The sequence below is a fragment of the Hyperoodon ampullatus genome (genome assembly GCF_949752795.1).
Source record: "Hyperoodon ampullatus genome assembly, chromosome: X".
Classification (NCBI taxonomy): Eukaryota; Metazoa; Chordata; class Mammalia; order Artiodactyla; family Ziphiidae; genus Hyperoodon; species Hyperoodon ampullatus.
In genome coordinates, this window is record NC_136913.1 from 131,608,064 (window position 1) to 131,676,249 (window position 68,186).

The 68,186-nt window shown below is 57.3% G+C and overlaps 4 protein-coding genes across 9 annotated transcripts in view; 3 read left to right on the top strand and 1 right to left on the bottom strand.

The window, feature by feature from the left end:
* SLC6A8 (solute carrier family 6 member 8) overlaps positions 1 to 2,792 on the top strand; it is a gene marked incomplete at its 5' end in the record, with an annotated part of 8,913 nt that extends 6,121 nt beyond the window's left edge. For 2 of the 4 annotated variants that reach the window (XM_079727060.1, XM_079727063.1), the window contains 5 exons: positions 88 to 225; positions 305 to 407; positions 498 to 598; positions 688 to 858; positions 1,264 to 2,792. In XM_079727060.1, coding sequence (XP_079583186.1) covers positions 88 to 225; positions 305 to 407; positions 498 to 598; positions 688 to 858; positions 1,264 to 1,404 — 654 coding nt within the window. In that variant the 3' untranslated portion in view covers positions 1,405 to 2,792. Of the gene's footprint in view, positions 1 to 87; positions 241 to 304; positions 408 to 497; positions 599 to 687; positions 859 to 1,263 lie in introns of all 4 variants that reach the window. The other 2 variants (XM_079727061.1, XM_079727062.1) reach the window with 2 other exon arrangements.
* A 4,080-nt stretch (positions 2,793 to 6,872) lies between these two features.
* BCAP31 (B cell receptor associated protein 31) lies at positions 6,873 to 32,299 on the bottom strand (the record flags this gene model as incomplete). Of its 3 annotated transcripts, none has more annotated exons than XM_079727731.1 (8): positions 32,283 to 32,299; positions 31,182 to 31,316; positions 29,624 to 29,724; positions 25,134 to 25,281; positions 10,351 to 10,486; positions 9,354 to 9,474; positions 8,463 to 8,563; positions 6,873 to 7,277 (listed from the first exon to the last, which is right to left on the bottom strand). In XM_079727731.1, exons 2-8 carry the CDS (start codon positions 31,271 to 31,273, stop codon positions 7,239 to 7,241), a joined length of 738 nt encoding a protein of 245 aa, XP_079583857.1. In that variant the 5' UTR covers positions 31,274 to 31,316; positions 32,283 to 32,299. The 3 variants fall into 3 exon arrangements, with proteins under 3 accessions (XP_079583857.1, XP_079583856.1, XP_079583858.1); XM_079727730.1 differs by lacking the exon at positions 32,283 to 32,299 and adding an exon at positions 31,827 to 31,996; XM_079727732.1 differs by lacking the exons at positions 6,873 to 7,277; positions 8,463 to 8,563; positions 9,354 to 9,474; positions 10,351 to 10,486; positions 32,283 to 32,299 and adding an exon at positions 31,827 to 32,017 and having other exon boundaries at positions 25,130 to 25,281.
* An 854-nt stretch (positions 32,300 to 33,153) lies between these two features.
* Positions 33,154 to 50,801, top strand: ABCD1 (ATP binding cassette subfamily D member 1; the record flags this gene model as incomplete). The annotated part of the gene is made up of 10 exons (XM_079727762.1): positions 33,154 to 34,062; positions 36,889 to 37,069; positions 41,985 to 42,127; positions 42,218 to 42,386; positions 42,958 to 43,052; positions 45,988 to 46,133; positions 46,575 to 46,720; positions 49,038 to 49,122; positions 49,440 to 49,565; positions 49,664 to 50,801. 10 exons carry the CDS (start codon positions 33,154 to 33,156, stop codon positions 49,869 to 49,871), a joined length of 2,208 nt encoding a protein of 735 aa, XP_079583888.1. The 3' UTR covers positions 49,872 to 50,801.
* A 13,501-nt stretch (positions 50,802 to 64,302) lies between these two features.
* Positions 64,303 to 68,186, top strand: part of PLXNB3 (plexin B3) — a gene marked incomplete at its 3' end in the record, with an annotated part of 12,845 nt that continues 8,961 nt past the window's right edge. Inside the window, exons 1-8 of the mRNA XM_079727761.1 lie at positions 64,303 to 65,340; positions 65,758 to 65,937; positions 66,552 to 66,680; positions 66,766 to 66,866; positions 67,395 to 67,524; positions 67,686 to 67,842; positions 67,931 to 68,039; positions 68,119 to 68,186. The exon at positions 68,119 to 68,186 is cut by the window's right edge and continues 47 nt beyond it. Of these exons, the coding sequence (XP_079583887.1) occupies positions 64,306 to 65,340; positions 65,758 to 65,937; positions 66,552 to 66,680; positions 66,766 to 66,866; positions 67,395 to 67,524; positions 67,686 to 67,842; positions 67,931 to 68,039; positions 68,119 to 68,186 (1,909 nt within the window). The 5' untranslated portion in view covers positions 64,303 to 64,305. The remainder of the gene's footprint in view (positions 65,341 to 65,757; positions 65,938 to 66,551; positions 66,681 to 66,765; positions 66,867 to 67,394; positions 67,525 to 67,685; positions 67,843 to 67,930; positions 68,040 to 68,118) is intronic.

The window sequence follows — 68,186 nt, forward strand, 5'->3', positions numbered from 1 at the left end:
AGGGGGGCTGGCGAGCAGAGGGCACACTGGGCGATGGGAGATGGCAGGTGGGTGGGGAGGGGCACGGCCTGAGTTGCCCGGCCACAGTTTGTAGGTGTGGAAGGCTTCATCACCGGCCTCCTGGACCTCCTCCCGGCCTCCTACTACTTCCGTTTCCAAAGAGAGATCTCCGTGGCCCTCTGCTGCGCCCTCTGCTTTGTCATTGATCTCTCCATGGTGACCGATGTGAGTGGGGGCAGGGTGAGGGATGCCCCTGGCCTCAGGCTGCCGGCAGCCACCTTCCCTGACCTGGCTCCATCCCCAGGGCGGGATGTATGTCTTCCAGCTGTTTGACTACTACTCAGCCAGCGGCACCACCCTGCTCTGGCAGGCCTTCTGGGAGTGCGTGGTGATTGCCTGGGTGTACGGTAGGTCTGGGCCGACAGCAAGCCGGGGGTGCAGCACGGTCAGGGGTGGTGCGTCTCTAGCTCTGGCCCTCCGGCCTCACGTTACCCCAGGAGCCGACCGCTTCATGGACGATGTGGCCTGCATGATCGGGTACCGACCTTGCCCCTGGATGAAATGGTGCTGGTCTTTCTTCACCCCGCTGGTGTGCATGGTAAGGGCCGGGAGAGGCTGGGCAGGGCGAGGGACACCAAGGGCCTGCAGCGGTGGCTGCTGGCTGAGCGCGAGGCTTCTCGCCCGCAGGGCATCTTCATCTTCAACACGGTGTACTACAAGCCGCTGGTCTACAACAACACCTATGTGTACCCGTGGTGGGGCGAGGCCATGGGCTGGGGCTTCGCGCTCTCCTCCATGCTGTGTGTGCCCCTCCACCTCCTGGGCTGCCTCCTCAGGGCCAAGGGGACCGTGGCTGAGGTCAGTTCCCCACGCCCCGTCTCCCGCACACCATCCCTCCCTCCCGTTGGGTCGAAACAGGACCTCCATGACCTCCAGAGCGCCCTGCTCCTCCTCCCACCTGCCGGGACAGACCTTTGTGCCAGAGCCTGTGGGCCAGCTCCGAGGGGGGTGTACGGGAGGAGAGTTGGCCCTCCAGGGCCTCGCTCAGGTGGTGGCGACAGAGGGGAGGCCTGTCCCTAGCCTCTGTTCTAGCAGCCATTCGGCCCTCCACTGAACCCTATTTCCCTAGCGTGGGAGTGGGGCCTGGTCAGGAGGGGCGCGGCCCTGGGCCCCAAGTTGGTGGCAGGTGGCGGGAAGCAGAGAGAGGCCAGGGGCAAGCAGGTGCCCCTCCCCAGGGACTCAACGTGTCCCCCTCTCCCGCAGCGCTGGCAGCACCTGACGCAGCCCGTCTGGGGCCTCCACCACTTGGAGTACAGAGCTCAGGACTCGGATGTCAGGGGCCTGACCACCCTGACCCCAGTGTCTGAGAGCAGCAAGGTGGTGGTGGTGGAGAGCGTCATGTGACAGGTGCCCCGGCTCACATCACCAGCTCACCCTCTCGTAGCCATAGCAGCCCCTGCTCTAGCCCCCCACCCCCCCAGGGGGCTTGCCTTTCCCTGACACCTACGGGGTCTGCCGGGGGGGGAGGGGAAGAAGCACCAGAGTGCTTATAACTAAAATAACGTTTTCCATTTTTAATAAAATGCCAAAAATATCACAACCCACCAAAAATAGATGCCTCCCCCACCCCCCTTAACCAAGCTGGTGCACACGCTGCTTCCCAAGCCCTGCTGCCCGCCCTCCAGTGCCCGCTACAGTCACGTCTCACCTGACCCCACCAGGCCCTGCCTGCCTCTCTCCAGGCTCTGCCCAGCACACCCTTGGGTAGCCCCTCACCCCAGGGGCAGCAGTGGCAGCTCGGGGAACAGGGGGACTGGAGAGCAGAGGGGGCAGGCGAGGGAGGGGCAGCGGAACCAAGGTGAATATTTCAGCTGGGCTAGACCCCTCTCCCCCTCCCTACTCTAGAAGCTTAGAGAGCCAGCCAGCAAGGGAACCTTCAGTTCCTGAGCCAATTGCCACCAATATCAGTTGTGTGAGCTTGAGTGCATGTGTGCGTGAGTACGTAGGGTATAGACGTAGATCTCTATTTCTTAGCCAAGGTGAATACCAGGTGTAAATTGTGCCTGTGGGCAAATGAGGCTTGTATTTTGCACATTTTATAAAAACTTGAGATTTCTGCTTGTATATTTCTAAGAGAAACACCCCAACGTCCCTCTCCTTGCCACGCCCCATCCCTTTCAGCCCCTCTTACACCTCTGCCCCAGCCAAGGAGTGTGAATTTATAGATCTCATTTTCATAGGCAAAACAGAAGCTTCAAGCTGTCGAGTGTGTGAGTCTGTCGTGTGGGTATGCACGTGTAGTCCCTGGCCCCAGACTGGGGTGGGAAAAGTGCATGGTGGGGACCTCGGTAGGTGTCCGCACACTCCCCACTCTGCCCACAGGTCGGCAGGCTGAGCCGACGCAGGGCTCTGTGGGGGGGTCCGGACCTGGGGCTGCTCACCCGGCATGCTCAGGCTGGCCCACACCCTGCACCCTGGGCCGGGCGCCCCTGCAGCAGGGATCTGACTGAGGTGGGCATCCGTCCCCCGCCCCAGGGATCCTGCGCGTGGCTCCCACCTGCGAGCTTAAGGCTGACGCACTTTCCACGTCTCAAGTCCTCCGCGTAGCAGCTTCACTTAAACCCACGTCTGTGTCACGTCCAATCCTGAGACAGCCGAGGGGGCCCTAGAAAGGCTTCCCTCACACCCTGATGTGGGCTGGAGGGGTGGGGGGCGGGTGAGGGCGGCGGTCCAGCGGGGACACCCTTACTGTGCTCAAAAGCCACTGCGAACATAGCAATAAAAACATGTCACTTTCCAAAAGCTGGCTCCTGCCCACCTCTGTTTGTCAGGTGCCGGGGCTGCGGGTGGAGGCCTCCCCACCTCGAGCAGCTTCCTTGGGCAAGTATTCGCCCTGAGGGTCTCTGCACCCGGCACTGTTCTGGGAACTTGGAACGGAACAGGGAAGGAAGCCGGCAGGAAGCCTTTTCCCCACGGAGCTGACATACTTGGGGAGCAAGGATAACGGTGTGCTAAAGAGGAGCACGCCGAGTGGGGAAGGTGAGTGTGAAGTCCGGGCGCTGAGGTTTGCGAAGGCTGCCCAAATGCTGCACTGAACAGGTGCTCTTCCGAGGGCAGGCGAGGTAGAAGGCTGGGGAGGAGGCTCCGGCAGAGCCCCCGGAAGGTGGAGATCACTGGGTGGGACCAGGGCACTAGCAGTGCAGATAAGAAGTCCCTGGGTTAGGGACCTGTTTGCAAGGCAGAGCCAACAGGCTTTTGGATGGCTGGGATGCAAGGGACGATGGCAGTTGCCAGGCCCTGCACCAGGGAGACAAGGAGGTTTGGAGGGTGTCAACTGAGTAGAAATGTCCAGTAGGCAGGTGGACAAGGAATTTGAAGTTCTGGAAAGAGTCTGGGCTGGAGACAGAATTTTGGAAGTTCTCATTACATAAAGATGGCCCCGAGAGCCCCGAGCCTGGATGAGCTCCCCAAGGGGGGGGGGCCACGGGCAGCTGGAGAGGGAGACGTGGCCCAAGCACTTGAGTGGCCCTGGGACACTCAAGAGGTGGCAGAGAAGAGGGGGGACCGGCTGCAGAGTCTGAGGAGGCTTGGGAGGGGCCCCCGAGTGCCAGACGGGTCCTGGAACACGTGTGAGGGCCCCCCCACCCCCGCCCTGGGCGTCAGGGAGGAAGGAGCGATGGGCTCTGTCGGGTGCTGCCCACGGTCACGGGAGGTGAGGCCCGAGATCGCGGAGACCTGGGTGAGAGAGGTCTGGAGTGGGAGGAAGGGCCAAAGCCTGATTGGAGTGGTATTAGGAAAGGAGTGGAAGCAACCCAAGTGTCCACCGACAGAGGAACAGATGAAAACAATGTGATCCATCCACACGATGGAACAATATTCAGCCTTAAAAAGGAAGGAAATTCTGACACCTGCTACAACACGGATGAACCTCAGACATTACGCTCAGTGGAAGGGAAGAAGCCAATCACAAAAAGACATAGTGTGTGACTCCACTTCTATGATGGCCCTAGAGGAGTCAAATTCAGAGACAGAAAGCAGAACGGTGGGTGCCAGCGGATGGGGGGAGAGGGAAGGGGAGTTAGTGTTTAATGGCGAGAGAGGCCACACACAGTGTAAGTGTACTTAATGTCACTCAACGGTAATCCTAAAAATGGTTAAAGCAGAAGTTTGAGATTACACACACTTTAGCCCAGTGTAAGAGAAGGGGTGGGGAAGACCTGGAGAAAGTGAACCCCTTCAGGTCCTTGGCTCCATCCCGAGTGATAGGAGGAGGGGCATGACGAGGCATGGACACGGGGTGGCCAGGACCAGCCCGGTCATCACCTGAGGCAGGCCTGGAGTGGGGGTCAAGGTTGGGAACCTGCTGCCCACTCTGAATGCCAGCCTGGGCAGAAGGGAGGGGGTGGCCCTTCAGAGAAAAGTGACAACTTGCTCCTCTTCAGTCCCTCCCAGGCCAGTCCCTCTCTTTAGCAAGGCACAGTCCCCTTAGAGAGGAAGGGGCTTTAGCCCTCAACCGTACAGCCAGAGATGGGCTCTGGCTTGTGACACGGCCATCAGCCCATGCTCTGACGATCACCAAGAAGAACCCGGACAGAGCGCAGGTCACCGCAGAGCTTGGGAAGGAACATCGGCCGAGCAGGTCCAACCCCAACTCGACCTGGGCCTTTAGAGCCTTTGCTGGCGCAGAGAGGCGCCTCGGTGGTGAGACGGCGGCCCAGGCCCTGCAGTGCCAACACCTGACGACCATTCTTCCGACCCAACCGCTGTCCCACCCTTCTCTTAAAAGACTTTTCACCCTACAAACCTCTGCTCTCACCACGCCCACAACTCCAAGAACCCCGTGTGCGGGCAGCTCCCCAAACCTGCAGCCTGGCTCTCCTGAGCAGGCCCCTCACACCGTGCCCAGTGCCCACCCTGCATCCGCTCCTCCATCAACAGTCCCTGCCTCCCCTGCGACTGGGCCTGCTGTCACCCCCAGGCCCTCGCCACTCCCCACCCTGACTCATACCAACTCCTTAACGTCTCTGTTCCCCCGACCACCGCCAAGCCCTGGCTCAGGTCCTCATCACCTCTTACCAAATGGCCTCCAAGCCACCTGCCACAGGCCAAGACAGACTCAGAAAACATCAACAGCACAAAGGGAACTTAGGGAATTCCCTGGCGGTCCAATGGTTGGGACTCTGTGCTCCACCACAGGGGGGCTGGGTTCAACCCCTGGTCGGGGAACTAGGATCCCATAAGCCATGCGGTACAGCCACATAAATTAATTCAAAAAAAATTTTAAAAAAACAAAAAAAGGAACTTGACAGAAGTCATGCTGCTTGGCCAGGGCCCTGAGAGCAGTGGGCTGGCCCCATTCACTTGGGAATCTGTCCGTCCAGTAAGGGCTGAGAACCCAGTGACCAGCAGCCTAGCGGGGGAGACCAGCAAGGAAATGGAACAGCCCAGACCCGTGGAGCCCACGGGGTTACCAGAGCTGGAGGCAAGACAGGGGATACTGTTGGGCACAGTCCCACTCGGAATGGAGGCTGCCGGAGGAAAACAGCCCTCAGGATGGGCCAGAGGGGGCCAGTTTCTGCAGGTGGCCCTCCAGTCTAGGCTGGGCGAGCACCTGGCTTTTCACCTGTAAGAGTCTGCTGCCCCTGCCACTGTCTCTTCCTGTCCTCAGCTAGATGGGGCGCTCCAAAAGTGGCCCTGTGCAGCTTTTTCCCCTCTGCCCAGCCCGGGGCCTGATGCCAAGGGGGTTCAGGGACCACCTGGGACTGAACAGGGAAGAACCTAAAGGCACACTGTTTGGACTTTGGCCTGTAGAAGTTCAGAGAAGAGCGAGCTCAGGGAGGCCGAGGTAGTCAGGGAACACTTCCTGGAAAAGTGGGACTGGCCCTCAGACTCGGCAGAGCAACCAGAGGGCGTCACCTGTGGGCTCCCGCCCCGGCAGACACCACCTAGAAGGCTGCCCAGAAAGGGGCAGCATTTCTCATGAGAACGTGGGGAAATGACAGCCCTGAAGGGAGCCACCAGCCTGAGCCTGGCAGGAGGAGCAGGTGCGCGAGGCTGGGTGTCAGCACCAACATCTTCAGGGGCCCCTTAATTCCAAGAGAAAACACCTCCGACCTTACCCCAATTCCCCTCGCCCAGCCCTCAGGGCCAGCGGAGGATGAGCACTAGGGCCTGCCCAATGGCGGCCACCTGCCAAAGCCAGCCCAGGGGGCCGCCAAGGGGAAGCCCGCTGCCAGAGCAGGCTGAGCAGGCTGTCCGATCAGGGCGGTGCACCAACATGTTCATGGGCCGCAGGTGTCAGAGGAGCACTTTACCCGCCCGGAGGCCCTCCCCACTGCCTTGCTCTGCCCTGGTCGCAGGTCACTGCCAAGGGCAAGTCTCCTCTCTCGCCAGCATTAGTCAGAGGTCATCCTGCAAACCTTTGGGAGGGGGTGGGGCAGGGAGTGACTGGTGGCACTCTGCCATGCTCTATCTGTCCTAAATGTGATGAACAGGACCCAGAGGAGGCAGGCGAGTCTGCCACCCGGAAGCCCCAGCGGTTTACCTTGCCTCCCAAGCTTCCCCGGGCCCAGCAGCCAACCCCCAGGAAGACCGACAGGACGGACACGCTCCACGTGGCCATAAAGCGGGGCCTGGCCTGGGGAGCAGGAGGCAGAGGGGCAGAGAGGGCAAGTGTGAGCCTGCGCCCAGCCTGGGATGAGGGAGCCTTTAGGGGTTTGAACAAATGGAGACAAAATGTCTGGAAGGCCTCCAGGGCAAAGACTGGAGCGGGGGTCTCTGTCCACACTGCCTGCCGCCACCTTCCCAGCCACTCCAGGGAGAGGGATCAGAAGCAGGTCTCCCTGCGGCCTCAGTTATACGCACGCACCACGGACACAACACAACAACGTTTATTTTGCCCCAAGAGAAACCCTAGTCTTCCTGCTCCACCTGCCCTCCTGCAGGACCAGAGAAAAGGGGCCTTGGAGCCCAGAGCATCAACACGCAACATGAAGGGGCTTAACCAGCGGGAAGCAAAACCTGCCACAGCCTTACTCATCCTGGGTGGGAACTGAGTCCCCTACAGAATGCTGGGAGAGTGTGGAACTGGGAGAGCATGGAACTGGGAGAGCGTGGAACTGGGAGAGCGTGGAACTGCAAGCGGCGTGAGGGAACGGAAGCGGAAGGGAGCGAGCCGAAGTACCGAGGGAGGCCGGGCTCTCAGGAAGCAGCCAGCCACGGGCGGGGAGCAGGGGCCCTCACTCCTCCTTCTTGTCCTTGGGGCCATCTACCTCCGCCTGCAAAGGGGACAGAAATTGCAAAGCAGTGGGTTGGCAGGCACACTCCTCCCCTTCGCCTTCCAGCCCCTCCACCCCAGAGGCCCGGTGGGGTGCCCCTTTCCCCAGATGCCAGGCGGTCAGATGAGCAAGGGACCCCCCCACCAGTAGCACCTCACAGTCTGCCAGGGTGGGAGTGGCCCCACTCCACGAGGGCTGTAACCCTAACTCCAGCCGGGCGGGGGCGTGGGGCGAGGGGGCGAGGGGAGACAAGCCTCTGCTGTCGCTCTTTCCTCAGAGCCCCAACCCCGCAGCACCACCTTCTCCGGGGCCTCACTCACACCCACCCTCGTGCCCACGGCAGCCTCCGAACTTGAGTCTCTTCCAAGTTCCAATTCAGGCTCTTCCCAACTCTGCACACCTTCCACCGGTCCTGCCAGTGAGCCCGCCCTGCACTGAAGCTGTTGGTCCCCCTTTTGGGGCTGGGCCCTCCTTCTCCACCTTCCACGGTGCCCAAACTCAGGCCGCCAAGCACTGAATCAAATCATCAGAACTTAGGGGTGTTTACCTAGCCCTCATGCCCAATTTCCAGGCCACCTGAGCTTCCAGACACAGGTAGCCTGGGGACTCAGACGAGGCCTGCGGGCAGAGGTGGTAGCAGTGACTCGGACCTACTGGGTGGGGGCTGGCTGTGATGTCTCCAGCTCTCGGCCTCACATCACCCCGCAGCCCCTACAGAAGGAAGGCCAGCAGCCAGCAGTGGAATTTCCCCTGCACATCTCTGGCTGGTACTTGATGGGGCCCTTCAGTAAACCTGGATGAGAGTCAGGGGCCCCACACCATGGACCAGGGGTACACGTAAGGGAAGGAGCTCTTCTCAAGGGCACCGATGCTGGGCACGAGGCTGGGCAGGCCCACAGTGCAGAGGGCTGACCTGACTGCCAAAGGCGACCTTAGTAAGTGGCTGCCATCTGCCAGGCCACACCCCTCCTGCTCCAGAAGGGGTTCCGGCTGTTGGGCCCACGCTGGCCCCAGACTCAGCAGCAACAAAGGAAAAAAGGGGGGCTGGAAGAGAAAGCAGCCAGCTTGCTGCCGAGGCCTCTCGAAGGGGACACGTTGGCCCTGAGGCTAAGAGTGGGAGGCCTGCTCTGCGCCTGCGCGGGGTGGGGGGGCTCGGTTCCAACAGAGCAAGCTGAGCATGCTGACCTGCAACTTCGCGTGCTCCTCCAACAGGCGGTCATACTCCTTGGTCAGGCCCTCAGACTGCTTCCGCATGGCCAGAGCCTCATTTTCAGCTTTTTCCAGTTCTGGGGATGATGCAAGTGGTGAAGGAAGGAAAATTAAAAGATGAGGATTAGGGAGAAAAACGCCATTTGCTGTAGACAGCAGATGCAGCTGCCCCAAATCTGTCCCCAGTGAGGATGTCTGGGAGACCACTCCTCTCAAAAAGCTCCTCTGCCAGCTGCCTCGAAAGCCTCCAAAAGTGGGGAAGGGCTGGCCAACAAAGTTGGGACAAGTAGGAGAACACCAAGGATCGCCCCCCAGCCCCTTTAATGGAGGGACCCTGCATGGCTCTCAGCAGGGGTGACCGCAGGGGGGCTGACAGCATGGGCCAAACATTTTGAAAAGGTTGGGGGTGAGAGCAGGAGGCAGGGAGCAGAACCCCAGCCTCAAAGCTGAGAATGAGAGGTGTGTCGAGAGAGGCCTTCAGGAAGGGAGCAGATGGGAACATCTCAAGCAGCTCTGATGCAGCCTTTCCTTCCCCACCCACCAGGCCGCTGGTGACAAGGCACAGAGCGCCACTCCCCATGCCTGGCACTGGATGAGATGCTCTGGAGTTAGCCCATGGACCTCTGGGGTTCCTGGGCCCTCCTTGGTGGGACCCTGAGTGCACTGCTAAACCACTAAGCCCCACTGGCTGGGGCCGAGCCCGGCTGTGTTTGGGCTGGACGAGCAGGGAGCCATTTGTTTGCTTTCACGCAGCTCCTGAGCCTGCGTGTGCGTTTGTTATTAATACTTTGGCAAGAGAGGTGTGGCAGCCACCAGCAGAGGCTCCCGAGTTCTGGGGGCCGCGGGCAACCCGACGACAGTGCTCACTTTGCTTGTTGACAGCCAGCTCGTCCTTCAGCCTCTGCAGATCAGCCTTCAGGCTCCTCTTCTCTTCCTCCACCTTCGCTTCAGCGTCCCCGCCATCCAACCTGACTCCACCGGCAGCTTCCTAGGAACAGTGCCAAGGGCCTGGGTTACTCAGGAGGGAGGAGGGAGGAGGGAGGGAGGGAAGGAGTCCAGCTCCGTCCTCCCCACTGAGCTGTGATTCCTCAAGCTGCCCTGGGCACTTGCCCCTTCAGAAATGTCAGCACAGAACTGGGCCACTGCTTGTTCCCAGCCACCAGGCAAAGCCCGGGCCAGCAGGGCCACCTGCTACAGCTCCCAGGCCACACGCCCTGCCTGCCCTGGCCCCCAGCCCTGCCTCCTTTCTCGGCAGCTCCTCCAAGTTGACCAGTCCATCCAACGACTCCATTTGCTGTCATCTGGGGATTGCTGCCAGTGACCCCTAACTGACCAATGCCATCGCTTCCTCTCTCCAAGCTCCACAGCTCACTCCAGCTGAGGAGCCCCCAGCTCACCCCTGCCCGTCCAACTCTATCCTGCCTATGAATCCAAGTCCATCCGTCTCCTTCCCAGCTTGGCTCACACCTCACCCCCTCTGACAAGCCTTCTAGGACTGCCCCGCCTCGTCCCCAGATGATAGCAATCCTCAGGGGACCAAGATTGGTCCTATCCTATCTTGTGTTCTTCTGTGCTAACTTGCCCAATGTTCACAGCACAGGGCTCGGCTCCTTAGGGAGTCAGTTTATCAGGGAAGAGTCTGACCTGGATGCACAGTAGGTAGAGGCAAGAGAGCAGCAAGGGCGCTCCCCTTCCCATCGCGTCCCCCAGACCCCTCCAGTACCCACCCCCTTCGTCCCTCCACCCAACTCCTCCGCTTTTCACACAACAGCAGTGTCGCACGTTTCCCAGCCTGATAGGCTAACGGCAGCTGCTGTGGCCCATAAAGAATGTCACATGGGGGGGTCGGGAAGGCCGAACTCACCTTCTTTAGCTGCTCATTCTCTTCCATGTACTTCTTGGCCGCTTCACTAGCGCTCTCTGCCTGCTTTTTAAAGGCTTCATTGGAGGCCAGCAGCGTGGCCTGCTGGGAGATAAGAGTCACCAGGCGTCTAAGCAGGCTGTAATTGTTTACAAAAAGAAGGGAGAAGTGAGCAAAAGAAGGAGGGAAAGATGGCTAGCATGAACTTCTTTTGTTTGCTCCCACCCCACACCTGCCTGCAGCCTAGACCTGTCCTTCTGGATTGCCAGGGAGGCAAAGCAAAACACACCGGCAACGTGAGGGGAAAGACGGAGGCAAGAGCTGTCCTCTGCCACCAGAATGATTACTAGTGCCCCCAAAAGGCTGCTCACAGCCCTGGGGCTCTCCTCCAGCCCAGAAGGCACAGGAAGCAGGAGCCTGACAGGACACAAGGGGCCACGCCTAGATACAGCCTAAAGGCCTAGAACCCGGCACTTTACAGGGCAGGGCCTAGATGTGCCAAAGCAGCCATGCTGCCACTTTCCTTGCTGCAAGGCTGGGCTCGCCTTGATAAACAAGAGCAGCCCAGGACTTCCCTGGTGGTCCAGTGGTTAAGACTCTGTGCTTCCAATGCAGGGGGCGTGGATTTGATCCCTGGTTGGGGAACTAAGATCCCACACGCCATGCAGCAAAACAAAACAAACAAACAAACAAACACACCACACAAGAGCAGCCAGTGCTGCGGGGGCTTCCAAAGGGCCGGCCGAATCCTCCAGCCCACCTTGTGAGACAGTTGCTACTACTGCCCGTTTCACAGAGGGGATATGGAGGCTCAGCATGCTGAAGCAGTTGGTCAAGAGCCAGAAATGAAATGTGGCTGGAATCCGCACTCCTGCCTGTCTGACCCCAAGGCCTGAGCTGCCAACCAGTACATGTTCTCGATTTCCAGGGAACCACTAGCCGGGCCAAATGAGAGAGACGGAAACAACTCTTCTCTCCTCACCCCCTTCCCAAATGCAGTCTACAGGCAGCTGCCAGACCACACCTGTTAGAAAACATCACCACCTTGAGGTTTCCCCGGGCGAGGGGGCACAGAAAATGAAAAATCAGGGCCCAGGCACACATCTCAGGTTCAGAGCAGCCACGAGAGGCAAGCACGTGGCAGCTGAGCACACGCTACTCTGTTTCCCGACAGCCACCCTGCCCTGAGATGTTAGCTGGCAGGAGAGAGGACGGGAAGACTCAGAGTCGGGGGCGGCGGGGGCACTTCCCACATGCCTGGGACGGGCGTGGCCAGCCACTGCCCCGAGGAGGGCGCAGAATGGGCAGGCCCCAGGGACAAGGGGAGGGGAGGACTTGGCATGTCCAGGCTGTTTCCACAACAAAGTGCTCGCTCAGAGCAGACAAAGCAGCCGAAGCCGCCTGCTCTGAGCCATCTTCTCTGGCCTTTGCAGGGCTCTTGTGGACACCTGCTGCTCATCAGGCCCCTTGTGGACACCTGCTGCTCATCAGGCCCAAGGGGACGAGGGGACTAGGGAGGGATGGGAGAGCAAACAAGGCGCCCAGCTCTCCCTGGCCAGGCCCTGGCAGAGCCCCTGCTGGGAATGAGCCCTGAGGGGGAGCGGCTCGCAGGGGCTGTGAGGCACCCATCACGCTTCCTGGTTTAGGGAGCGGCTCCAGGGGCCCCTGTCAGGACGGGGAGAGCCAGGCTACTGGTTCCTGGCAGGAAGGGAGAGTTTCCAGTGACATGTGCTCTCTAAAATTAGCGACCGAGACCTCGTGGCCCAGGGCTCAGGTTTCCCTGTCTCAGCCGCAACTGCCCACCATCCTGCCCCCCACCGGGCTGAAGCCATGGAGGTGGAGGGAGCTCCCGAGTGCCCCAGGAGCCAGAGAGAAGCAACATGCCTGAGTCACACAGGCAGAGTGGCAGTCACTGGGGGAGCCCAGAAAGAAAGGCAAGTCTGACTAAGCCCCAAGCTCGCAAGCACAGGGCACTCAGGCAGCTCTGAGCAGATCCTGGTGACGTGGAGGAGGCTGCTCCTCCCAGCCGGAGACTGGGTTGGGGGGGAGGGCACATGTGCCACCTGGCAGACCCAGCCAGCAAAGATGGATGGAGCAGGCAAGCCCAAAGGTGACGCTCCCCCTTTGCCTGCCCCCCCGATGAGGCTGGGCAGGCCGCTGACACGCGGCGGGACTCCAGCAGCACTGTGAGCGACCACAGCTGTCGCCCCAGTTACCCAGGGAAGCCAAGCCCAGGATAGTGGTGGCAGTGAAGACCACAGCAGTACAGCAGGGGCCAAGCTCTCCTCAGTGCCGTCCCAGCCCATCCCCACTTATGGAGAACCAGGGTTGCCAACAAGAGCCCGGGCAAACACGCGGTACCCAGCGCAAGAGCTGTCCAGGGGGCCTCCCGCCGCCTCAACCTGCTCAGCCCCCCACCCGCCCTCAGGGTCTCCCCCTCAGTGCAGGGCAAGAGCCTCCAGGGTAGATGCCCCTCCCCGACCACGTGTCTTTCACACCATCCATCCACGCTATTCACCCCCCACCCCGTCCTCTCCCTTCCTGTTAGACCTGTTCCTCCAACCCAGCCCCAGATGATTCTGGGTAATTCCTCCCTCCAGGAACCTCGCCCCTCAAGCCTCTGCCTCCCACCAGCCCAAGCCCCTCCCCTCTTTCTCCATTCCTCAACCGACACCAACCTATATCCTGCCCTGGCCACGCCACCAGCATGATCACCGGTGCCCTAACCACCCAATCCAAGGAGCACCATGGAGTCCTTGGGGCACCCGCTCTGTAGCACTTGGCACAGCTGACGGGTCACCCCCTTGGAACTCTCCCTTACCCTTGCCTCAAGCAACCCTCACCGCCCACCAATCCCACCCCCGGCAGGGATTTATCTCACCCACCAATCCCACCCCCGGCAGGGATTTATCTCAGCCAGATCCTGACACCCAGCTGCCTACTCACCGGTGGCTCCTGCGTGTCCCTGAGACATGCCCGACTCAGCCCATCCATGACAGACCAACTCTCCTGCACCGCGCTGTGGTGGACGCCGTCACTGAGCTACCCAAGCTCTTGGGCCTGCACGCCACCTTGGGCCCCAGTCATCCCTGTGGCCTCACTGCTTCTTTCCTGGGTGACTTTAATAGCTCCTAAGCGGCCTCCTCCCTACCCTCCACCATACAGCTTTGCAATCCATGCCCCCAAGGAAAGCCAGTGATCTTTCTCCAAGACAATCTGATCATGTCACTCTGCTTCCATCCCTCTGACGCCCGCCCACTGTTCTGGCTGGCACACAGCCCTCTGCGAGCTGGCTCTTGTCCCCTCACCACCCGCATGGCCCTCTGCTCTACTAACGCCAAACCACTGGCTGCTCTTGAACACGCCAGTCCTCACTTGCCTCGTCTCCTGTCACTGCACGTCAGCCCACCAGTCTGCAGGGGTGTCTCCCCTTCTCTTTGAGAACTCTCGCTGATGACTCAAGACCCAGCTCCAGGGGACTTACCTGGTGGCGCAATGGTTAAGGATCCACCTGCCAATGCAGGGGACACGGGTTCGAGCCCTGGTCCGGGAAGAGCCTGCATACCGTGGAGCAACTGAGCCTGTGCGCCACAACTACTGAGCCTGTGCTCTAGAGCCCATGAGCCACAACTACTGAGCCCACGTGCTACAACTACTGAAGCCCACGCGCCTAGAGCGTCTGCTCCACAACAAGAGAAGCCACCGCAATGAGAAGCCCGCGCACCATAACAAAGAGGAGTGCCCGCTCACCGCAACTAGAGAAAGCCCGCCTTCAACAATGAAGACCCAATGCAGCCAAAAATAAATTAAAAATAAATAAAATTTAAAAATAAAAAAGGGGACATTAAAAAAAAATCTGCCTGCCAGTGCAGGGGACGTGGGTTCGATCCCTGGTCCAGGAAGATCCCACGTGCCGTGGAGCAACTAAGCCCGTGCGCCACAACTACTGAAGCCCGCGAGCCACAACTACTGAAGCCCGCGAGCCACAACTACTGAAGCCCACGAGCCACAACTACTGAAGCCCGCGAGCCACAACTACTGAAGCCCGCGAGCCACAACTACTGAAGCCCGCGCGCCTAGGGCCCGTGCCCTGCAACAAGAGAAGCCACCGCAATAAGAAGCCTGCGCACTGCAACAAAGAGTAGCCCCCCGCTCGCTGCAACTAGAGAAAAGCCCACGTGCGGCAACAATAGACTCAATGCAGCCAAAATAAATAATTAAAAAAAAAAAAAAGACCTAGCTCCATTACCACTCTCCCCTCAAAGCCTCTCCTGAACCTCCCAGGTCCCCCTTCCACATGTTCCCGCAGCAGCCCCTGTGCCCCCTCATCTGGTTGCACAGTTCTTGCTCTCTTCTCCTCCCAATCATCTCCCCACATCACACTGTCACTTGCTCCTCAACTGGCTGCCCAGCCACAAACGCCTTCAGACCAGGGAATGCACCTTCAATCTCTAACCCCCCCAACCTGGTCCACTGGGAAGGGACCCTGCAGATGACTCCCCCCGTCCCCCATGTGTGTGGTGCCACACCTCAGGCCAGGACAGAATGTGAGTCTGGGGCCCTGGCTCTCCCCGAACTCAGCCTTCCCTAGGCCCAGCCACACAGAGGGGGACACAGGCAGACATGGGCAGGGCTTGCCAGTCAGTTGAGCAACAGGGTGACAAGAAACAGCAGCAGGAAGGCGCCATGTCAGACCCGTGTTGATGAGCCAGCCAGGCTTGTGACTGCAGCGGTAGCTGAATAGGCACTTGGGAAAACACTCATCACCAAAGCTGGGGGCAAAGCCCAGTGCCCCGGCCCAAGTCCAAAGGGCGCCCCTGCAGGGCCCCTGGCTAAGCCAAGAGCAGCATTCCCTAGCACGGCCGACAGGGCCTGCCCAGGAGCTGGCCTTCTAGAACTTCTTGGTGCCCCTCACACATTAGGCCCCATGCTCTTGTGCCTGCCCCCGATTCACCCAAGATCCAGCTCCAACGCTCCCCGAGAGCCTCCACCCTCTCCCAGGCACATCAATGTGCCCTTTTTGTGTCTGTCCCCTCAGTGTTCTGAGCCTCCACCAAGACCCAGGACAGAGCAGGGCAGACGGTGGAAGGTGCTGAGCTTCAGCATCTCCAAATCTCAACAGCCCAGAGACGTCAGCCTAGAGAGAAGGCTGACGGACTGCTGTCCCCACTCCTGCTGGCCATCCTCCACCAAGCTCGGCTTGACTGCCCAAGTACTGTTATGCAGGTAACTATTCCAAGCCATTTCTGGACAACAGGTGAGAAGCCACAAGCCGAAGGGATTTCCCAAAGGTTCAGGGCTGATAGAGGGTCCAGGGTCTAGGTTAAATGCACCCAGCGAATGAGAGAGAAGTCAGTGCACGAACCATAAGAGAATCCAGATGTGTCCTTGGCAGACAAATGTCATCCCCAAATACCTCAATTCAACTGGGTTTTCTCGGTAAGATGTTTCTGGACGCTGAGTAGGGCTTTCATGCTTTTATAAAAGGTTGAGTAAACAAGGATCGGCAGGAGAAACAGAGCCAACCATATCAAGCTATGGAGACGTGGTTTCACATGTTCTTTACACTGATCCTGTCTCCCTCCTGTGGGCGAACGGGGTGGGCAGACTTGGACTTAACAGGAAGTGGGACGAGAGCAAGGAGGAGGGTCCTCCCAAGTCCCAAAAGGAATATTCTATGCTTGTGGCCCCCCCTTGCCAATCCTGCCCACTAGCATTTACCAGGCATCTCCCAGGTGGCATGCCCTCGGGTCACTCAGCCCTCAGGGCCCCGGCGAGATAGGTGGACAGGCAACTCCCCTCACCCTGCTGCCCTGGGGAAGCGGGAAGCTGGTGTCACAGCGCCACCTGTTGACTCTCCAGGCCGACTACAGCTCTGCCTCTGGCGCCGCTCCACAGGGTGGCAGGTGGACTCCGGGTGAACTCGGCCCAGCTCGCCAGCAAAAAACACTGAGGAGGCGGCGGCGCGGCGGCGTGGGGAGGTGGCCACCGTGGCGAGGAGCCAAAAGCCAGGTGCTGCCCCAGCAAAAACGTCGGACAAAGCAGACTGGTAATAACAGGGTGGAAGCTGCCCCAGGAAACTCTCACCCTACAGAGTCTGGAGTCATGAAAATAAGGAGGCAGCAGAATGGGAAGAAGGAGAGTTTACTCAGAAAGGTCCAGGGAAAATCTTCCAAGGGCTGCCCCCGTCCATCTCAGGAGTACATCTCAGCACACGTGCTCCGCATTTCTCTTAACCCTTGAGGTCGGACAAAATGGGAGGGGGCCAGGGTCGAGGAAAGGCCAAGGCCCTGCAGCAACTCCAGCTTAAGCCCAGGTGGTGCCTGTCTACCCTGGGGACAGAAAGGTCAGCTAGAGGGAGCGGGGGCGGGGGGCCCTCTGGAGCTGAAGAGAACCAGCGAACAGGAGCGAGCCTGTCACGTTGCCTTCTTGAGACCAGGGAGCAGAGGGATTCTGTATAAACTGGGGGACAGAGAGCAACCAAAAGAGGCCAGACAACCTAGGCAGATGTTCCAGCGCTAAAATATGCTGGTGGCCCCCTGGCTACTTCGAGGGAATGGGAAGGAGGGAGCTGTCGACCCCCAGATGTGCCCCACGCGGTACTCCAGTCCAAAGGCAACAAGGCAGTGTCTCTAGCGGGCGATGGCGATGTGCTGTGGAAAAAGCCCAGGAAATAGGCCTGGCCCGGGCTGGGGAACCAACAAAGCAAAGAATGAGAGGTGGCATTGGCTATGCCGTCCAAATAACAGAGGCCACCAGAGGCCCTTTCAGTTCAAATAAATTAAAATTACGTTAAATGAAAAATCCAGCTCCTCAGTCACACCAGTCCCATTTGTTCACAGCGAGAGTGTCTCCAGCCTGCAGGCAATTGGTCACACGGCGCTGGGCTGGAGGAGCCAATCACCCTTCCCATCTCCAGCCCTGCTCTCCGCTTCCCCTACCCTCTGCCTTCAGAGGAAGGGGCCCTCCTGGAACATCAGGCTTCCGATGACCTTGGAATCAGGAAGACTGAACCCCTGTAGTTTGGCACCCTGCCCCCAAAGAGGTCATTCACCATTTGCCTTTAGAGCATGAAGAGAATTCTTAGGCCAAAATCCAGTAGCTGAGCAAACAATCCATACTTTAAAAGAAGCCGATGTGTGTCAGATGGTCTTCCGTGGCCTCTTCGTAGCAACTCCCCCCGCATTAACACGGTCCCCCCTTTATCAGAGCCCCCTCCTGGGCCCGGCATCCACAAGACACCAGCACACTAGTAGCTGGGGTGAGTTTGGCTGGGGGAGGGGGGGGACTAGAAATCAACGGACTTATCAAAAAGGCTCTTACCCAGTGCTGAGCTGTGAAGCACTACTGCATTTGTAGTCTTAGAAAATGATGGCAGGGCTTCCTTGGTGGCGCAGTGGTTAAGAATCCGCCTGCCAATGCAGGGGACACAGGTTCGAGCCCTGGTCCGGGAAGATCCCACAGGCCACGGAGCAACGAAACCCGTGCGCCACAACTACTGAGCCTGCGCTCTAGAGCCCGCGAGCCACAACTACTGAAGCCCGTGCGCCTAGAGCCCGTGCTCCGCAACAAGAGAAGCCGCCGCAATGCGAAGCCCACACACCGCAACGAAGAGTAGCCCCGGCTCGATGCAACTAGAGAAAGCCCACGTGCAGCAACGAAGACCCAACGCAGCCAAAAATTAATTAATTAATTAATTTTAGAAAAAAAGAAAAAGAAAATGATGGCAGCTGATGGATGGACCCTTGGATTAAGAGGAAATAAAGGTCAAAAATCCCTTTACCTGGCCTTCTAAGGTCAGTCCTCCACTTAAATCACTTTATCTTTGGGTAGGCCCCGAGCACCAGATTTTAAAAACCCCTTAGGTTCCCTTATCTAGACACGGATTTAAACAAACAGTAAAAAAGCATAAACAAAACCTGCAAAGTAATCTGGGAAACGTGAGCAATCACTACTGAGTTGGTTACTAGGGAGTTACTGTAAGGTTCTTGTAATGAGCAAGATGCTAGCGTGCTTATGATTTTTTAATAAAGTCCCTCTCTTTTCAAAGCGATAATCCAAAATATTATTTTGCCTGTAAACATAATATTTGGGATTGGTTTCAAAATAATCCAGAGAATAATGGGGAAGGGGGCAATCAAACGAGACTGGCCAGGGAGACACTCACTGTTGAAGCTGAGTGACACCACAGGGGGTTGGCTCTTCTATGCTGCCTCCAGTGCTGAGAACCGGATGCCCAGGGCCCTGAGGATTCCTCGGCTTGGCCACCTCCAACCCTTATTTGGCCTCTCCCTGGGGCAGCCCTCCCCACACCCTCTGCTCTGGGTGCAGTACCTGTTCTCTCTGTCCTTCTGTCCCACTCTGCTCTCCCGCCCCCACTCTCCCCACCCTGTGCCCAGCCTGGAATGTTAAGACCCCTGAAGGCCAACACCAGCTTTCTCTTCAACTCCCTACCTAGGCCCAGCACAGCCTACCACACGAGTGGGAAAAATCCCACAAAACTCTCTCACTACTTGGGGTGATACCGGTAACAACTACCGTTTATTAAGCACTCCCCACGTGCCAGGCATGATGCTGAGAACATAACCCAAGTCACCTCCACCCTCACACCAAGTGTTCGAAAGAGGCATCCTCAACCCCTGCGCAACAGGTAAGGAAAAAGGCTCCGGAGAGTGAAGTGACTTACCCGAGATCACACAGCTAGACAGTAACAGACCCAGAATCCAAACCCAGCCAATTCCAAAGTCCACTCTCACTACACCCATCTGTCTCTCAGGACCACCATGGGCTGTTATACTCCCTTGGCAAGGGAAGAAAGCGCCCCGTGGCCACTGCAGGCGGCAGAGCCCAGGCTGGACGTTCATCCCCGCCTGCTGGGCCCACGTGGCCTCCGTGGACACGGTGCCTCTGGCTTGTCTCGCCATCGACACAAGCCCCAGCAGCCGCCTGGGCACCAACTATCTGCAGAGCTGAACGCCGGCAGCAAGCAGGGCTGACCCAAAAGCAAAGAAAGCAGAGCAGAACGTCCCGCTCACCCCAGAGGGTCTGGATGGATTCCGCCCCACCAGCAGTTTAAAGGGCACGATCAGCTTCCAAGAGACAACCCAGCCCCCAAGTCACTGGCCGTTAAGCAGAGGAACTTTGTAGCAAAGCACGGGCAGCTCCATCTGGACTGACTGTAGTGACACAACCCAGCCCCAGAGAGGTAGGCAGAAAACAAGAGGTAACTGTGGACCAAGTTCAGGTCACTACAGATCGAGGGGCCTCACGCACAAGGGTGGACCTTCCTGGGTCTGGATGACGACCACTACTTGGGTCCTGACCAGTAACATTTTAGCAAAGGCGGAGAAAACAGAGCACTGCTCTCAGAACATGCAAAACTCAGCCCAGCAAGAGCTGCTGTGCAGCCACACCTGTAGCTCCAGAGGGATGCCGACCAGAGGTGGTCCCAGAGCAGGGAAGTAGGCACTAAGGCAACGGATGAGCAAGAGCATGCGAGACAGAGCCCGCGCTGCCCAGGTCCACACTAAATGGTGCCCTGCACCACACCCATCACAGACCAGAGGCCCGCTACACAGTGCTGGGACCAACGGCATCCACATCCACATCCTCGGGGCGCCCAGACATGTGTCTTCACGAGCACCACCCCCACCCCCCGGCATTCCTGCTGTCAGAGCTCAGGAGACCTGAAGAGCTGGGCATCCAACCTAAAACACTCGACACAGCAGTTCGATGAGTTCAACCTGGACATGGGCCTGAAGCTGTCCCTGTCTGCCCAGGACACTCCATTCAGTCCCTAAGGTGAAAGTGGCACAGAGCCAACCAGACTAAAGGAGGCAAGCCCAGGTCCCCATGCTGCCCCTCACACGCTGCTGGGGCCCTTGGAGGACAGCTCTGTAGGCCAGCCCACAGCACAGCACGGGCCTTGCACGGCAGAATCAGGAGGGAAGGCCCAAATAAGCATGAAGAGGAGGTCTTGGCTAGACCGGCAGGCAAGAGTTGGGGGGTTCCAGGCAGAGGCCACAGAAATACTCAGGGAAGGGGACCCACGAGGCTGGTTCACGACATGGGGAGGCCGAAGAAGAGACTACAGAGGGCTGCAGGATGTAGGTTTCAAGCCTTGATGCCAAAGGTGCTCTGAAGGCACTGGAAGCAGGGGGTGGTGGAGTCGGTTTCACATGCCAGAAAGGTCACTTGGCTGGGGCAGGGTGGACAGGCTGGGAGGCCAAAGCCAGCGGCAGGAAGCCTACTTGGGATGATGCAGCCCCACTGTGACAGCACTTCCCTGGGTAACGAGGAAGAGAGGCTCAGGAGGTGAGATCCCTGGCTGTGGAGTGGGGACAGAGTTTCAGTTTTGAAGATGAAGAGTTCTGGAGGCTGCCTGTACAACAGTGCACACGGGCCCGACACTACTGAGCCTTACACTTAAAAATGGTTCACATGGCCAGTTTGATGTTAATGCATTTTACCGCAATTAAAAAAAAAAACACAGGAGCAGGGGATCACATGGGACAAAACAAAAGAGGCACAGCACCCCCAGGCTTCTGAGTAGAGACAGCTGTTCTCAGACTTTGGGGCCCAGCCCACAGAGAAAGGAGCGTGAGGACCTGGGAAGGTAGCAAGCTGCCCCAAGTCAGAGCAACCACGAAGCAGATGCAAGACAAAAGCCCAGACCCTGCCCCCCTGCCCCCCGCCAGCAGACTGTTGCAGGGAAATGCAGACTTGTTTAAGGACGTGATGCGTCCTTTAAGCCTGGGGCCCCTGTTTTCAATTATGAGGGCTGCTCAAGGCTCCCCCCAGGTGTTTTTTTGGCCGCCCCACACAGCCTGTGGGATCTTAGTTCCCCAATCAGGGATTGAACCCGGGCCCTCAGCAGCGAAAGCGTAGAGTCCTAACCACTGGACAGCTAGGGAATTCTCCCCCAACGTGCTCTTGACCCCAGCCCCATGAGGAACCAGCGCCACCCCCAGCCTCTCTTCTGAGCATTGCTCTCTCTCTCTGTGGTCCCCTCACCCACTAACCTGCTGTCTCTTCCCCAGTCTTGCCTCTCCCTGCATCTGCTTTCATTCCCCTCCATCTCACTTCCAGGGAGTGGCCAGCACCTCCGAGTTGCCCATTCCTCGACCCCTCGGTGAAGTCATCCCCCTCCTCTCCCCCGGCTTCCTCGTTCCTTCCAGCAGGCCTCACCGGCTCCCTTCCTTCCACACGGGTGGGTGTGCAGCCTTCCTCTGGGTTCTGCCACAGCTGCCACTCTGTGGGCGCCCACAGGAGAACCACCACCACCTCAACCTCAGAGGCTTGGCATCCCCACTAGTTCCTCCCCTTTCTTCCACCAGCACCTCTGAAACCTGGTTCAGGCCACCAGCATCTCTCAGTTCAGCGACCTCTGACTTGGTCCCCCTGCTTGCAGGCTCTCCTGCTCTACTCCATCCCAGGCGCCAAGTATGAACACGTAACTCTGAGCATGGCGCAGCACCACTGGAAAAACTCAGTGCTCTACCACACAGAGGTCAGGTACAAACTCGGAAACTGGCATTCAAAACCCTCCACCCTGTCTCTGGCCACTCCTGACCCATCCACCCTGATCCACGTGCTCTTTCCCAAACAGCCTACGGGGGTTCAGGGACTGAGCCAGTACCTGCAAGTGAGACTTGCACAAATACGGATGAGAAAGAGACAGACAGTAAGGGGGCAGAGACACTTTGAAGAGTACCAGGCAGTCTAGCTGAGAGGCACACAAAGTGACAATTGAGAGGGGTTTTCTCTGTTTATGATATCAGAAAAATGGGGAGATCGGTCTGATGTTCACCAGTGGGGAATTGGTAGACACCTAAGAATGCTGGCAACAGATGGGTTGTCCTAGAACAATGTTAATGACAAACTCAGTGGAAGACCCATGTTCCCACGTGGTAGTTACAACCTGACCCTGTTTTGAAGAAGCATGTGGCTGCTGAGGTCCCATCACTTTAAGTCTGAATTCTCAGCTCTGCTGATGACTAGTTCTGGGAACTGGGGTCTCTGAACCTCAGTTGTTTCCTGGCAGAGCTACTATAAAAATTAATGTGTGCTTGGCACACTGAACGCTTAACAAGTGGTAGCTGCTATTAGGCATAGAAAAGCCTAGAAAAATATTTAACAAACGTTATGTGTCAACAGTGGTTATGATAGCATTTTAGAGGATGTATTTTCTTATTTGTTTATTCAAAGCCTCAACTTCCTCCAAAGGTTTTATACTAACAGACTACTTAATAATCTTCAGATGTACAAATGGAACTAAGAGATTAAAGTCGTTGGACTCCTAAAACTTAGACTAACAAGGCTGATGTACAGATCGTGTACTTGATCCAGGCACCTTCCTACCAAAATCCAGGGGAAAAAAGCAGCCCACTATCCAGTCTACGGTCAGAGGCAGGCTATACACCAACAATCTGGCACTAATTGCTCACTCTAATGCAAACTAGCTGGCATCTGAACAGAGGGTCGGAACTAGGCGTGAGCTCGGGCTGGCCACTTACAACCTGTGCAACTCAGGCTGCTCCATCTCTCTTGGGCTGCCCTTTTCCATTTATAAAGGCCCACTGAATTATGAAGGATTATTAAAGTCCTTACTGACTTCAAGCAGAACCAGAACCCAAACACCTCACACGCACACAGGCGAGGCCACCAGGCCATCCAGTCTTCAAGATAAGCTTTTGGTTTTTTTTTCTTTCTTTTTTTTTTTTTTTTTTTTGGCCATGCTGCGCAGCTTGTGGGAATCTTAGTTCCCTGACCAGGGATTGAACCCAGGCCCTCGGCAGTGAAAGCGCAGAGTCCTAACCACTGGACAGCCAGAGAATTCACAGGTAATCTTTTTTTCTTGGATGGTTAATGTAATGCAAATAGAGAAGTTCCTCAAGGGCCACAGCCACCATACAGGATCTGACCCCTAGACTAGGGAGGAGTATATCATCTCAGAAAATTCTAGAAACAATTAAACAGCTCATTTGTGGGCAACTGATGAATCCACACTGATCCTTGGGGTCACTGTTTCCTTTTCTAAGAAGTCACACAAGACCAACCTCACGTCCTTTTTTTGATCAGCTACCGGCCAGGGACATGGGAGGGTATGGCAGGCACAGCAAGCTAAGATGGACAGGCAACAGATGTATGGCTGCTGGAACAACGAGGCCCAAGAAGTTACTATGTCCGACATGTTTTAAAGGGAATTTGATGAAGCCTTCCTTACACGCCTGTCAAATGGAGAGGTCAGAGCGAAGTGAGGGAGGCAGCTGACACGACAGAGCACAGAGCGGGATTGCGAGGGAGCACGGGACCTATGGGCCCAAATCTCACTCTCCTCTCTCAGCCTCCACGCGTCCCCTCGGGAATAGCGGAGTTATGAGGACTGCTCTTCTTTGAATTCACCTGTTTGGGTTAGGAGACTGCCAACTGCTCTGTACCCTGACGGTGGTGGTGTTATTCTACTCTGCATTTGTCAAACACTCACAGAACCAGATGCCGATTTGTGCTATATGTCAATTTTTTAAAGTCAACTGCAGGAATTAAGCTGGAACACCTCGCTTCACAGTGTCGCAGAGAGGACAGAGCTGAGCACACACTCACTCGTCTGGTACACCTGGCTACCCACTGTCCCCTGGCCTGGTCAGATAATACCTGCCCTGGAAATCTCCTTCTGGAAGAGATCACAAAAGCAGAGCAGTCAGGAGAGTCTCAGTCCACAAGATCATACTTCTTTTTTGGAGTTTCCTGAAACCCTAAAACCCTAAGGTATGTGTCCCACTCCTCCCAGCCTTCTCAGTTCCTGACTCTCAGAAGTTGGAAGACAGCAGCCTTGCAGATCACTCCTGTGATCAAATGTATCCCCCTAAAAAGCCCTTTCCAGCTCCACCACCCGCCACTTTCCAAGTTTGACCCAGAGAGGCCAGGCTCAGCTAAGCAACTGACTTTTTTTTCTGAAAAACTGAAACCCAGACAGTCATTCCAATGCCCAAGAATCCATACACTCACCCTACTTCTCAGTAACCTCACTGTAGGCTCTTCCCAATAACTCCGGAAGCCCTTGGCCCCCAGGCTCCAATAGGTCTCAAGCTCCTGTGACAGACAGGTCTACATCTGGGAAGGCCCTAGGGACAGGGTCGGTCTCAGCCCCTTCGTGCCATTTCTGCCCACTCTTCTCAGGACAGGACCCCATACACAAAAAGCCCCTGTTCAACTGGTCCCTTTTTTTTTTTCTTTTTTTTTTTTGCGGTACACGGGCCTCTTACCATTGTGGCCTGTCCCGTAGCAGAGCACAGGCTCCGGACGCGCAGGCTCAGCGGCCATGGCTCACGGGCCCAGCCGCTCCGCGGCATGTGGGATCTTCCCAGACCGGGTCACGAACCCATGTCCCCTGCATCGGCAGGCGGACTCTCAACCACTGCGCCACCAGGGAAGCCCTCAACTGGTCCCTTTTAAGCTGGGCTCCAAAGAGCCTCCCCCAGAGGAGGGTAACGCCTGTCATTTACTTCACTGTGTACAGAAATCGACCTGGTGATAAGACATTTGTCCTAAAAGAACGTGTTGCAGGTTACGGCAGAGCCAGAACGTGGTCTTCTGACCTTCTAGTCAGCCCTCTCCCACCCTCCATGCTGCTTCCGGAGGTCAGGAGAAAAATCAGAGGCTTCTGGGGAAACTGTGTGGTTCCCCTAACACAGAAAGGGCCTCCAGTTCAAGGCCACAGACTGAGGAGGCAAAGTTATGGGCTAGCCCACAGGTCCCTTCACAGTCCCTCACCCCTCCCCACTCACAAGGACAGCAGCAAGGAAAAGCCAGCAATGTAGAGGTTCCTCTGGGCACGGAAAAGCTTCATGTGGAAGTGTTCCACAGCCCCGGGGTTGTTCTGGAGGTTCACCTTCTCCGTCACGTCATCATACTTTCGAATCTCGCGAACAGCATCTGTGGCGGAGCAGAGAAGAAATACGGGCATTTAGCTCCCGCTCAGACTAGGCTGGCCTGTCCAGGTAAGACAGGCGGCATGAGCTGGGGCAGCCTTGCTTCCCTCAAATCTGTCTCCCCTGCTATCCCCCTTCTATACACACCTTGGGAGATGCCTTGTCAGAAGTGCTGCCCTTGGACCTACTCTCTCCTCCAGCTTTTCTCACGTCACCCCCTGGACCCATTCTACCCAGGCCACGAGCTTGCTCTCCGTGTCAAGATGCTCACCGAATCTGAGACATCGCCAGCAACAGAGGCAGCTCCCCTTTCCCATGGTGCCCCCAATGTTTGGTTCTGTTTATCTCAAACTGGGCTGGCCATGGGCCATCCAACTGATAAGCCGGGGTACTCCTGTTTATGGAAATGCCCGCTAGGGAGGCATGAGCTGCCTAGGAGTCAAGACCTAAAGCATGCCTGCTAAAGATTCAAGGGTTTTCATTTTTAAGCTTTATAACCCATTTTATTATTTAAACTGTTTTATTCTGATTACAAAAGAAATTCACACTCATCAAAGGTTCAAACACAGCAGAAATGCAGAAGGAGTAAGAATCCCATAACATAATCACCTCCAGCAGGACCTGCTACATGTGGCCAGCTTAGCTAAAAAGCAGTCATTTTCAGTCCCATTACCTGATGTCATTCTCTTTGCAATACACACATCTGAAATTACCCCAATTACAGGTTTATTGTCCACCTCCCCCAAATTAGACTACAAAACGCCACGAGAGCAGAAATCTTTTCTATTACACCCCTAGGGCCTAGCATAGTGCTAGGCGCACAGGGGGCACACAAACACCTGCTGAATGGTGCAGCCTCTGCTCTGGAGAGCTGCTGCTGGCCACACAGCGCTCTGGTTCATCCGTATATTCATATCTATGCGTTTGTGGAATAGAAATGGAACCATCACACAGGGAGGGGGAAGGGTAAGCTGGGACGAAGTGAGAGAGTGGCATGGACATATACACACTACCCAAAGTAAAACAGACAGCTAGTGGGAAGCAGCGGCATAGCACAGGGAGACCAGCTCGGTGCTTTGTGACCACCTAGGGGGCGGGATAGCGGCGGGGGGTGATAGGGAGGGTGGGAGGGAGACGCAAGAGGGAGGGGATATGGGGATATGAGTACGTATAGCTGATTCACTTTGTTATACAGCAGAAACTAACATAACAATGTAAAGCAATTATACTCCAATAAAGATGTTAAAAAAAATAAGGAAAAAAAAAAAAAGAACTGGAACCATCCCATACCTACCACTTTTCTCCCTCAACCCTGAAATCTTTTTTGAGGTACACTGATTTGTAACATTATATAAGTTTCATGTGTACAACATTTTATTTGTACTTCTGTATACCCTACAATGTGCTAAAAAACATGGAATGCTTCATGAATCTGTGTGCCATCCTTGTGCAGGGGGCATGCTAATCACCTCTCTCTCTTTCCAATTTTAGGATATGTGCTGCCAAAGCGAACATGTGAGACATCTTTTTAAGTCAGTACGTAAAGACCTACCTAAAGAGGGCTCTTAATGGACCCCCATGGGAGAGGGTCAAAGTATCACTGTATGGCTATTGTCTGGTTCTTAATTTCTGGTCTGAGACTGCTTGTTTTTTAAGCTGATCTTACATTATAAAAATCTGTCTTCCTTTACTGGTGTTTTTGTGTTACATCTGTACCATGAAGCAAGCCCTCTTTCAACACTGTTAGCAGGGATATAAACCAGGACAACAATGTTTTTTATGGACTGCGTGTTCCTGGCCCCCAAAATTCCTAAGTTGGCATCCTAACCCCCAACCAGATGATATTAGGAAGACGGGCCCTTGGGAAGTGAGCGCGAGGCCCTCGTGAATGGGATTAGTGCCCTTATAAAATAGACCCCAGAGAGCTCCCTTGTCCCTTCTTCCATGTGAGGACATGGCAAGAAGACAGCCACCTATGAACCAGGAAGAGAGCCCTCACCAGACACTGAATCTGCCAGCACCTTAATCTTGGACTTGCTGCCTCCAGAACTTTGAGAAGTAAATGTCTTTTGTTTAAGCCACTTGGTCTATGGTCTATAGCAGCCCAAACTAAGACATAAAATTTTAAATGTTCATGCCCTTGGGTTTATCCATTCCACCTCTATGAATTTACCCTACAGAAAGATTTACATATAAGTGCAATGATATGAGGATGCCTATAAAGAAGGAATTACAGTATAACGATATGATAAAATACTACCCAATCTTTAAGAAGAATGAGACTGCTATAAGAAAAAAAGCCTAAGATACAGTAAGTGGAAAAAGCACAACCCAAAACAGTGTGTACTGTGATCTGAATCCAAGCCAAAACGGTATGTACTAGTTTAATAAAGACGGCAGCATAGAAAATGCCTGTGGAAGCATACCATAAACTTTTAACAATACTTACCTGTGAGACATGGGATTATGGGGGACTTTAACTTTCTAGGTTGAATTTGTGAATTTTTAAAGATGTGTTATTTTTGTGATTTAAACTAACAAAAACCATGTTTTCCTACACTGTGTTCTGCATCCAGAAACCCCAGCACCTCCACCACCTCTGGCTGATGGCAGAGAGCAGACCAGGGATGGGAGCGTTGGGCCAAACTAGCCCAAGTCACGCAGCAGAGTGCTGCCCTCTATCTCAGGTCTCCAGCCCAGGGCAGTTGACCCTGGACCCTCATTAAGCCCACTCTCCCAGTGAGAGGTGCCCTAGGCCCCTCCCAGTGATGGCTAGGGGCCAGCCAGGCCTGCAGCTTCTAGCTGGTTATGTTATGTCATCAGTATTTGCTACTAGCTAACAACTTATTTAGGTAGGCCTCTCTAGATGATGCTTCTTACCCTTAGGATAGAAAGCAGCCTATCATCATAACAGGATGTCTCTCTAGAACATCCAAGCAGTTCCCTGATGCCCAAAAAAGAAGAATGGCACCTTTGCCAACTACTGCCTTCTGCAAAGGGCCCCCCCCCGGCCCACTCTGCCATACTAGGAGAGTTCGTGGAGTCTGGTTTGCAGAGGGGCAAGGCCCCAAGTGAACACCCTCAGCACGGTCCCTCCCCACCCCAATTCTTGCCCCCAGCCCACACCCAAAAGCAAAAGCACACACACCCAATTCCAAAACCCTGCAGACTGGCTTCTCCTGCTCAGGGGAAGACACGCATAATCCCTACCTGTTCTGTACTCAGAGGCCGCTCAGGGAGAGAACCCTGATTGGAAAGAGCTGCCTCCCGGGGCTTTACCAAGTATTTCAAGAACAGTGAGGTCTGTGTGCAGCTGGCACCCACCCTCCACGGCTGGGAATGGATAGGCTGCACCTCACCTGTTCAGAGGCAGTCCTGCCTGAACCTATCCCATCAGGCCCCGAGACATCAGGAAGGAGACACGCCTAATGCTGCTGCTGGTGGGTGGAGCCCTGCACATTGCCCTGAACTATGGCCCCCTGGCCTCCCACCCCCTGCCACATTTCTGCTGGGGACTCAGGGAGACAGAAGTGCTCTGAGTCTAAGCAGGCATCGCACCTTGGAGACAGGACCACTGTCTACGGCAGAGGTGAGCCAATACTTTGGAGACCAAGCAGGGGGACGTATTGATCACTTACCGCAGCAAAAGGCACATTTAACAGACAGATGAGAGCAATACTGATTCCTCTGGTCTCCAAACAATCACGCCACCACCTGGCCTCAGGCCCCACCCCTGTTCATCTTTCAAGCCCCTGCTGGTGTGTACCTCAATGCAGGGTTTATAGAACTTCAGAACTGGAAGGACTTCGAGGAACCTGAAGTCTGACCCAGATCCAGAGAGGTCTGGGATTTGCCCCCTAGATATGCTATCAGACCTCTTGCCGCCCGTATACTTCAGGACATGGCAGCTTCTTTCCCAGCTTGGCTCCCTATCTACTTGGTAGCTCAGTCCCCTATTTGAGGCCTGTTTCAGGCACTGAGGGAGAGACTGACGCTGCTAAGTGCCCAAGGAGCAGCGCTACTTAGACCAAGGTCGGCATGAGCCAGTTAGCTTCTCTTGGTTTCAGCTCTGGAAGGACGTGAGGAGCTGCCTGAGACATGAGGTCGTCATCACCGGGTACACAGAGGCTGCTGGTCAAAGTGAGGGCCCTGCCAGCAGTCAGCATCACCGTCTTTGTGGATGAAAGGAGCCTCTTCCCCCAAGAGAAAGACAGGCACACTTCAGTGGTCTGTCTCTGAGAAGCCAAAGCTGTACACTGCTCATGGAACATGGCACAGGGCTTTGCAGCAGAGGGTACGTCAAAGGGTCTAGGTCAGGTAGCTGCCCTCAGCCTAAGCTCACTCACCAATGACCAGCAGCACAAGGATGACAATGAGAACCACAAAGAAGGTGTTGCCATAGCTCACGACCAACTCCACGAGGCGGGACTTGAAAATCTTCTGCCATCTGTGAAGAAAACAAAAAGGCTAAGGCCTGAAGAGAAAGAACGCACGCCTGGGATCCAGGGCCCTGAGAACAGAAATACAGTTTTGCACTCATCTCCAACGGCTGAATATCCCATACAGATTCAGCCTCAGCTGCTTGCAATTCTCCAATTTATGACATCCACTCAAGAGTGTTAAAAAGAAAAAAGAGATACATGTCCGTGTATAGAAATTTCTAGAAAACCAATCTTAAACACTGGTAGGCTCTGGGTAGGGAAATGGGAACCTTACTTTCCCCTCTGTAGAATCAAAATGCTTGCCACGTACACATTTCTTTAAACTGTTTTCCCCCGTGACCAATCGTGGTTCACCTAGACTCCCAGCACCCTACATTACCATGAAGCAGACCCCAGACCTCTCTTCGTTTCCCTCCATAAATACTTCAGAATACAGCTCTATCAGAGAAAAGCCTTCCAAAATACTAATCACGATGCCATCACCAGACCTCAAAAATATCAACAAGAATCTCTCATCATCAGAACTCCAGAGCCAGAACTCCAAAGTCCAACTGAGACAATTATTTTTAGTTGGTTCGTTTGAATCCTGACAAGATTCTGATTCTGCATTTAATTGATAAGTATCTTAAGTCTCTCTTATTCTATAAGCTCCCTCTTCCCTTGCCCTCTTTTCTTTCCCAGTTTACTGCTTGCAGAAACCAGGTTGTTTGTCCTACAAAGCTTCCCAGATTGCAGCTCCAAGGGGGCCTGTGTTCTGCATTTCCTGTGAACTGTACGAGGTGACTCAGATCTCGCTTTTGTCAAGAATATTCCTTAAGCAATGTTGTACACTTTCCATCACATCACAACAGGGCCTACACTTTTTCATTAAAAAAAGAGCTTTAAAAAAATATCCGTAAAAAGACAGCCTTATCTGTAATGTCCCAATTTAAGTGCAAACGTGCTCACATAATAAATGTAATTAAAATTTATTTCAAGTTAACTTTTTACAGGTCCTCTGTTCATTGAAAAGAAACATGGCTCCAGCCTTCATAGGCTGAGTAATGCTCATGAGGGCACTACGCAACGCCAGTGAGACTAGTTAAGAGGACAGAAGTCACCGAATCAACGGCAACGTGACCCTGTGATGCAAGTTTTGCAGATCCCACAACGCCATCCCCTGAACGGCAGGGCCCCCGGGGGGTGGCAGGAGGGCATCATTCCCAGAACCATAACTAGGTCTTCTCCCCTCTAGAACATTCTGAAGACCAGAAGACAGGGCGCACAGGAAAGGAACTCAGCAAGATGTGACAGAGCAGAACTGTGGGGAAGGTTGGCGATAATCAACACAACCCTTGCCACCCCTACCCCAGACAGGTTCTACCTGTTTCCATCTGGCCTCAATACCAGGGCCCACCAACTCTGCAGGCATAAGCTGCGGAGCAACTCTCCCTGGCTCGCCTGCCCGCTCCACGGACCATACCTTTTGGGAGAAATGAAGGGAATGCAGAGAAGCAGCACAACGAAGACCTCTGCGTAGAGGAAGGTGGCGACTGCAGTCCACTGCAGACTCATCGTGCTGCTAGCAGCTTGCCAACGGGGAGATGTGAGCCTGTTCCTGACGGAGCACAGAAAAAACAGGAGTCGTGACAGCTGGGCGGCCCCCGCATCCGACCTCAGAGCCTTCCAAGGCCCGGCTGACACGGGCTCGAGCCCCGGCAGTCTGGGCGCTAACACACCCAGAACCGCCCTTTCGGACAATTCCTTCCCGGTGGAGTCCGGGAGGCTCCTCACGCCTGCGGAACCGGGGCAGCGTCTGGAACCGGAAACTCGTGGAGCCCGGAGACCGTCCTCGCAGCCCCGCGGGCCCGGGCCCGCCACGCCGAGGGGCGCGTTGCGCCAGACGCTCCCGCCCCCCACACGCCAGCCCCCGTCTCCGTAACGCCCTCGCGCTCTCTCCCGAAGCTGCGGCGCCCCCGTCCCCCGGGGAAGCCAAGCGGCCCTGGCGCCCGCGGCCCTCCCATCGGGGCCCACAGAGAACCAGCGGCCCCTCCCGGGGTAGGAGCGGGGCTCCAAGGTCTCCCGACCACCGCGTCCGCCTCCGAAGGGGCGGAAGTGCTCGGGTTACCTCAGAAAGCCCCGGAGAGCGACTTCTAGAGAACGGGAGTTGGGGCCAAGGGCAAACGCGGGTCTCGACCCCGCACCTCACGGCCCCATCCAGAGAAACTTCTAGAAGACTGTCTCCTCATAAAGCCGGAGGAGCCCCTCCCGGCCGCCCGGGTCGGCCACGGCGTCCACCCCGCTCCAGAGGCACCCCGACGTGGCCCCGACCCGGCACGCCCTCCCAAGCCCCACCCCGGCGGCTCCTCCGGATGGACTTGGCCGTCGGCCCCCGCCCCCGCAGACGGCTCCACCCGCCGCCGCCCAGACTTCCCTCTACCCGGCCCTGCCCTCGCACTCCCGGCACGGCACTGGCCCCGCGCCCCGGGCCTCGCCGCGCTGCCCGCCGCTCCCCCCTCGTCGAGGAGCCGGAGCACCTCGGCGACCCCGGAGCCCGGCCAGGAGCGCGGGCGGGCTCGCTCACCGAGTTCCCCACAGTCAGCCGGCACGCCGCGTCGCCGCCAAACTCTCCCACCTCAACCTCGGCCCCGCCCCTTCCCCGCAGCCGGAACCGGAAACGCCCGCCGGGTCCCGCCCCCGCCCCCAACGGCCGCGAGGCCCCGGAGGCCCCGCCCAAGGCGGTTTTCCGCCCCGCCCCCGAGCCGAGGCTCCGACGCCCAGGACTGGGGAAGAAGCTGCGCCTCGGGCGCACGGGGAGTCGGGGCGAGGCCTTGGCGGGAAGGCGAGGTGCAGCTTCTCTAGCCCGCGCGGTCCTCCCACGTCTCTGTGGTCCGGGGAGGGGGCGGGGCCCAACCGTGGGGCGAGAACGGGGTGGGGCGCCCCGCGCCCTGGCTCCGCCTCCCACTCCTCCTCCGCCTCCCACTCCCCCTCCGCCTCCCACCCCTCCTCCGCCTCCTCCCCTTCCCCCGAGTCCCCCCTGGGGAAGAGTGGGTGGGTAGGTGGGGATTCTGGGCGGGTGGCGGAGTCACAGTCGCTTCAGCCAGGCTGCCGAGCGGACGGACGCGCCCGGTGCCCCGGGGGAGGAGGAGGTGGAGAGGAAAAGACGCCCTCTCTGCCCGAGACCTCTGGAGGCTCTGACCCCAGGGGCCAGGGGACTGACAAGTTCCTCCACCTCGGCTGCCTGAAGAGGCCGCGACCCTGGAGGCCCCTGAGCCCACCGCACCAGGGGGCCCAGCACCACCCGGGTGGCCTAAAGCGACAGTCTCAGGGACCACTGCGAGGTTTCCAGTTGCCTAGACAACGAGCCTGGGGTCAGAGCCACCACCCTTCCAGCCACCTGCCTCCTCTGCTGCCTCAGGCACCAGTCCTAGCCCCGTGAGTCCAGCCCAGGTGACATGACCGTGCTCTCGACCCCCCGGCCCTCGCGGGTGACCACGCTGAAGCGCACAGCTGTGGTCCTAGCCCTCACGGCCTATGGAGCCCACAAAATCTACCCCCTGGTGCGGCAGTGCCTGGCTCCGGCCAGGGGCCCTCAGACGCCGGCTGGGGAGTCCGCGCAGGAGGCCTCCGGGGCCACGGTGGGCGCAGCGGCCAAGGCTGGTGTCAACCGGGTGTTCTTCCAGCGACTCCTGTGGCTCCTGCGGCTGCTCTTCCCCAGGATCCTGTGCCGGGAGACGGGGCTGCTGGCGCTGCACTCAGCTGCCCTGGTGAGCCGGACTTTCCTGTCGGTGTACGTGGCCCGCCTGGACGGCCGGCTGGCCCGCTGCATCGTACGAAAGGACCCCCGGGCCTTCGGCTGGCAGCTCCTGCAGTGGCTCCTCATCGCGCTCCCCGCCACCTTCGTCAACAGTGCCATCCGCTACCTAGAGGGCCGACTGGCCCTGGCGTTCCGCAGCCGGCTGGTGGCCCACGCCTACAGCCTCTACTTCTCCCAGCAGACCTACTACCGGGTCAGCAACATGGACGGGCGGCTCCGCAACCCGGACCAGTCCCTAACGGAGGATGTGGTGGCCTTCGCCGCCTCCGTAGCCCACCTCTACTCCAACCTGACCAAGCCGCTCCTGGACGTGGCTGTGACCACCTACACCCTGGTTCGAGTGGCCCGCTCCCGCGGGGCCGGCACAGCCTGGCCCTCGGCCATCGCTGGCCTTGTGGTGTTCCTCACGGCCAACGTGCTGCGAGCCTTCTCGCCCAAGTTCGGGGAGCTGGTGGCAGAGGAGGCGCGACGGAAGGGGGAGTTGCGCTACATGCACTCCCGGGTGGTGGCCAACTCGGAGGAGATTGCCTTCTATGGGGGCCACGAGGTGGGGCAGGTTCGGGCGCCGGAAAGCGTGTAGCTGGGGGCTCAGGGGCAGGAGAGCCAGGGCTGCCTACGGCTGATGCCAGAGGTGTGGGCCAACCAGGGCCTTGGGCAGTTCAGATGGCACAGTAATGGAGAAGCAGGAAGGCTGGGTGGGGACTGCCCTGGGCCACTTCTGCTTCCTCTGCGCCTCACTTGTCTTGGCCTTAAGGCTGTGGACCCCAGCGATTTGAGACCAGAGTTCCCTGGTTGCCCCATGCCTCTAGCCAACAGAGAGGAGGCTCCTGCCATCTGGGGACGCGGCCTGCTGCCTGGCCCCTCCTGGGCCCCCAGACCCTTTGAAGGCTGGCCTCTGGCCCAGCTGGCCGGCCGGGCAGGCGGGCATTATGGGCATGACTCAGCCCAAGCGGAGGTTAACAAGCAGTGTGCAGCGTGCCGGCCGCAGCGGTGGTGGAGCTCAGCGCTCCAGGTCAAGGCTTCCCCCATCCGGAGCCCGAAGGCCCGCCTGGCTGTGGGCTTGGCCGCCTCCCCGAGGCCCTGGCCCAGGATGCCGGGCCCAGGCTGCCACTGCGGCAGGACGCACTTCCTGCCCGCCCAGCGGCCACCCTGCCCCCAGCGTGGCCGCCCTTCCGCCTGGGTCCCAGTTGTGCAGCTTCCCGGCAGGCCGGGTTGGGGGGGGGGGCCGGGCCAGCTACGGCCAGTAGCCCGGGCCTATAGGAAAGGTTACTCCAGGCCAATGCTCCCTTTATCTCGCCTCGGCCCCTCCCCTTCCTCGTGCCTGGGGTTGCGGCTGCCTCTGGCTAGGCTCTCTGCAACTCTGGTTTCAGTTCCCCAGTGTTTCTCGGGGGAGGGGCACAATGGCATCCATCTCGTGAAGGCCCATGTGTCCTCCCCGGGTCAGGTGGCCTTGTGCCCCAGACCTTGTCTCACTGGCTGCGCATCACATCAGGCAGAGAGGCAGGCTTGTCTCTGATTTTTAAAAAGGGTTTACTCCTGAGCAGATAGGGGGCAACCCGGGCGTGGGCTGGGCTCCAGATTTGGAGAAAAAGCGCCTGGTCTGCAGCTGCAACCCCCTCTCCTCCTCTCCTGTCCTCCGGGCCGCAGGGCCTTGGCAGGCAGCCGTGGCCTTGGGTGAGGCACTTGGCACGTTCCCCGTAGCTACATTGTCAGCCCCAGCCGGCACTCCTGCCAGCTCCCAGCATGAGCCTGGATTGCCCGGGTGCTCATTTCAGGAACAGGAGATGGGCTTGAGGCAAAGCCACTGAGCGGTGCCGCAGACCTGGGTGGTGGGGGGTAGAAGAGAGATCACTGGCTCCTCGAAGGACTTCCTCTGGGCTGGTTTCAGCAAATCGCATGCTCACCGCGAGGATTCACCGGCCAGGGTTGGAGGGACCTTGTGAGCGTCCACAGCCTGACTGTTTAGGCCTCAGCCAAAGGCCTGAAAGCAGTGTGGAGTGATGGGCCTTCATGGGTGGGTTGATTGCCCTTACTGTATAGGCAGGTGGCTCACCCCAGTCCCATTGGCGGATGTCCCCATGCCCAGGCTCAGATCAACAGGCTAGGGCAGAGGTGACTGGCTGGAGGGCAGACAGCAGGGTATTCTGCTGTTACTGGGATCTCGAGGAGGCTTATTTAGATACGCGCATACCAACACACACAACCTCTTACTGGCTTGTGCCTAGGTAGACCTTTCTTCATAAGTGGAAGCATGAAGCATCGTTTACAAGAATTTGGTCCTCCTAATGGCTCAGCCAATGTGATCCAAATTCCATACCTCTTGCTACCTCCAGGCTGTGTGAGCTGGGGCAGGTCACTTTGCCTATCTGGGCTGCGTTGGACATGAGAATACACACACAGTGGGACATGGTGAGAATCAAATGGAGAGTCAGCTGTGAAACCACTTGACAAAGGAAACGGTTCCAGGCTGGGCAGCTATTGTCAGTCAGGGGTGGGAAGGCGGGGCTAGGGCATGTGCCCCCCAACCAAGAAATCTATGCCCCAATGGCCACCTTGCTGTGACTGCTTCCTGACCACTCCAGCCCCCCGCCCGTCTAACTGCTGCTGTCACAGGGAGCCTCTTTCTCTCGCACTCCCTCTCCTCCTCTCTCTTCTCCAGGCCCTGCACAGGTCCCTCTCCTGAGATGGCAGGTAGTGGCCAGTGCAGGAAGGGGAGGGCAGGGGAGGCCCACTCACTGCTGAGTGGGTGGGCCAGAGTCCTCAGCTGGCTTGGGTGTGGGGCTGTCCACTGAGGGCGATTCCTGCACGAGCTGGCTTGGGAGTGTGCCCTGCAGGTTCTGGTGGGAGAATGCAGTGAAAGTTTCTCACCCAGAGGAACTATGGGAAAGTAGAGGGAGGCGGGGCCTAAGCAGGTAGAGATTATTGAACCAAGTTCTTCAAAACCAACAACCGCCTTTTGCTTTCCTGTGCTGTCCTTCGCTTAGTTCAGGGTAGCCCCCCAGCAGTTGCCCAAAGAAACGGGCAAGGTGGCTGCCCTCGGCCTATGTTGAGAAGCTGTCCAGGGCAAAGAGAGGGGTGTGGTGAGCACTCCAACTGAAGAGGTAGCGGAAAGGGGATGAGCGTGGGCCTCAGGAGGTGGGGGGGTGAGCCCCTTCACTGCCGCCATACCCCAATGTTGCGATGTCGATCCCATACCTCCCCCAAGTTTGAGACCTGTCCCCTGTAAACGTGGCCCAGTCCTAACCCCCGGCTCTCAACCTTGTCGTGGTCATCAAACAGCATGGCCTGTGTGAGCGACACTTGGGGACTCTCGCTGTCGCCCCTGTGGGACTGACCGCCAGGCCTCTGGGTCTCCGGTGCCCCATATCTGCAGGTGGAGCTGGCCCTGCTGCAGCACTCCTACCAGGACCTGGCTTCGCAGATCAACCTCATTCTGCTGGAACGCCTGTGGTATGTCATGCTGGAGCAGTTCCTCATGAAGTACGTGTGGAGCGCCTCGGGACTGCTCATGGTGGCTGTCCCCATCATCACCGCCACCGGGTACTCGGAGTCAGGTGAGCGGGGGCCTGTCCTCCTGCACCACTGGGCTAGGCTTGGGGGGGCCCCAGTGCTCAGCCGGCCCACCTGACTTTTCTACTTCCGGGGTCGGGGGGCACCCGGCAGGTCACACTCTCCCAGAGCTCCTCACTGCCTGCCACCCTGTGTGCGGCTCCCCTTTACAGCATCTCACGCTTCTTGGTCCCACTTGGCCAAGCCCAGGGACTGCAACTCAGGAACAGCCTTCAGCAGGCGCGTGCACCCTTGCGCATCCGGCCCCGCCCTCGGCTCATCTTGGAAGTGGGAGGGTGGGGAAGTACGTCGAGGGAGCCCCTTCCTGGCCTGGGCTTTGGCTTTCCCACCCGCGCCTACAATAGCTCTGGCAGGTTGTGGAGGGCAGAGCCCCCTTCCCCAAGGCCTTGGGGGGACTGGGAAGGATTCACATTTTGTTCCTCTACTGGTTTGCAAGGAATTCATTCTGCTTGCAGCCTTTTCGTGGTTGCCCTTCCAAGGTTAATGTGAGAACAGTGTGGGTTAATCAATAGCTCCTCCTCCTCTGGGCCCTTAGAGCACGTGGACTGGAGGACCAGCCCGCCTGACGTGCTGATGTCCCCAGCAACAGGTTTGCCGTTGCTTTATCCGGTTGGTGCGTGTTCAGATTCACCTGTGAGTTTCTGCTTTCTTGGCTTCCCAGCCCTTCCCCGCGGCCCAGTGACCCTCCTTCAGACAGCCGTCCTTCAGAAGTCCTTACTGTGAGGCTTTCATCATGGAGCTTCGAGATGATTTTCTTGTCTGAAAATGTCTTTATTTTATCCTCCCCCTACCCCCGAACTGAAGTTCAGTTGGGTGAGGGAGTTGAGACGGACGGTCGGTTTCTCTCAGCCCACTGACAACATCCTGTTGCCTCCGTTGGAGAATCTGTTACCAGCTTAACTGCTCTCAGCAGCCTGCGTGGTCTCCCTGGTTAGACTTTTCTCTTTTTCTGCAGTTTCTTTAGGAAGCGTTTGCCTGTGCATTTCTGTCTATTCTGCTTGAGACTTGTTGTATGGCCGTTGAATACTCAGATTGTTCCATCGTTCTGGAAAGTTCTCAGCTGTTATCTTTTCAAATATTGCCTCTCTCATTCTTTTTACTCTTTCCTTCTGGAATTCTCATTGCGTGTTGGGCTTCTCACTCCTTTGTGACTGTCCGTCTCTCTTCACTTTTCCCCATCTAGCACTGTCTATTTTGGGAGTTTTCCTCAGATTTTCCTGCTCATACATTTGCTAGTTTTCTCTTCTGCTGCATCTAATTTGAATTTTCTTTTTTTTTGGCCACACCGCGCTGCTTGAGGGATCTTAGCTCCCCGACCAGGGATCGAACCCGTGCCCCCTGCATTGGAAGCACAGAGCCTTAACTACTGGACCACCAGGGAAGTCCCTAATTTGAATTGTTTTTTATTTCAATGCCTTTTTCTGTAAAGTTCTGCCGGCGACCATATTAACCATGGTCATTCCATGGTCTCTGTGCAGCTATTCGGTTGTCTGAATTCTTGGGGGTCTAAGCCAGCTTTATCTTCCATCTGCCGGTCTTCTTTGCTCGTGGTCGTTGGGTCTAGCCTAACTAGAGGGTAGGATTCCCCTGCGCACATTTGCTTTAGTTTTAGCCAAGCGGCTGCCCGGTAATGAACCAGTTGGAGGCCACTTTCATGTTAACTTCTCTGCTTGGGGGAGGAGGGGTTCCCCGCACTTGCAGGTGATATTAATTTGCAGCCCAGACACATAATTACAAATTCTTAGAGGAGACCTTTTGGTCCTTGCACCTAGAGCCCTATCTTCTCCGTCTCTGGGGATGTCACAGGAGCACCTGGCTACTGGGTTCTCTTCTCACTCCTGGGAATTTCCCTTGCTTTCCTGCAAGCACAGCTCTGATTTAAAAGGTGTTATATTTTATGCAGTTTGGTAGTAAGAGGGTTTTCAGATATATGTAAAGAGAGAGCCTGACGTGCGTGTTTCAGAACCAGAAGTCTCTCTGATTCTCTCCCTATTGGTGTCTCTCCCTTGGGGCTTCCGTACCCTCAGCTGTCTGTCCCTCTCTGGGTGACCCCCAAGAGGAAAGGTTTAATTGGAGGAGGTAGTTGCTTCCACCAATGGACCTACACTAAGGGTGGCCTTGATTTAGGCCAGGAGCATGGGAACTGACCCAGGAGGAAACCAAGCCGTGGTTTCTGTGAGGAAGTGCCTGTGGCCGCTTCCCTCTGAAGCTGGCACTGGGCACTGGGCACAGCTCAGCCTGTCTAGTCCCCGAGGCCTCTCCCTCCTCTGAAGGCCTAGGACTTTTTGGCGCCTCTGCTGTGTCGGGCTTTGTGGGCGATTCAGAGTCCTGAGCTCCTGTCCCCACGCTCATGGCCCTTATAGCCAGTCACCTGTGAACGTGTGGACCGCTCCCATCCCCCTGGCTCACTCCGCTCGCTCGTCTCACTGGCCTCCCCCGGAACACCAGGCCTGCTTCCGCCTCAGGCCCTTTGCTCCTCCTCGCTCTGCCAGGAATGTTCTTCATTCTGCCATCCCGCGGCCCCTCCCTCCCTCTGTGGGAGCTTTGCTCACAGGCACCCTCTAGGTGAGACCACCGCTCCACCTTTCTCTCCCCCTCCCCTGCCTCGCTGCTGAACAGCCCGTCTGCTCCCCGTCTGCGGCTGCCTTATAGAGGCTCTGCCACTTTAAACTCAAGGAGGCCAGAGGTTTGTCTGTTTTGTCCCTGCTGTGTCCCCAGTAACTGGAGACAGAGAGCGCTGGGAAGCAGGTGAGGAGGCCAGCGATTATCCACAGGGGAAGATGTAGCTACCTTTGCCTTTCTGGCCTGCCGGCATGGCGGCCTGGCCGGGAAGAGCTGTCAGGTGTCTGGCTCTAGGGCACTCATCTTAGCCCCCAAGGCTCCGAGGAAAGCTGCAGAGGGTTATGCTGTCTCCAGGCAGGGGCCCACTGTTGCCAGGGCCCCCGCGCAGACCCTTTCCCTTTGTGCGCAGTCCCTTTCCAGCTCTCAGGATGTCCGGCGAGGAGGGTTTGTGTCCCCCCTGCCTAGGGACCTTAGACTGTCAGAATCACCACTCCCCTCCCCCGCCCAGTTCCCTGGACTCCTGGTGCTCCAGCCAGCTGTCTGGCCCTATCCACCCCACACTGCACCTGCCCTGACCTGACTCCCTGGCCCTTCCCAGCCCACCCCCACCATCACATCCTTGAGGCTCCACCCTCAGATCCATTTATGCCCCTGGATAGAGTTAGCCCTCAGACTTGGCCTCCCCCTTGCTCCCCATCACCATTTCCAGAACATTCCTTGTGTAAAAACCTTGCCCCTCTAGGGGGTCCAACGGTCAAGGGAGTCAAGGCCATTGACAAGAGAGGGTTGAAGTGAGCGACCATGGGGTCTCAGCTGAGACAGAAAAGAAAAAACCAAGTAAAGACAGGAGCAGGCTCTCAGGGAGAGATAGTAGCATCGAGGATGGCCGCAGAATACGGCAGCAAGGGGAGAAATGAGGGCGGCACGGGATACACTGGAGGTCTGAAGGGGGTATTCCTGTTTGAGAGGCTCGACAGGGGCTGCCGTTGTCGTGCAGGACGCAATATCTGCGTTATTGAGACGTAATTAACATACCATACAATTCGGCCTTTTTAACGGGTACAATTCAGTGGGTTTTGATATAGTCACAAAGTTGTGCAACCATCGCCACTATCTAAGTCTAGAACATTGTCACCACCCCAACAAGAAACCCCGGACCCATCAGTGGTCACTCCCCACCCCACCTGGCAGCCCTCAGCGACCACTCATCTTCCTGTCGCTATGGGTTTGCGTCTTCCGGACATTTCATATAAATGGAATCACACAATATGTGGCCTTCTGTATCTGGCTTCTTTTACTTAGCATCGTGTTTTTACGATTCATCCACGCTGTAGGATTAATCAGTACTTTATTCCTTCTTATGGCTGAATAATGTTCCATTGTATGTATATAGCTACCACATTGTGTTTATCTACTCATCCATCGGTAGACGTTTGGGTTGTTTCCATCTTTCGGCTCTTACGAATAACTGCTACGCACATTCATGTATCATTTTTTGTGTGGACCTCTGTCTTCACTCCTCTTGGATATATATGCACACCTAGGAGTGGAATTGCTGGGTCATTTGGTAACCCTCTGTTTAACATTTGGAAGAACTGCCAAACTTGTCTTGCACAGTAGCTGCACCATTGTTCATCCCCACCAGCAGTGTCCCATGGGGCCAACTGCTCCGCTTCCTCACCAACACTTTTACTGTCTTTTCACTTATAGCCATCCTAGTGAGTGTGAAGTGGTGTCTCATCGCAGTTTTGATTTTGTATTTCCCTGGTGACCAATAAACATCTTTTCGTATGCTTCTTGGCCATTTGTATATCTTACAGAGGAAATGTTTATTCAGATCCTTTGCCCATTGTTTAATTGAGTCGTTTGTCTCTTTATTGTTGAATTGAAAAAGTTCTTTATGTATTCTGGGACCTGGGCCCTTAGCAGATATATGATCTGCAGATATTTTCTTCCAGTCTGTAGGTTGTGTTTTCACCTTCTGGATGACTTACTTTGGTGCCCAGAACTTTTTACTTTTGTCAAAGCTCCCTTACCTGTTTTGCTTTTGTCACTTGTGCTTTTTGGTGTCGTATTTAAGGAGCCATACCTAATCCCAGGGCACGAAGGTTTACCCCTGCTTTCTTCTAAGAGTTGTGTAGTCTTAGCTCTTCCGTGCAGGCCGGTGCTCCACTCTGAGTTAGTTTTTGTGTGTGGTGTGCGGTAGGGGTCCTTCTTTTGCATGTGGATACCCGGTTGTCCAAGCACCATTGGCTGGACAGACTTGCTCTCTCCCCCAGTGGGTCAGTTATGATTTTCCACTGTCCTTGCCACTCCCCGCCCCACTGTGCTCTGCAGACTCGGAGGTGGCGAAGAAGGTGGCCCTGGAGGCGAGGGAGGAGGAGCTGGTGAGCGAGCGCACGGAAGCCTTCACCATCGCCCGCAACCTCCTCACAGCTGCCGCGGACGCCATCGAGCGGGTCATGGTGTCCTACAAGGAGGTAACCCCCCGCCCAGCCCCCACCCCTACCATCTCCCCTCCCTCCCCACCCCCACTGGCAGGGGCTGAGCCACGGTCGCCCTCCCTGCAGGTGACAGAGTTGGCTGGCTACACAGCCCGGGTCCACGAGATGTTCCAGGTATTTGAAGACGTCCGGCACTGCCGTTTCAAGAGGCCCGGGGAGCCAGAGGACGCTCAGGCAGGGTCCGGGGCCGTGGTGAGGTCCGGTGTCCGTGTGGAGGGGTCCCTGCAGATCCGAGGTAAGGGTGCCCTCCCCAGAGAGGCCGCCCTGGTCCCGGCCCTCCCACGGCAGGCTGCCCAGTGCCCCACAGAGGGCTTCCTGGGCACGTTGCGGCCCCCGCAGCCCTCCCTCTCAGAGCGGTCGCCGCTGGCCACTGTGCTCACGTGCCCAGTCCCTTCCAGGTGCCCTGGCCAGGGTTTCCCTTTGCGAGAGAGGGGGGCGTGGTCCCCGAGCGGAGGGGATCACTCACCCACGCGGGCAGCGAGAGAAGTTCGCAGCTCCAGTAGGGGCTGGGGCGCTGTGGAAGAGGCCCCAGGCGTCGGAGCCGCCTTGCAGGTGGTGTGGCGTTGAGGGGCTACAGGAGCGGACGCCACGCTCGGGCTCCAGAGGCCAGGGAACCGGCTTTGCCCCTCCGCCGCCCAGAGCACAGCAAGGGGGCTGTAGTCAGCTGGTGGGCAGCTGCACTGTATTCCCAAGGGCCCCTGGGCCACACACCGGCATGCTGTCGCGGGTTGGGGGTAGATGGCGCCCACCGGAAGGTGGAGGGAGAGCTCTGCTCCTTCTCTCCCCTCCTCGCGTTCTCTCTCCAGGCCAAGTGGTGGATGTGGAGCAGGGGATCGTGTGTGAGAACATCCCCATCGTCACGCCCACGGGGGAGGTAGTGGTGGCCAGCCTCAACATCAGGGTAGGTCGAAGGGCGGAGGGGAGCCCCAACCTGGAAGCACGGGCGGGGCCGAGCCCAGCTCTGGGGCCCGGGGCCTGGCCTTCTGCACCCACCTCAGCCCTCAGCATCCAGCCTGCCCGCACTGCCAGTAGCCATTGACCCCAGGTCTACGTGGCAGGCAGGCTAAGCTCAAGGTGAAAGACCAACGTGTCTCTGAGTGACTGTTAGTTCTGGGGCAGTGGAGTCAGAGCTGATTAAGAGAGACCAGTGATTACCTGCACTGGGCTGGAGTCACCCAAAGGTTCCTGGTCCTATCGTTGCCAGCACCCCACGCCTGCCCCTATCCCTGAGTAGCCCAGGACTTGGGGACTCTGGTCCAACTCCAGCTGTGATGAAAGAGGTTCTCTTCCACCGACCCGGGCTTGAGGTCCCACAGATCTGCCGTGAGAGGCCCCCAGGGCGGGTGTGTGCCGGGTGCAGCCTGGCCCACTGGGAGGGCTCTCAGCCATTATGCAAGCTGTCTGTGGAGAGGATGCCCTGGGGGCAGACATTCACCAGTGACCTGTGTCCCCAGCCAGAGCTCTGGACAGGGTCAGGGAGTGATAGAGTGAAAGGGAGTCCTGGGTGCAGGAGTCATTCATTCATTCAACTAATGTTCCCTGAGCTCCAGGCTGGACCCTGTAAACCACAGGTAAATCAGGGGAACCCCAAAGGGTTACAGAGATCCCAGATTTGGGACTTCCCTGGTGGTCCAGCGGTTAAGACTCCACGCTTCCACTGCCAAGGGCGCGGGTTTGATCCCTGGTCAGGGAACTAAGATCCCACATGCCGCCCAGTGTGGCCAAATTAAACTTTAAAAAAAAAAGAAAAGATCCATGGTTAGATGGCTGTCCCGGGTCCAGCGAGGGCCACAGGAAAGGCAGAGTAGAGGTCTGCATCCCTGGGGGAGTAGAGGTCACATGAAGCTTCACCCAGGAGCCTCCGGGCGGGCAGGCGGGCAGTGTGGTGAAGAAGAGGGCAGGGACGAGGAGCCAAGGGGCTTCGGGCCCAGGTCCTGCAGGGGCCACGTGTGCCCCGCTGAGGAGCCAGGGCAGCGGAAGCCACGGCCAGGCAGGGAATAGGCAGGAAGGGCCAGTGCCTAGAACTCCTTTCCTTGATCTGCTGAGAGGGGGCCTGAGAGCCAGTTGGAGGCTGGATGCAGGCCAGTGGTGCGATCCCCATCGCCCCTGGCAGTAGTCACCCTTGGGGTGTGGGGCTGCCACTGACGGCCAGTTTATGCAGGGTGAATGGCTTCCAGGCAGGCCCAGTGGAAGCCCCGCTGGGCAAAGCTCAGAGGCCACGGTGAGCAGGGGCGTGGCTGGTTAAGGAGCGAGGTCAGCCGAGGAACGGGTGACCAGGGGCTGACCAAGGGCTCTGTCCTGGCAGAGCCGCTGGTGGAGCTGGGCTCCAGGGCTGGGAGATGTTGGGGGTGGGGAGCAGTTCCTGGCCCTGATCAGCCAGGTGATAGGGTCAGAAGGGCGGTCGGAGAGATGCACGGAAGGAGACGAGGGAGGCAGCCGTGGAGCTGGCTGGGGCCACGCAGCTCCCCCGGAGCCAGGCACACAGAGGAGCCGGGGCCTGACCAACCAGCCCTCCCACATCTGCACAGAGGGGGGCCTGGGCCCTGCCCGAGGGAGTTTATAGTCTAACGAAGGAGGAACAGCAAACGAGGGGCTCAACCAACAGAATTTCAGGTCAGGGTGTCTAGGCCTCTCCCAGCTTCTGGTGTTTTGCCTTCATCTTTTTTTTTTGGCTGCATTGGGTCTTTGTTGCTGCGCGCGGGCTTTCTCTAGTTGTGGCGAGCAGGGGCTACTCTTCATTGCCATGCGCGGGCTTCTCATTGCGGTGGCTTCTCTTGTTGTGGAGCACCAACTCTAGGCGTGCGGGCGCAGTAGTTACGGCACTTAGGCTCAGTAGTTGTGGCTTGCGGGTTCAGTAGTTGTGGCGCACGGGCTTAGTTGCTCCGCGGCATGTGGCATCTTCCCGACCAGGGCTCGAACCCCTGTTCCCTTCATTGGCAGGCAGATTCTTAACCACTGTGCCACCAGGGAAGTCCCTGCCTTCATCTTCACATGGCACTCTCCCTGTGCACGTGTCTCTGTGTCCAAATGTCTCCTATTTATAAGGACACCAGGTCACACTGGATTAGGGGCCCACCCCACTCCTCATCTAAATTTCATTATATCCGCAAAGACTCTATTTCCAAGTAAGGTCACATTCTGAGGTCCTGGGAGTTAGGACTCCAACCCAGGACTCTTTGAGGGGACACAGTTCAACCCATGGCACTGACCGGGATAAACCAGATGGACGCGCGTATCCGACACACTCTGGGATCTCGCGAGGACTGCACTGGCTGGAAGGCCCTTAGTGTTGCTGTGATGTCACACATGGTGGTGGGCAGCGGAAGCTGTACCCCACGTGCCTTGACTCCGTGCCTCATGCTCTTCCCCACCCCGAGGACGGCGGGCTCCCTGCCATCTGCACGATCCCCGCCTGCTCGGGCCTTTTTCCCATAGCAGGTGTTTCCAGAACACCAGGGGACATGATGTAGTTGGCTCATGGGGGGCCTCAGGTGCTTGACGCTTGGCTTCCAGGTGAAGTGGGATGGCTGGGCTGCAGGCTGACGTTGACCATCTGGGGCGCGTACCCGTTTGTTGGACTGTAGCAGAACAGGCCCTCCTCCTACTGGCCCCCTGCTCTCTGGTGCATGTCGGGGCCCTAGGGGACAAGGCAGTGCCTGAAACAGGCAGCCGGTTAGGGCTCTGGATACCAGAGCTCACCGTCGGGGCCCTGCCATTCCTCACCAAGAGACGGAGGACGGCATGTGCTGGGTGCGGGGCCTCTCCGAGGCTGTCAGGCAGCCCGTGGGTAAGGAGAGGGAGGCCCGGGCCGGGCTCCACAGCCGCTGCCTCTACAGGTGGAAGAGGGCATGCACCTGCTCATCACGGGCCCCAACGGCTGCGGCAAGAGCTCTCTGTTCCGTATCCTGGGCGGCCTCTGGCCCACCTATGGTGGTGTGCTCTACAAGCCCCCACCCCAGCGCATGTTCTACGTCCCCCAGAGGTGAGTGGTGCGGTGATGGGGCCACCGGCGGTGGCGGGGGGGGGGGGGAGGGAGCCAGCGTCCCCAGGTCCACCCCCACCCCTTCTGACCTGCGGAACCTGACGTTCCGGAGATGGCAGGGCCCGAGGCCTGGGCAGAGGACGGCAAGGTGCTGCCACTCCGCCCCGACCCGCTCGCCCAGCAGCTTCACAGCTGGGGGTGCGTGTGCATGCATGAGTGTGTGTGCCCGAGTACCTGCACGTGTGCCGTGATGCGTGTGTGCAACCCAAGTGTGCGTGCGTGTGTGAGTGGGTGGGCACGGCACGCTGCGCGGCGGCGTCTGCGGCCTTCTGGTCGGCCCCCCTCGGGCAGGCAGGGCCCGTGCGGAGCCCGCTCAGGCACAGGGCATCGGCAGGGCAGCCGGGCCGCCCTTCCCTCGGCGGACACGTGGCTCTCCCGCAGGCCCTACATGTCTGTGGGCTCCTTGCGCGACCAAGTGATCTACCCGGACTCGGTGGAGGACATGCGAAGGAAGGGCTTTTCAGAGCCGCACCTGGAAGCCATTCTGGACATCGTGCACCTGAACCACATCCTGCAGCGGGAAGGAGGTAGGGGAAGGGGCATCCCACTCATCAGTGCCACAGGGGAAGCCGTCGATCGATCGTCCTTTGTCCCAAGGCTCAGCCGGGGAACCTGCTGCTGCGCCTGCCCGTGCCTCCCTCCTGGCCCCCGAGGGATGAAGACTACCCCAACCAAAGTTCGCAAGTCCGAAGCGCTATGTGGCCTGGAGAGCCCCGCCCCCTGGGGAGGACCGGCAGGAAGCGGGCGGCCGCAGATGGCCTGAGTGCACTCCACTCGGGAAGGGAGCCAAGCCTGGCGGGGGCCACCCAGCGGGGCACGCTCTCCAGGCTCTGCGCTCCGTGGCAGGCAGGGCCTCTCGGGCCAGGCAGGGAAGCGACAGGTCAGTTATGCATTTCAGCGAGAGGGCAGAGCATGGGTGTGGGCAGGGCAGCCTGCAGCGTGCACAGCGGGAGCAGAGGTGGAGGGGACGCCAGCCCACCCACGTGTCTGGCTCGAGCCTGGGAGGTGTGTCCCCTGGAAAGAGACCGCAGGAGGGAGAGACAGGCCGATGGCCAGAGAACGCATCGCTTGGGGACTTCTCAGGTTGGTCTTTAATTGCCTGTCGTGCCCAGAGGGGCGGAAGTGGAGAGTGCGGTCCAGCTGCCAGAGTTTGGATTTTTATACTGAAAGCTGAGTGGCAGAGGTCCGAGTCCTACCTAGGCTACGAAGGGGCAGCTTGACCTTGAGCGAAAGCTGACCTCTTGAGATGCTTTCCACCTGTAGAAGGGGCCAGGTACCAACCAGTCTCAACCTCAGTGCCAGCAGTAAATGAAAGAGTGCCTGTGAGGACCCATGGGGGCTCCGCAGGACGTGGCAGGTGACTCATGAGAGTCCTTCCCAGGTGTTGTCACCTGTGCAGAAGGGGGGCCACAGGCGGCGGATTCAGTGGGGCTGTTCCTCCCGGGCCTGCCCTGGTTGCCATGGTCCCTGCAAAGCTTTATCCCCAGCTTCGCCCTGGCCTGGTCGGGCCTCTTTTGCTCGCCCTGGGAGTGTACCCCTCCTCCTGGGCTCCACACACCCCTGAGTGCCTGGGGCCCCTGAGGCCGGCCATTACACCCATTAGCATCGAGCTCAGCTGTGAGTAATAGAACCATCCACCAACTGTGGCTGAAATAATTTGCACGTTCATCTTAACCGTGACATAGAAGTCCCGAGGAAGGCAGGCTGCAGTTGGTGGGGGCAGCCCCACTCCACGAAGGCCCCCAGGTCACTCTGTTATATGTGGCTTCCTTTCCCAAGGTCACCTCACGGTCCAAGGTGTCTGCTCCAGCATCACAGCATATCCCAGGCCATAGGATGGAGAAAGTGGCGGGGTGGGGGTGGGGGGGGAGGTGCAAATCATAGAGTGAATGTCGCCTGTCCTTTAAAGAAAGTTCCAGAAGCTGCCACGTGTGTTAACACTTACACTTATACCCCACTGGCCAGAATTCAGTCCTGTGGTTAAACCTCTCATCAAGGCAAGCTGGGGGATTTTGTCTTTTTTTGTGTGTGGCCACGTGCCCTGCCAAAATCTCTAGTTTTCTGGAAAGGCAGTGGAGGGAGCAGGCGAGGAGGCGTTTCTGATGAGAAGCACAGGCCTGGCGCTTGTGGGTGAGAAGCCTTCTGGAGAGCCCATCGCAGCCATCCTTGGGGCTCTGCCGTGACTGTTTGATGCCCACTGGCACTTCATTAGCACCCCATCAGGTCCTGTGTGAGTTCGCTGGCACCACAGATTGGGTGAGGCAAACGACAGAGACATATCGTCTCCCAGTTGTGCAGGCCGGGAGGCCAAGATCCAGGGGTGTGGGCAGGGGCATTTCCTTCTGGGGACCGTGAGGGAGGGTCTGTTCCAGGCCTCTCTCCTGGGCTTGCAGTTGCCGTCTGCTCCTTGTGTCTTCAGGTTGTCTCTCCTCTGTGCACGTCTGCATCTCCAAATGTCCCCTTTTTATAAGGACACGAGTCCCATTGGATGAGGACCCACCCCAGTGACCTCACTTTAACTCGATCACCTCTGTAAAGACCCTGTCTGCAAATGCAGTGGCATTCTCATGTCCTGCGGGTGAGGACTCCCATGTATCCTTTCTTGGAGGGGATGTAATTCTGGTCCCAGCTCTTTTGAACTATTCCGGTGTCCCCACAGACAGACAGGTACCCAGAGCACACGTCCCCAGTGGACAGCCTTTCCCCGAGTCCCGTGCGCTGCTGTGTTCCGCTATTGTTGGTGGCCCGGCCCCTCCCACCACAGCCACTGTGCCTGGGCCCGGGCCCTCTGCCCGTGCTGCCCGGCCCTTGTTGAACTGAACAGCAACCTTTGTCTCCTGCCAGGTTGGGAGGCCGTGTGTGACTGGAAGGACGTTCTGTCCGGGGGCGAGAAGCAGAGAGTTGGCATGGCCCGCATGTTCTACCACAGGTGAGCCACGCTGTCCTGAGTGGTTGGGCTCCCTCGGGCACTGGAAGTCCTCCGGGCCAGGGGCAGAGACAAGGGTGCTGCCTGGGTGCTCCCAGGAGCCTGCTCGGCATCTGTGCTCCCTGGGAGCCCCTTAAGCGGGGAGGGCAGCGCCACCAGGGGGCCTTGCCCTGCCCGCCAGGGCCCAGCAGGGATGGGACCGCAAGGACAGGGGGTCAGCATGCAGATCAGGCTTCCCGCCCCCACTGGGGGCTGGGGCCAGCCCGGGCTGTTGGCCTTGGAGGGTCCACAGGCTCACGCACTCAGCCCCCACCCCCAAGGCCCAAGTACGCCCTCCTGGATGAGTGTACCAGTGCCGTGAGCATCGACGTGGAAGGCAAGATCTTCCAGGCGGCCAAGGATGCAGGCATCGCCCTGCTTTCCATCACCCACCGGCCCTCCCTGTGGTAGGTGCCCTCCGTTCCGGCGAGCGACGCGCCCGTGGCTTTGCAGCTGGGGAGGGGGCGGTGCTGCCAAACGACCTCCGCTCCCTCTCCTGGGACAGGAAGTACCACACACACTTACTACAGTTCGACGGGGAGGGTGGCTGGAAGTTTGAGAAGCTGGACTCGGCCGCCCGCCTGAGCCTGACTGAGGAAAAGCAGCGGCTTGAGCAGCAGCTGGCGGGCATCCCCAAGATGCAGCGGCGCCTCCAGGAGCTCTGCCAGATCCTGGGCCAAGGCCCCGGAGTCCTCCAGACCGCTGCCACCTGACAGACGGCCCTGGCTCTTAGCCCTTGGCCCACGCCCCACACCAAGCCCTCGGATCACGTGAAGGAAACGGAGCGCCTGCCCACCAAGCCTTCCCCTCCACCGCCCCGCTGCGGGCCCACCCTGCATGCTTTGCCGTCCTCCCAGGCCTCCCAGAGGACAGCCAGCGAAACCCGTGCCCACTTCCCAGCCCCACCAGACTGGGACCTGGGCGAGTGGAAGGGGAGAGGGGCCAGAGGCGCGGCCCCGCTCACAGCACCAGCCTGTGCCCAGGAGCCTTGGTGTTTGCGGGGCAGCGCCTCCTGAGTCTGGAGTCCCCCCATTCCCTCCTCTGCGGTCCCTTGGAGACATCACGGATGGTCCATCTCTCTATTGCCATCATCCCAGTGGCCCGCCGAGGCTCCCGTCCCCCAGAACACCCTTACTGCCATAAAAACGGCCAAGTGGGCCCCGCGATGAGGCAGGGCCCCTCATCTGTGCCCCTTCTCCCCACCAGTCATCCCAAAGAGCCCTCGGGAGGAAGAATTGCACAACATTTCCTACCGAGCAATGACAAGAATGTAGACCCCATCCCCCTCCGTCCCCAGCCCTCTCCCCTTCAGGCTAATTTATTGGATTCCTCCATCGCCAACATGAGCACCCTGCCAGCGGGGGAGGTGGCCTGGGCCCCCAGCCAGCCCGCTACCCCACCAGCCTACACTGCCAACCGCCAGGGCGTGGGTGGGGGCGGGGATGCTGGGGCTGCCGGGCATGAGGGCACCGCTGTCCCAGTTCAGTGCCAAAGAGGGGTCAGTGGGGAAGCTGTCTCTGCAAAGACTGCCCCCACCCAAGGGGGAGACCCCGCCGCCGCGCCGCCGTGTGCCTTTCAGGCCCTCAGCCCTCGGGTCAGGGAACCTCCCTCAGTTCCTCAGTAAAAACCTCCTGTGGAAAGTGCAGTCCTGCCTCCCAGCCTCTTTGTCGGTTGGGGCTTGGGGGAGAGGCTTGGGGTAGAGGCAGGAGGGGCAGCAGTGGCCTGCGTGGGGAGGAGGAGCCTTGAGCCCTACCCCCAGCCGAAGATGCTGCCCTGCGTGTTCTCCGGCAGACACAGCCGTGGGCAGGCGGCATCAGCAACATCTCACAAAAAGGATGGCTGAGCCGGACGAGGACTCTGGACCCAGCCCCACCTTGTGCCAGGGTGGAGAGGAGAGGACCGAGGTCCAGTCCACCCGTGACGAGCTCCAAGAGAGATGCTGAGAGAAAACCAGTGAGCTGCCAAATGGGCTGGCAGGGGACACGGAGGAGGAAGAGTCCTGAGCCAGCCAGGCAAGGAGCAGTGGGGACACAGTGCTTCTAGACCTTCTAGGAGGAGGGAACGCTTGTGCAGAGGCCCAGGGGTGAATCAGGAGTAAGATGCAGGATATCAATGCCAAGTGCAGGGGGGAGGGAGGGACCTCACTTCCAGAGCCTGGCCTTCAGAAGCAGTGAGAAGCCACTGAAGGGTTTTCAGCAGGATGGAAACAACACGGGATTCATGCTTAACGGAGGCTGCGTGGAGGGTTTCTTGGAGGGAGGCAAGAGCACTGCGCTTGGCCCTCACCCACTGCTGGTGGGACAGAGGTGGGGCAGCCATCATGGGGAACAGTGTGGCAGGTCCTGGAAAGCTAGGCAGAGTTCCCATGTGACCCAGCACTTCCACTCGGAGATATAGACCCAAGAGAATGGAAAATGGATGTTCAATCAAAACCTTATACGTGGGGCTTCCCTGGTGGCGCAGTGGTTAAGAATCTGCCTGCCAATGCAGGGGACACGGGTTCGAGCCCTGGTCCGAGAAGATCCCACAAGCCGCGGAGCAGCTAAGCAGCTAAGCCCATGCACCACAACTACTGAGCCTGCGCTCTAGAGCCCATGAGCCACAACTACTGAGCCCATGCGCCTAGAGCCCATGCTCCGCAATGAGAGAAGCCACCACAATGAGAAGCCTGCGCACCACGATGAAGAGCAGCCCCCGCTTGCCATAACTAGAGAAAGCCCGTGCACAGCAACGAAGACCCAATGCAGCCCAAAATAATAAATAGATAAATAAAATTTTTTTAAAAACCCTCATACATGAACATTCTTAACAGTACTATTGATGGTAACCAAAAGTGGAAACAACTCGAGTGTCCATCAACAGATGAATGGACAAGCAAAATGTGGTCTGTCCGTACAATGGAGTATTATTCAGCTTGACAAAGAAAGCAGACCAATGGGTGCCAGGGGCTGGGTAGTGACTGCTGAATGGGGTCAAGGTTTCCTTTCGGGGTAATGAGAATGTTCTGGAACTATAGAGGTGATGGTTGCACAATACTGTCAGTATGCTAAATACCAACAAATTGTGCACTTTAAAAGGGTTAATTTTGTGTTATGTGAATTTCGCCTCAAAAAATAAATAATAGATGATGGATACATTGATCATAAAGAGGTAGAAGTGATCGATGACTGATAGATAATAAAGAGAGATGATAGACTGGTGATGATAGTAGATAGATGGATGGATGGATCATAGGTAAAGAGATAGATAAACAGACGAAGGAGCACACCGCTTGATGCAACCCAGGCCAGACGTGCTGAGGCCTGAAATCCCAGATGCACTAGAGAGAATAGAAGAAAGCCATGCGGGGGGTACCTCAGACTCTGGGGGAGGGGACGGGTGGAGTGAGAGTCAAGGTGACCCCTGAGTTCTGGCTTGGGTGGCTGGTTGGGCGATGGCATCCATTGCGGAAGAAGGGACAGGTCGGGGAGAAGGTGCTGCCTGATTAGTGCTTGCTGGGCCCAGGCCCTTGGCCCCAGCGGAAATGGTGAGTAAGCACTAGGAGGGTGTGGCTGGCTGAGAGCTCCAGACTGGAGGTGGTCCGAGGGTGCATTGGCCAGCAGAGAGGCAGCTGGTGGTTGAAGAGACGCATGGACGCGAGGTGCTTGGTCTCTCATCTGTGGGGATGGGAGATAGACTGTGTTTTCTCTGAGTTTTTTTTTTTTTATTTTTTTTTTGGCTGTGTTGGGCCTTCATTGCTGCGCACAGGCTTTCTCTAGTTGCGGTGAGCGGGGGCTACTCTTCGTTACGATGTGCAGGCTTCTCATTGCGGTGGCTTCTCTTGTTGTGGAGCACCAGCTCTAGGTATGGGGGCTCAGTTGTTGTAGCACTCAGGCTCAGTGGTTGTGGCTCACAGGCTCTAGAGCGCAGGCTCAGTAGTTGTGGCGCAGGGGCTTAGTTGCTCCGCAGCATGCGGGATCTTCCCGGACCAGGGCTCGAACCCGTGTCCCCTGCATTGGCAGGCGATTCTTAACCACTGCACCACCAGGGAAGTCCCTTAGCTGAGTTTTGAGGTTAGGATTTGTTCCTGATCCAGGACAAGTGGCAATTTGGAGGGTTAGGAGCTGTTCCTCCATCTCTTCCCAAGATTGTGCAAGTCGTCACTACCTGATAATAAATCCTTTTTTTTTTTCAACTTACAAAGCTAGAATGGTTCTGTGGTCTGCCACCAAACCCTAATTGATACAAATGGAAACAGATATACCCAGCTAATACCATTCAAAAGGAAGTTAGTGGAGAGAAATTAACATCAGACAAAGTACACCTCAGGGTACAAATCATTATTAGGAATAAAAGAGGTTGCTGCCCAATGATTAAAGAAATAATCCATTCAGAAGCATTAACCATTGTGAATGTGTGTGTAGCTGCCTAATGACAGAGCCTCAAATGTACAGCAAACAAAAAAGTAGCAGTAAAAGGAAAAATTAATAAATTAGTAAATTCACCACCGTAAATCACACTACCTCTCACTCCAATTGGTAGCTCAAGCAGACAAAAGTAGGAAGAATATAGCACAAATTGAACACGCTTGATTAACAGACATCCCCAAACTAGAGACTACACACTTCAAGTTCACCTTGAACACTTAATAAAACCCACCATGTTCTCAGCCACAAAACAAATCTCAGCAAATACTAGAAGAATGCGTATCATACAGATCATGTTCTCAAACTGCAATAGAATAAAATCATAAATGGATAATAAAACTGAAATTAAGTCCTCCCATATGTCTGAAAATTTTAATTTACAAATTTAAATTTAAAAATACACTTCCCGGGCTTCCCTGGTGGGGCAGTGGTTGGGAGTCCGCCTGCCGATGCAGGGGGCGCAGGTTCGTGCCCCAGTCCGGGAGGATCCCACGTGCCGCGGAGCGGCTGGACCCGTGTGCCATGGCCTCTGGGCCTGCGCGTCCGGAGCCTGTGCTCCGCAACGGGAGAGGCCACGGCAGTGAGAGGCCTGCGTACCGCAAAAAAAAAAAAAAAGTAAAAATACACTTCCCAATAACTGATTTGTCCAAGAAGAAATACAATGAAAATCTAAAAAAATGTTAGAACTGAACAACAATGAAAACGTGACATTTGAAAACGTGTGGAGTGTAGCTCAAGCAGTACTTAAGAGTAAATGTATAGGCTTAAAAAAGTAAGCTAAGCCCCAACCCAGGAAGTTAGAAAAACCACAGTAGAATAAACCCAAAGAAAGTAGAAGGAAGGAAATCACAAAGACAGCAGAAATTAGTGAAAGAGAAAAAACAAAGATCAATAAAACCAAAAGTTGGTTCTTTGAAATTAGTAAAATAGACACAAGGCTCTGGCAAGAATGAAAGGAGAGGAAAAGAGGGGTAGAACCATGGATACCACAGCCTTTTCCAACATAATGAGAGACTCTGGCTTAAGCGTGGGAGCTTGGACACCTGTGCAAGAGGCTGCTAGATCACATATATTTCAATTATATGTATATATATATATATATATATATATATATATATATAATTGAAAAATATATATATATAGCAGCTTTATATATATGAAGCTGCTAGATGCTCACATCTTTACCCCACCTCATGCAGAAGACCAGACTTTATTCTCTGGCAAGTTAGAACAGAGGGTCTTTGGAAATGCAGATTAAAGCCACAGTGATATATCTTTTTATTCCCATCCACTGACTGACAGAAGTTAAAAAGTCAGACAATACCAAGTGTCAGCAGTGATGTGGAGTAGCAGGAACTCGTACACTGTGGTGGTATACAAACTGGTACAACCGCTCTGGAAAACAATTTGGTGTTATCTAGTAGAATTAAAGATGTACGTATTTATGGCCTAACAAGGTCACTCTTGGGCACACCCTAGAAAAGGTCCTTCACAAATACCCCAGATTACATGTACAGGTCGTTCACAGGCAGCATTGTTTATAATAAGCAAAAGCCAGAAAAAACCCAGGTGTCCATTAACAGGTGAATAAACAAACTATGTTGCAGTCATATGATGGAAAACCATTCGGCAATAAAAATGAATAAACTCCAGCTAGGTGTATCACACTCAGGTGCATGTCACAAATGTAATATAGAACTAAAGCAACAGGTTACAGAAAAATACATCCAGTATGATTCCATTTATATAAATTCTAAAAATATAAAACCAAACTATATATATTGTTTAGAGATGATGCATATATGGGACAAGTAAGAAAAGTAAGGAAAGGCTAGTGGTTGCTTATGTCAAGGGAGGAACAGGGTATATGGGGCCTTCATAGTCATTGGGAATATTGTCTTCTGGTTGACAGTAGGGACACATGTAGCAACAAAGGATACAATAAACAGAGTAAAAAGGCCTCCTACAGAACGGGAGAAAATATGTCACATATCTGATAAAGGGTTAATATCCAGAATGTACAAAGAACTCCTACAACTCAACAACAACAAATCAAATTACCTGATTAAAAAATGTGCAAAGGGACTTCTCTGGTGGCACAGTGGTTAAGAATCCGCCTGCCAATGCAGAGGACACAGGTTCGAGCCCTGGTCTGGGAAGATCCCACGTGCCGTGGAGCAACGAAGCCCATGTGCCACAACTACTGAGCCTGCACTCTAGAGCCTGAGAGTCACAACTACTGAACCCGCCTGCCACAACTACTGAAGCCCGCAAGCCTGGAGCCCATGCTCCGCAACAAGAGAAGCCACCACAATGAGAAGCCCACGCACTGCAACGAAGAGTAGCCCCCGCTCGCCGCAACTAGAGAAAGCCTGTGCGTGGCAACGAAGACCCAACGCAGCCAAAAATAAAATAAATTAATTTTTTTTAAAAGATTTAAAAAAATGTGCAAAGGCCTTGAATAGACATTACCCCGAAGATTATATACAGGTGGCCAACAAGCATATGAAAGCATGCTCAGCATCACTAATCATCAAGAAATGTAAATCAAAACCACAATAGATTACCTGACACCCATTAGAATGGTTACTATCTTTTAAAAAAACCAAAAAAAACCCCACAGAAAACATCAAATAGTGTCAAGAATGTGGAGAAATTAGAAGTCTTGTGCACTGTTGGTGGGATTGTAAAATGGTGCAACTGCCATAGAAGATGATAAGGAAGTTCCTCAGAAAATTAAATATAGAACTACCATGTGATCCAGCAATCCCACTTCTGAGTATATATCTAAAAGAATTGAAAGCAGAGCTATTTACATATCCATGTTCATGGCAGCACTATTCACAATAGTCCAGAGGTAGAAGCAACCTCAGTGTCCATTGACTGATGAAAGGATGAACAAAAAGTGGTCTATACACAAAATGGAATATTATTCCTCCTTAAAAGGAAGGAAATCCTGCCAGATGCTACAACATGGGTGACCCTTGATGACATTATGTTATGTGAAATAAGGCAGTCACAAAAGACAAATATTGCATGATTCCACCTATGTGAGTTCCCTAGAATAGTCAAATTTATAGACACAGAAAGTAGAAGCGTGGGTGTCAGGGGCTGGGGAAAAGCAGAGTTGTTTAAGGGATATAGCATTTCAGTTTTGCAAGATGAAAAAGTTCTGGAGATCTGTTTCACAACAATGTGAGTGTACCTAGCACTGCTTAACTGTACACTTAAAAATGGTTAAGATGGTAAACTTTATGTTATGTTTTTTTACCACAATAAAAAAAATTGACTCAAGAAGAAACAGAAAACCTGAACAGTCCCATAATTATTAAAGAAATTGGCAATGTAATTTAAAATGTATGGATAGAGGGGCTGGTGGCTGCAAAAAACAAGGAAGGCCTAGATAGTTTTACAGATGTATTCCATCAAGCCTTTAAGGAACTGATAACCCTTGTGTTAGATAAATTGTTCCAGGGAACAGAAAAAGAGGACATGCTCCAAAAACAACAGCAACAAAACCAATCCAGCCAATACACCATGACAAAGTTGAGTTTAGCCCAGAAAATGCAAGGGTGGTTTAACATTAGATAATCAATTAACACAATTTAACACATTAACTGATGAGAGGAGGAACATTCTGTCATCAACTCAGTGCTTTTTCTGAATGCATTTGATAAAATTCAACAGATAGCAAACTAGGACTGGAAGGGAACTGCCTTAATCTCATAAAGGTGTCTATAAACACCCTCTGCAAACATCTTAATTAATGATGAAACCTTAAGAATATTCTCTTTGCTTCCATTCAACCTTGTACTGTCCAGGGAAGTAAAGTGAGAAAAAGAAACTGTACTTAAAAGGACTGGAAAAGAAGAAACAAAACAGTCATTCCTCCCAAATGGCATGACTGTGTAAGTAGAAAACCAAAAAGAATCCACAGGGGACTTCCCTGGTGGCGCAGTGGATAAGACTATGAACTCCCAGTGCAGGGGGCCTGGGTTTGATCCCTGGTCAGGGAACCAGATCCCACACGCATGCCGTAACTAAGAGTTCACGTGCCGCAACTAAGGAGCTGACAAGCCGCAACTAAGGAGCCTGCCTGCCACAACTGACACCCAGCGCTACCAAATAAATAAATAAATTTTTTAAAAAGTCACCTTCCTCGGAAAAACATCAAAAGAATCCACAAAAAGAATCCACAAAGAATTATTAGCCCTAATACAAGCATTTATGAGGTTGCTTGATACAAAATCCATACGCCAAAGTCAATTCTGTTTCCTTTGTTGTACACCGGACACTAACACAATATTGTAAATCAACTGTACTTCAATTTTTAAAAAAGTCAATTGTGTTTCTATGTACCAGCAACACAATCAGAAAGTGAATTAAAAAGAAGATAGCATTTATAATGACATAAAAAAGCAAGTCCTGGGACTTCCCTGGTGGTCCAGTGGCTAAGACTCCGCACTCCCAATGCAGGGGGCCTGGGTTCGATCCCTGGTCAGGGAACTAGATGCCGCATGCCGCTACTAAAAGATCCCCCATGCCACAACGAAGATCCCTCACGCGGCAACTAAGACCCGACGCAGCCAAACAAATAATAAATAAATAAATAAAATTTTTTAAAAAGCAAGTCCCTAGTAATAACTCTAACAAACATGTGATGTTCAAGTCCTTAGGGGAAAATGTATTGAAAAGATCTTAATAAATAGAGAGAGATGCTATGCTCAGAGATGGGGAAATGATATTTTAGAGATGACTAGTCTTCAAAGGGATTCAAAATTCAACAAAATCTCCATTTACCTCTTCAAAAAAGTCCCAACAGTGTTTCCTGGAACTTGACAAGCTGTTTTTGAAACTTCTAAGGAAAACTAAAGGGCCTAGAATAGGTGACAGAATTTTGAAAGATGATGATAAGGAGGAGGAGGGGGAAAAGGAGAAAGAGAAAGGGAACAAAGGGAGTGACCGCCTCCCGGTATCAAGGCTTTGCTTTTAAAGCTGTAGTAAGTAAACCAGGGGTAGACAGGGAACTACATTCAATATCCTGCCATAAGCCATAATGGAAAAGAATATAAAAAAGAATGTATATATGTGTATAACTGAGTCACTTTTCTGTACCGCAGAAATTAACACAACATTGTAAATCAACTATACTTCAATTAAAACATTAAAATAAAAAATAAGACGGGGGGACTTCCCTGGTGGCACAGTGGTTAAGAATCCGCCTGCCAATGCAGGGGACACGGGTTCGAGCCCTGGTCTGGGAAGGTCCCACAGGCCGCGGAGCAACGAAGCCCGCGCGCCACAACTACTGAGCCTGCGCTCTAGAGCCCGCGAGCCACAACTACTGAGCCCGCGTGCTACAACTACTGAAGCCCGCGCGCCTAGGGCCCGTGCTCCACAACAAGAGAAGCCACCGCAATGAGAAGCCCGCGCACCGCAACGAAGAGCAGCCCCCGCTCACCGCAACCAGAGAAAAGCCCGCACACAACAACGAAGACACAACGCAGCCAAAAAACAAAAAAAAGTCCAGCGAGGCATCACCATTTCACACCCATTGTATTGACCGAAAGTACGAAACACAAAGTAAAAGTACTAAGTCCAAGTGCTGGCGAAGATGAGGAGAAACAGAAATCAATGTCTATAGAGTGGCAGTGGGAATGTCATGTGGGCCATCAGCTTGGAAAGCGATTTCTCCACCCCTGGCAATCTCGGAGCGCACGTGCCCTATGACCCAGCGAGTCCCGTTCCAGCATCTAGAGAACCCCGCCCTCAGCAAGGCTGCCTCCCCACCCCTTGCAGGGATACTGATGGATGGATCCCATGCAGCTGGACGAATGGGCCATCCACATGGATCGGCACAGATACATCTCCAAAGGCCAACTGCGAGGGGAAGGAGCCATTGGCAGAAGGAAAACAACAACACGATTCCCTTTGTGTAAGATGTTAAAACTCACAAAGCTTGCAAAGGTCCTTCACGGTTTCCACTGACTTCAGACTAGGGGCTGCCTGTCTTCTGCCTGGGACCGGTGGACGCGGCCCTTGAAGGCCATACACATACATACTTATCAAAAACTGTGTTGCCTGGAGACATTTATTTTCTTCTGTGGAAAGGTAGGACAAATGTTCCCAGCCCTGGGACTGAAGGCGTCTGTCTTTCCCGAAGCCACCAAGGACACGTGTGTGCTGGGGTGGAGGCCGAGGAGGGACACGGTGGAGGGGAGGGGCCCAGCTGGCCATGAGGGGGACAGTCCTTCCTGTCTTAGTGTTCAGAGACCCTCCCCCATCACTCTCCCGACAGCCTGCCTCTCCCGGAGCTTCTAGATCCCTCCCTGGCCCCTTCTTGGGCATTTGGCCTTCCCCCTTGGGGGAGGGGCTGTAGCCCTCCGAATCTGCTGGGCCTTTAGGTTCTGGGTCACTCACCTCCCCTGACGCCCCTGGTCTCCCAGTTCCCTCTTGTGACTCCCACCCACCCCCAGTGCTCTTCACCCTGAGCCAAGCTTCTCACGCTAAGGCCCCACCAGCTCCACTGGCCATCTCCTCCTGCCTTGTGGGCCCCTCAGTCCTCCCCTTCACTGGCACCCCTGCTCCATAGGGAGTGATGCCCCAGCAGAAAGAGCCCAGGGATCTCCTGGATCCTTCTGTGTTCGCCGCCTACACCCTGTCCACCGCCACGTCTCCTGGGTCCTGCTCCCCCTCTCCATGCCTACAGCCACCCCTGACCCAGGTTTCCCCCGTGCTCTCCACCCCGGGCCACCAGCTTGCGCTTGTTCAAATGCAAACCTGTTTGCCAGCCCATGGCGAGCTAAGTCCAAGTTCCTCCAGACTTGCTCACCTCTGCACCCTTGAAGCCCACCTCGTGCTCCAGGTAGGAGAAAATGCCCTGTGGGCGTGTCACCTGCAGGCTTGGCCTCGGGCAGTCCCCATCTCCCTTCCTGCCCAATGTCTGCTGCCGTTCATGGTTCAGGGCCTCGTGGCCTGATGGTTTAGGGCAGGGACCCGCGGTTGACTCTTAGTCTTACCACTTACTAGCCCTGTGACTTTGTGCAAGTTTCCTAACCTCGCGAGCCTCAGTTTCCCCACCCGTGAACCAGGGGAAATAACTGCACCCCCTCTGGGGTCATTGGAAGGACTGAATGAGTTCACGTACACAGAACACTTAGACCAGCCCTGGTACATTGGAAGATGACAGTAGGAGTAGCACCGTGTGGTTCAAGGTCAGCTTAAACCTCACTTCCTCTGTCATGCTCTCCATGGTGCCCTGAGCGCCCCTACATTTGACTCCCCCTCCTTGGTGACCCACAGTGCCCTCCACAAATGGGCTGTCCTGGCAGTGGGGTCTCATCTGTTGGCAAGTAGTTCTGCCCCTGAGACCCGGGAGACTCTTGGGGCAGGTGGCAGTGGGCTTTGTCTCTGAACGGTGCCAGTGCCAGGGCCTAGTCTGGCGCTCAGTCAGGGCACTTCATGGAAGGCTATGGAATGCCCGCTTACCCCCAGCCCCCCATGGGAGGGCACCACGCTCCCTCACCTCCTCCGGGCAGGTGCGCGGCCGGCCCTCTGCCATGCCCACCGAGGCCGGCAGAGGGCACCAGTGCCCTGCCCTGCGCCGTCGGGCAAAGGGGTGGGCGCGGAGGGGCTGGGCTGCCCGGGCCACCCAGGACAAGTCGGGCTGGGAGCGATTGCATTGTGGGGAGGGAGGCTGGGGCTCCTCCGGGACGTACTCTTGGCACCGCCAGCTGCTCCTCGGCCCGGCCGGCGGCCCACTCAGGTAGGCAGGAGCCGGGGCTGGCTAGGGCGTGAGGTGCAGGGGCCGCCGGGTCGGAGTGGGGGATGCCGCCTGGAGGCCGGGAGAAGCCAGGGGTCCGCAGGCCGACTAGCCCGAATCAGGCAAAAGGGCTTAGGCGCCAGCCCCAGTCCTGAGACGACACCTCCTGATGCCTGGGGGCACGGATCTCCCCAACCCCGGCCAAGGGGTGGCCCTGGTGCTGGGAGGTAGGGCTGCGGCTGCTGACCCCAAATGCGAGAGCTGGTGCCTCCGGCCACGGGGCAGGGGCACGGGGTAGGGAAGTGGCCCGCCTGGCTCCCCGCTCCTACAGCCACCCAACTGGCCCAGCCAGGTGGCAGCGAGCCCTGCAGCTGTCACCTCACCCTGGAGCTTGCCTGCTGCTACCGCACCCCGTGGAGGAAACGGGGAGCCTGACTCAAGTACACCTGTTCCCGCACCTCGGGTCACGGCCTGAGCCCTGCCGCCTTGGTGTGCGGACGGTGCCCTCTGAGTGGGGCAGAGGAGCCGGCTGCCAGCTGCCACCCCACACGTGAAGGGGGAGATCCAGACCCATCCTGGGATGGTATTTCCCCGAGCGAGCAGGAGGGGGACAGCCTGCGACCAGTTGCCAAGTCTGAAGCTAAGGGCTGGGTTCCCGCCCCCTCCTGTGCATCCTCTATGCCTCAGCCCCCTCCAGAAGCATCCTCCGCTGGCACCAGACTGTACCTGGCACGACTTTGCCAGTCCCTGGGGGTGGGGTGGCGTGGGGGGAGAAGGTCTCCCAGGCGGGTTGCCTTGGCCAGTCTCTTCCCTGCCCCCGGCCTGGACAAAGGCAGGCATTGAGGGTCAGGACTCGCCTCCAGCCAGGCGCCAAGGCTACCGAGGGTGAGGCCGGCTATGCAGGGGCGCAGGGCCCTGGCCCTCGCAGGGGGGCTCCGTGGCCCACTCTGTGCCCTTCACAGGGACCCCGGGGGGACATGGGGAGGAGCACACTGGCTGGCACGGGGCGGGAGTGGGGGACTGGCTGTGTGGGTCTCATTTTTCTGGCTGAAGGAAACCCTGTCCCTTTGTCCCCAGATCCCAGGGGGTGTCGCTCTGGGGGTGGGGAGTGGCAGGGAGCCCCCTGGTCAGAACAGCCTGGATGGGGATAGGAACACCAGATAGCGGGTCCCTGGCCTGGGCCTCTGGACAGAGGGGACATTGTTGGCGTGGAGGCAGGGCTGCCTTGGCCCGGCCACTATTGACAAAGCTGCCAGCTGTGGTGGAGCCCGGCTGCCAGGCCTCGGCACCCCCCCAGCCTCCCTCCTCCCCCGGGGTTGAGTGTGAATGGAGCCAAGCCTTGACTGTCTCCCTCCTAGTCAGGACAATGCCCCCCACAGCCATCCTGTGCCCGTCACCACTGCCCCGGGAGACGCCTCTGCTGCTGCCCTTCGCTGCGGTAAGTGCCTGAGTCCTACATCCCCAGAGACCCCCCTCTGGGGCAGGGCAGGCAGGTGAGGAGCGCAGAGGAGCCTGGAGCCCGGGCTCCCACGCGCTGCGCCTCCAGCTGTGGGCCGTCTACCCCTCACCCGCCGCAGACACTGCCGCCGATACCAGGGTCCAGAGGAAACGGCCCTGTCCCCAAGCCAGGCCTGACCTTCCTGTCTGTATTCCCAAGATAAGGGCCCAGGGGCATCCTCGGAGCTCTCCCCGCAGCTGGCACGCCCACGGGGGCCGGAGCTGGCAGGCTGCTGAATGACAGTGGGCCCACTCCTGGCTGGCACGCGCCCACACGGCCAGCTGTGCGGGACCTTGGCTCAACTCGGGACCTGGCTTCTACCCCATCTTTGTGGCTCTGTGCCGGGGTCAGGAGGAGGGAGGCGTGAGGGGCCATCACGGCCCAGGGACTCGTGGTGCGTGTCACCTGGGCACCGCAGGAGGCTGCTGGGCAGCGGCTGCTAACGGCCCCTGGCCGGGAGGTGAGCTGGAAGGCGAAGCAGAACCCCTGATCGGAGCCTCCTCTGGAGGCTAGGGCCCCGCCCTTCCCCTCAGGGCTCAGCCTTGGGGGCGAGCTACCTCCAGTCTGGGCCCCAAATGGGTGGGGAAGGGAGCCCATGCCCGGCTTCTGGCTAGAACTTTCTTTCAAGCTCTCCTCTCCCCTCCCACCCTCTCTGGCTGTCCTCTTCTCACTCCCCCCCCCCCACACACATTAACCCTCCCCGTGCCAGTCCCGGTGGACCCTGGCTTCCGGGGCTGATGGGGCAAGGGACAGGCCTCCCCCAACCCCCTGCACCCTGGGTTGTCTCTTGGTGTCCCCTAACTCCCCCATCCCCGCTCTGAGCACCCCCAGCTCAGTCTGGGGCCCTCCCAGCCCTCTGTTCTCCTCTGCCTCGGCCCTGGCCACCGGCCCCTTGCTTTCTCTGGGGCAGGCAGCGGGGTGTCTGGCTCTCTCTCTTCCGCTGGCTTCCCAGGGCAGGTTTTCTCTCCCACCCTCGCTGGCCCTCAGGCCCTGGTCTCTGGGCTCCTGTCCCCTTTCCCCTCACCCTCCGCCACTGGGGAAAGGCGCTCCCCGCCCTCCGCCTCCACCTCCCCACCTCTCCCCTGCCCTGCTCTCCTTTCTGTGGTCTCTCCTCTCTCTGTCACTCAGTCCTTCTATTGGTGTTCTGGTGGCTTTTCAGGATCTGCCCCCTTCAACAATCTAGATGCATATAAAGTAGAAGATGAAGGAAATTCCTCGCGCATGCGTGCACCCCGCCCCCATCTCCTGGGGACTCTCCGTCCCCCCTGTCCCTGTCTCCCTCTGACTCTTTCCCTCTCCTCTCCCTCTGCTTCTCCCTGCCCCCGCTTCCTGCTGCTGTCTCTCTGCCTCTCCGTCCTTCTCTCCCTCCCCTTCTGTCTCTGTCTCTCCTGGATTCTCCTTTTTCTCCTGCCCCCTCATCCTCCATTCCCATGGCCACCCTGACTCGTGCCTTCCTGCCCGGCCTCCCCCAGGGCCCCGCGATGGCGCCCCGGCCTCCGCTGGGCGCCTGCCTGCTGCTCGTGCTGCCGCTGCTGTGCCCACTACTCACCCCGACGCGGGCACACCGCTTCCCGGCGCCCAATACCACCCTCAACCGCTTGGCGCTGGCGCCAGGCCGGGGTGCGCTCTACGTGGGCGCGGTGAACCGCCTTTTCCAGCTCAGCCCCGCGCTGCGGCTCGAGTCGGTGGCCGTCACAGGCCCGGTCCTCGACAGCCCCGACTGCGTGCCCTTCCGGGAGCCGGCCGAGTGCCCGCAGGCCCGGCTCACCGACAACGCCAACCAGCTGCTGCTGGTGAGCAGCCGGGCCCGGGAGCTGGTGGCCTGCGGGCAGGTGCGGCAGGGAGTGTGTGAGAAGCGGCGGCTCGAGGATGTGGCGCAGCTACTGTACCGGGCCGAGGACCCCGGCGATGGGCAGTTCGTGGCCGCCAACGCCGCGGGCGTGGCGACGGTGGGCCTGGTGGTGCCCGCGCCGGGCCGGGACCTCCTGCTGGTGGCCAGGGGCCTGGCGGGCAAGCTGTCGGGCGGGGTGCCACCCCTGACCGTGCGCCAGCTGGCTGGGCCACAGCCCTTCTCCAGCGAGGGCCTGGGTCGCTTGGTGGTGGGCGACCTCTCCGACTACAACAACAGCTACGTGGCGGCCCTCGCTGACGCTCGCTCAGCCTACTTCGTCTTCCGCCGCCGCGGGGCCCGGGCACAGGCCGAGTACCGCTCCTACGTGGCTCGGGTTTGCCTGGGGGACGCTAACCTCTACTCCTACGTGGAGGTGCCCCTCACCTGCCGGGGCCACGGCCTCATCCAGGCCGCCTCCCTCGCCCCGGGCGCCTTACTGGGGGCGTTTGCTGCCGGCCCGAGGGGGGCTCAGGCGGCCCTGTGCGCCTTTCCCCTGGCCGACCTGGACGCGACCATGGAGCGGGCCCGGCGCCTTTGCTACACCACGGGCGGCCGGGGCCCCGGCGGCACGGAGGAAGCCACCGTGGAGTACGGCGTCACATCGCGCTGCGTCACCCTGCCGCCCGTGAGTGGCTGGGCCCGGGCCTCACCCCTGCCCTCTCACCTGAGGCTTTCCGCACCGCCACCTGGCAGCGGCTCCCGCCTCTCCCGCGGCCTCGTGTTACCCGGCCTGCCATTCCGGCCCTGTCCCCCTGTGGACCTGCAGCATCTCTCTGACCAGGGCCAGGGCTGCCACACGTAGTCCTGGTCGAGGGCAGCTGGACGCTCTCATGTGACAATCACCTGTGACCTCTGCTTTAGCGGATGTCAAGGAGGGGCCGCTCGGTCTGAGTCTCCTCGGCCAGTCTCTCCCTCTCTGCGGGGCAACCTTGGGCTCTTCTCACCTGCTGCCTTGCCGTCCTGTACTGACTGCAGATCTGGGCCCAGGGAAGGTACGTCGTGCCTCTTCCGGGAACTGATTCTCCCCTCTCCGCCCCTGCAGGACTCCCCCGAGTCTTACCCCTGTGGCGATGAGCACACCCCGAGCCCCATTGCGGGCCTCCAGCCCCTGGAGGCGGGGCCTCTGCTTCAGCTCAGAAACTCCATCAGCGCAGTCGCAGCCCTCCAGGCAGATGGACACACAATAGCGTTCCTGGGGGACGTCCAGGGCCAGCTGCATAAGGTAAGGGCCTGATGAAGGCGGGGCGGGCCTCGGCCAGACCCCCGGTCCCAACCTCAATGCTGCCAGGCCGGGCCCGGCCTCAGTGGCCTGACTGGATGCGCTCCTGCCCTGTGGCGGCTCACAGAAGCCCCGTGAGCCACGGTTTCCTTCCACACCTCTCGGCCTGTGTCCTGCTGGTAGGTCGCAAAGCCAGGCCACACACTGATGGCTGGTTCTCAGATGTGTGGCTTAGGACGCCTCCCGGGCGGCCGCCGCTTCTCCAGCCGGTGACAGGAGACTCTTGCCTTTTCATGACCTGCTTGTCTCCCCACAGCTGCCCTTCCTCCCCTGGCACCCAAGGGCCCCACCCAGGGTGGCTCGGCCCCCCTAGCTGGGTGAGGCTGGAGCGGGGAGGCAAGATGGGCAGGCTGGATGCCCGTGGGCCTGCCCCACCCTCCATGGCATGGCCTGGCCGCCCTGGGCCGGCAGGAAGGGGAGACAGCTCCGTGGGCCGGGATGCTCCCCGGGAACCCCAGCCGGGACAGCACCTGCTCTGAACGGTTAGCCTGTGGCCATCTTGAGAGCGGGCCTTGGCTCGGCGGGCTGGTCCAGCCCTGCCCTTGTCATCCCCCCAGGTCTTCCTCAATGGCACCCGAGGCCAGGTGTACCACTCACAACAAGTGGGGCCCCCGGGCTCAGCCATCAGCCCCGACCTGCTGGTGGACAGCAGCGGCAGCCACCTCTACGTGCTGACTTCCCAGCAGGTGAGGGCTGTCCCGGGGGGGGCAGGTGAGCACACGAGGCCCAAGGCCCTGCAGCCACCACCTCCGTACCCCGCCGCCTGTCCAGGTGGACCGCTTACCCGTGGCAGCCTGCCCCCAGTTCCCCGACTGCAGCAGCTGCCTCCAGGCCCGGGACCCCCTGTGCGGCTGGTGCGTCCTGCAGGGCAGGTGAGTGGGGGCCGCTCCCGGAGCACTTCTAGGTGGGCCAGGAGGCCGGGTCATGTCCCCGAGGTGGGACGCAGGGCCGTCGCTGAGTTCCCCCATCCTGCCCTGCGTGCCAACCGAGAATCTGGTGGGCGTACCCTTCCCCCCACTGCCCAACCTGTCCACTTCTCCTCCCCCCAGCCCCCTCTGGGCCAGGCCTCTGTCACCTCTCTCAGGTGTCCCCTGGCCCACTCCAGCTCCTCTCCGGCCCACGCTCCACACGGCAGCCTCAGGATTCCCTCACGGCAACCCTAAGTCAGGTTCACATGCTCACGTCCACAGCAGCAGCGCCCCCCTCGCTCACAGGCAAGGCCAAAGCCCGCGCATCGGCCGTGAAGCCATGTGTGCTTGGCCCCTTCCTCTCTGAGCAGAGTCCCTCTCACCCCCACTGCTAGCTGCGCTCCAGCTGGGCCGTCCTCCCAAGCCCCTTGCCGCCAGTCACCCAGGGAGCCCGAGTCCCACACAGGGACCCAACAGGCCCCTGCCCCACAGGTGTACCCGCAAGGGCCAATGCGGGCGGGCAGCCCAACCCAACCAGTGGCTATGGAGCTACGAGGACGGCCGCTGCCTGCACATCCAGAGCCTGCTGCCGGCCCACCATCCCCGCCAGGAGCAGGGCCAGGTCAGACGCCTGCCGCTGCCTGCTGGGGCGGGGGCTGCCCCGTCTTCCTTCTCTCCCGCTGCCTCTGCTCCCAACCCTCCCTGCCCTGGATCCCTCTCCCTCGGCGGGCTGGGCCCCCCAAGAAGCCCCCGCCTGCTGTGCTTTCCTCGCATGCGTCCCAGGTCACCTTGTCTGTGCCCCGGCTGCCCCCCCTCACCGTGGACGAGTACTTCCATTGTGCCTTTGGGGACTATGACAGCTTGGCTCACGTGGAAGGGACCCACGTAGCCTGTGTCACTCCTCCCCAAGACCAGCTGCCACATAACCCTCCAGGCACAGGTGAGGGGGCCCCGGGGCAAGGGGCGAGGGCAGGAGCCGGAGGGGCAGGAGCCACATGACCGCCCCTGCCACCACCATGCCCTCCCAGAGCACATCACCTTGCCCCTGGCCCTGATGTTCGAGGACGTGGTCGTGGCTACCACCAACTTCTCCTTCTACGACTGCAGTGCCGTGCAGGCCTTGGAGGCGGCTGCTCCGTGAGTGCCGGGCCCGGCTGCTGGGTAGGGGTGGTGACTCCCGATGGCGCCCCACCTGAGCAGCCCCCCGTCCCCCCAGGTGCGGTGCTTGCGTGGGCAGTCTCTGGCGGTGCCACTGGTGCCCCCAGAGCAGCCGCTGTGTGTATG